Raw genomic sequence first — 57,554 nt, 5'->3', positions numbered from 1 at the left:
AAACTACCCGGCCCTCATTTGAGAGAGTTCACTTTGCCACAATTTAACACAATTGTGTGGGAGTGAAGTTCTCGGCCCCACATATGTTCGGCTAATATTGTCCAGTTTGACCAAAACAAGATGTTTGGCAGGTGGTGAGACAGAAGTAATTCCCTGACTAGATAGAAAAAAGTGATTTTTGTCCTGTGGGGCGGAATGAGAAATGAGCAAAGTGTGATGTGCATGTGCAGGGTTTTAATCCCTCACCTTCCTCTGTGTAAGAAGTTGTATCTGTCTACACCTGCTGTATGGAGCTGCTAACACATTAACTGCCTTAGCCTGGACTTAGATTGAGCACTTGAGTGCAACATTTCAAAAGTGTTTTTCTTACATAATAATACATATGGAATAAATACTGAATCCTTTTCACCGAGAAGAGGTAGACTATAAGGCCATTGAAGTTATCAAATTAAAATGATTGGTTTGCCAAATATCAAGTGGCTGAAAAACTCTTCAGACCATTTAGTATCAAAACAATTCTGAAAAATATCTCGGTTTAACTAAGTATGAATCCAAATGTATTCGATGAATTAAAGAACCCTGACAGCTGGATTAATATGTTATTATTATGATTCTATATTATTGGGTCATTATCCAATAATGTGTTTCAGTGAAAGTTAATTGAAATACAACAATGGGGCGTTTTTAACATTGCAGTGCAATATTATAACTTGTCTAGTTATTTGGTGCTTATGGGTTAAAATCTCAGTTTGAAAAATAATCTGTGGTGCTGGTTTTGCTCAGTCAGTGTAAGAGACACCACATATACAGAGGCAAAGGCCTTCGACACACTGGTCCCTGGTTCGACTCCTGACCTGCGCTCATTTGGTGCACGACATCCCCGCTATCTCTGTCCCACATTTCCTGTCTCTCTTCTGCTGTTCTGTCCAGCAAAGGCAAAAATGTAACATGACATATGTTTGAGTCCTCACAATCAGAATTTGTGTAACCTCCTAAACACAAGACTGCAAGAGTGATCTGACAATAGAGGCCTTACATTGTTAATATATGATAGTGTGTATGTTTATGCATGCATGCACAGTATGTCAGATGGGGTTAATGTTCTGTGAGGTGGTCTGAAGTCTGGCATTTCCTGAAAAAACTGAGAAACTTTGATGCGGTGTCTTAAATAGTTTCACTTTCTTTGTGCTCTAAAAGGATCAGAAATATTGTGGATGTCTTTTGAATGCTTATGAAATTACAGCCAATGATCTCGGTCACTGCACACTTTATGTTTGGATGTCCTGAAACTCTTGTTAAAACATCTGACAACCTGCTCTGATCACCTGAAACATGTCCCTTCATCTAACTGCTCTGCAGACTTATCCGGGAGGTTATAAAAGCATTCAGCTAGAGCAGGGGTTCTCAGACTTTTTTAGACCATGGACCCCTTTCAGGAGAGACATTTTTTCCAAGGACCCCCTCATTATCGTATCGTTGATAAGCTATTAATACTATGTAATAATGTAGTACTTTGCAATGATAGAATTAGGCTACATTTATACTTTCCAAGCAATTCATTTGATAAACTTTGAGAAAATCTTGGCTCCGATGTGTTTTTTTTTTTTTTTTATCGTTGCGCACTATGAAGTGACAGACATGTCACGATCATATCAGAATCAATCTAATGGCACAAAACTAAAGTGGGTGGGAGTATTGGACAAAATAGCTGATTTTATTGGTGCAAGAGGTCCCAGTTTGTAGATAGGCTTTTTCAATGCTATGAATGAACGAATGGTCATTTACAATTGTTTGTAAATTGTTCCGCGGACCCCCAAGCTATGGTTCGCGGACCCCTGGGGGTCCTGGGGCGCCACTTTGAGAATCACTGAGCTAGAGAGTGATGAACGAGCCCTTACAAAGTTCTCTGTCAGTCAGAGGGAAACGGTTATGGTGTTTATATGTGTGTGTGTGTGTGTGTGTGTGTGTAAAGGGGGGGGGGCAAGACAAATAATAATTGATTTCTTTTTGGTACAGTCTTGAGGAGGCTGCAGAACTACAAAAAAGATACTGCTGTATGTTTTCTGTTTTTTGTGGGTGTTGTCATATTTTGGTTCGTAGGATCATGCAGTATAGTGACGGCTAACGACTATCTTAAGTTTACTGCTCAATGTCAAAGAATTACAAATGAAGAAACAACACGACGTAATAATACTGTAAAAGTTAGCTTCAAGCAAACAGTGCATATGAACATGCACATACACTCGTCCTTACCAAATGCACAACCATACTTAATAAACACATAGCTGCTCAAACGATATGTTCTTCGGGTGTCCTTGATCATACGCATTACGGTTTCCCTTCATTCCACAATAAGCCACAAATCCCCAAGATAATATTCTCATGACACTTTCTTACTCTCTGTAACTGTAAACTGGAACATGGTCATTTCGCTTTACAACATGTCAAAGTAAGAGGACAATAATAAGAAAACAAATTAATAAATAAAACGGCATGACGGAGGAAAAAAAATATGTACAACATGAAGCAACATTTCAAATTCAAAAATCAACAAAAGATGCCAGTATATCAATAAAAAACAAATGGGATCTTAGGCCTTCTTTTTCTCAGCGAAAGATCATATAGCAGTAAAATCCCAATAACATCCCTCCCCCACCCATCTCTGCCCCGCCCTTCTGTTTAGATCAGACCTGGAAGCTACGCTACATAATACTGCCTTTCAATGCCAAAGAGAGTGCACCATACATGAAGAAACATGTACTTCATCTTATGATATACATAGACGTACAGTATATACATGATATACATGTGTTGGAGGGCAAACGGAGCAATCCCCACCCTGCAAAGAAAAAAACATTCCCTGGGAATCCAGTGTTCTAGAGGAAGTGAGAGATATTCAGGAACGTAAGTAGACTCCACTATCGACAGATCTTTTGACCTATGCATGTCCCTTCAATCCTTCCCACATATAAAGATAAAAAGTAAAATGATAGTGATGACTAATTCTCAGCCTCCTTATATTTCGTCATTCGTTATTTCATAAAATAACAACAGAACAGTTGATATGAGAGACGAGAAGCAGCATGCATTGATTTGAGTGACCGTTTCAATAGCAACAGAGAGGGTGAGGAGGAAAGGGTTGTCACAGGGTTGGGATGTGGAGGGGCGTTCAGAACTGGGAAGCTGAGCTTGGGTCGCACTGAAGTAGCCGGACGATGGAGGGGTCGCTTTTGGCACCTTTGATGAATTCCTCCAGGGACAGTTTACCTGTATGGAGGACAGAGAAAAAGAATAATAAGGGGGAAAAAAAACATTATTAACATTATTATAGTATGAGCCTAGAAGAGAGATCTATAGCACTTGCTAATTTAATGTTGGATTACATAAATTCAGCAATGCAGATTCATAAATAAATTGGTAATGGTAAATGGATTTAAGCGTTGTCTAGCGCTTTTCTAATCTGACTACTCAAAGCGCTTTAACACCGCATGTGACACCTACACATTCATACCACATTCACACACTGACGGCAGAATTGCTATGTAAAGTGACCTTCAAAAGTAACTAATCCCATTCATACACATACACCGCCGACGAAGCAATTTGGGGTTAAGTGTCCATGCAAGTTTACTGCATAGGGAAGGGAAATGCAACTCCCAGCAACTAGAAATTTCCCATGAGCACTAGCCATGATTTCAACATGACCTAATTTCAACTGGCTGAAATATGTCTATATGACAAAGTGTCTCAAAACAAAGTTCTCTCTTTTCATTTTGACACTTTGTTTATGTTAGAGTTGTAAGGAAGAGGGGAATTCATTTCTCAAACAGCCTTTTAGCATCGGTGGGTTAAATCCAGTCCATACAAAGATGTCATTCCAACCCATTTTATTTTTTATTAAAAAATGATTTGTGCAGTGAGCAAGAAGGTCATGGGACATAATAATCAAAACAGTCTGTCTGAAGAAGATCCCAGTGAGAGCCTTTGGTTATCATTGAAAAAAGCTCAAAACTGGTTGAAAAGTCAACATCTATTTGAAGAAGTAGATTCAACGTCCGTGTTTGGACCAGATTTCTGCTGTAACATCAAGGTGTCAGAAAACACCAAGTGTTTATAAATTAGATTATTTGTTCATGTAAGAGTTGAAAACACTAAAGTTATGATGTAGTGGCATTTAAAAAAAACTCATTTTGTAGCTGTGGGTGAAATCAACACATTTTAAATGATAACCATGGTGCTTTGTGAGCTGTGTGATGTTAATAAGAGGTTTCAAAGACACATGTGCAGGTACTTTGGCTATTTAGCTCCGAGTAGAGCTCACATATTTGATTTATTCCTGACAGGCTCAGGGCCATAACTCAGAGCCATAACTTTCAGAGACATATCGGTGGTTAATGGGTGTCAGTGGTGGCCTTGTGTGAAAGAGGTTGTAGGATCTAATCCATCTCAGAGTATAAAATAGGTTGTTAGTGACTGTGATGCACTGCTCTGTTATGAAATCATTTTAGCTGAAATATACGAGATGTAAATTGCTGTTAACATGTGACAAATCTTTTGATTGAGGAATATTTACCGGAGAAATCGGGTCCAAAAGCTGGGAGTGAAATTAAGTTTTCAAAAAAAAGTTTACAAAACATTCTCTTTTTGGCCAGTTTTAAAAGTTTTCTCAGCGGGAAATTGCTTGCAGGGTTGTTTTTGACAATTTGTGGCATCTTTAACAGCATGCTAAAATAAAGGTTATTTACATGATAATGGTTACATTGTTTACTATCTAAAAATAAATGGGAGTTAAAGTTTCTCTGTTTTTTCTTTCTTTTTTTTTTGGCGGGCCAGCCACAGCTTTATCAAAGCAACATTATAGAGAGTGGTATGAACATTAGACTGCAGGCACTCACAATGACCGAACCATCAAACTTTAGGTACCTCATATATATTTCACTCATTGTCTACGGTCATTGGCAGAATAGTTAGCGCACTAACAACTCCCAGAAATGGATGTAGGTCACTTGGAATTATGAATCTTGTGATAGTTCCTTCAGACCTGAGAGTTATGACAATTTGTTTTATAAAAATAATCTCAGAGGCAGAGATCTTTTTATTATATTACATCTCTGTAAGTTAAGGTATTTCAGTTATCATCTTGTATTTCACCAGTTCTTGTTGAAAAGTGTACTTTTTTGATTGATTTGTTTAGTACGGATTCACACAGACTGAGTTAAAGTGGACTCTTTACATATTGAATGTTTGATTGCTGAGAGATGGACTGACAGACAATTTAAAAAATCTGGTCTTCATGGAAGGTTTAACAATTTAGAAGTGTGCTTGGAGAATGCATTGTAATCCCACAAGGGACAGGCCAAATGTTTGGCACAGCACATCAAAAATGTGTTCCAAAATTCTCTCAACTATCTTTCGTTTCCAGTCAAATGAGAACATTTCAGAGATTCTTCAATAAAATCTCATTATCATCCTCAATTCCTCTCCTCTCCTCTCCCTCTCTACATCTGTACCCTCCTTCATGTTGCCATTTCCTCCTCTCACCATCATTATTGAGGTCCATTTGTCTGAAGATTTTATCTGTCCTCTTCTCCGGCGTGGACTCATCCTCTGGCATCTTCATCACAGATGACACCATCTTGTAGATGGCCTGATAAACAGAGAGGAGAAAGAGAAGAGAGACAGGGAATAGGATGGATGGGGGACGAGGGGAGAAAAGAGTTGAAGTGAATTGAAGCCAGCAGGGACCCATTTTGGAGACTCAGATGAAAGGACTAAAACACAACAGAGTTGAAAATACAGTCACTGTGGCTTTCAAGATGGTGACAAACACACTTTCTAAAGTCCACATGATTCACTTTTGTTAGTCCCGATGCTAAAAGCCTCCCACTGGGCAGCCTTTGCAAAATAATTCTAACAGGACTGTATGACTGAATGGTAGAAAAGCATCATACCACTGTAATACAGACCACATGTTGTCAAGGAGCCTCACAAAGAGACTTTACTGTATAGATTTGATAAGTCTTACTTCTTAAGTGCCTTATTCACCTACAGGAGTGAACATAAAGAAGCTTCAAGTATTGACAGTCAGCTTATTTCTACAAAACATCTTTTACATTGGAAGCAAAAATTCATTTTTTAAATATCCATACACCTGGCACTACCATGTGTGTTGATCTGCTCATGTATGGAGAGCATTAGTGGGAGAGGAGGGGCATCTGTGATTTTTCGAGTAAACTGTGAACTACACTTTTGGAACAATAATGTTGTCTTTATACTTGGCTGAATTTCCATTTACTATAAACCAGTCATGGGTTAAATGGCCTGCACCAGTCCAGGCCCTGGCCCAGTCCAGGCCCAGTCCAGGCCCTGTTTGGCATACTGTATCCTGATGTTGGAACATTTTTAAATAAAAGCTTTTTCCTTGAATAGTATTTTATATCTTATTTAAAAGATTAATTGTACAATGGAGATATTCCTTTTTTCATGTTGCCAGTTAATAATAATAATAATAATACATTTTATTTAGACGCCTTAGGCGCCTTTCAAAGCACTCAAGGTCACCTTACAAAGCAGGGATAAAAACAACAAAGTAAAATTGACATTAAAATGACACATTTTCAAGATGTAGGAAATCATTGTGTAGAGGATTCATGAGACCGGATGGAGAATGATCAGACTGAATATGCCAGTTCAAAAAGATGTTTTAAAAAACAATTATTATTTAAGTCCATAACACATTTTCCTCTTCATATATATCATACCACTGTCTATCATGGCTAGATAAAGTCCTAACATTTTATAAAAATGTACAAGGAGGGATTTGTCGGTATTTCTGTGAATATATCTAATGCATAGAAGTAGTAGGGTGCAGATTGGTTTGTTGCATGATGATGTAAACAAAGCTGACCTTTTGTATCGTGACAGTCTCCCTTTCACTCGCTATTTCTATACAACGATATAATTGGCCCCTCCTCTCTCATGTGTAACCTGAATGAGCTTGAGTATAATCTCAGTATTCTGCACACTCAGGGATATGGTCTGGTTAATCTTAACTCACTAATCCTTGAGAACCCAGTAGCATACACACAAAGAACTTATAGCCACATCCTCATATCTCCACATATGAGCGTCTCTTACTTCTGCTCCTCAGGAGACACAGGATTACTTACAGTCCAAATGTAGTGCTGTCCTTACAGTCTTCATGAAAACTGTACCAATATTACCATCAGCACATTTAGTATGCCTGCTTATCATTGCATTGCAGAGCTTATGCATCCTTGCACATAGAGAGACTTATTAGCATATTCAAAGTGAACCATTAGCTTATAAGCCCTCTCTAAGTATATTCCTGGCAATAAAATACATGACTGTTTAAACCTTTGAACCTGGTGAGTCTACATTAGTTTTTCAGGCATTTCAGTTGATCAACTCTACTTAAAGTTTGTTAAGTAAGGGTTTCTTTTAGGGTCTAGTGTTACCTCAGATATGTTTAATGTTCCATACAATGTGCTTCTCAGATACGGGATCCTGTTGTTTGATATTAATGCTGTAGTGACTATCTAATGTCCAATTTTTTTTTATCTTGCCTTTAGTCACTTGTATAGGTGTATGGAAAGTTCTTGACGCATAAAAAATAAACAAATGTCCAAAATTAAAGTACTTTCTGATGTTCCAGTTTATTGTCACATATGAAGCAGAGACAAACCGTGATGATAATATGATGAGTTGTTATTTCCGAGATTATACTGTTGTCGTTCTTTTGTTATGTTAAACAGCATACTTGCGTTATCCTGTGTTACGTTCTGTTATGGTAAGGACCGTATGTTCCCACCACCTATGCCCCCGTTTCCTGTTCACCAGTGACATATAAACACTCAACCAACCACCTGACCAATTAACCCAAATGATCAATTATCACCACCTAGTGTCCAAATTGAGTACATAAATAAACATATAAACTAAAGCCATAGAAATAAAACACATAAATACACACACACTGAATTGGCTCCTACAAATGCCTTACCCAATAGAAACGGCTGATTCTATCAACTGAGCCTCAGCCGCCTCAAATAAGGTGGAGAATGGAATACAATTAAAATGCAGAAGTTACAAATAACTCCAAATAGTGTAATGCAGTGAGCCTACCTGGGAAGCAATGTGTCTCACATTGTTTATTTATGATATTATTTGAGATTAATTAATCACAAAGTGCAGTGTTCAATTAATTTTATCGCTTACTGCGATAATATGCTGCTGTGGGAGCAGCTAAATGTGTGCAGCACTTAGACTCCAAGACACATTTTCCCAAGGGTGAAAATAAAGTGAAGCTTTTTGTTATTACATTGTATCATGTCGTGCTGTGTCATGTGTTGTGTCCTGTCGTCTGGTATGGTATAGCATGGTATGGTATGACTTAGTACTCTATGGTGTGGTATGGTATGGTATTTCTTTTCATTACATTTGTGTAAAAATATCTTAATTTGGAAATATTCAATTGTGTTAATAATAGTTATGTGACTAAAGGGTGGTCACCAGCATATTTCATATTTTACATTTGGCCACAGTATCCTAAATTTGGGAAATGCTGGCCTTAAATATTAATCTTAATATGTTGTGTTAATGTGTGATAATTATGTTGTGCGCACAAGATATTTATAATGTGCGCACAAGATATTAACTTGTGCGCACAAGATAATTATAATTATCTCAAAAGTTAATTCCAGTTCAGCCTTATGGAGATAACTCAATGTAACTGAAATGTTATAACAACATATACCTTTGAATATGATAAAAAAGAAGTTGCTGCTTTAACACACTGCAGGTTTACAAAACGTAGCGTTTTAACAGTTAGTTTTAAACATTATGTATTATTATTTGTATTATGTATTATTTTATACAGTATGCAGTATTATTTTAACATTAGTATGTGTTCCTGTTAATAAAGTAAGTTACAGTACAATTCTATAACTAGAAAACGGGTTCTTTGAAAAGTATTTGACTGAAGTGCTTAGGCAAACCTTATTGACACTCGTATCAATATGTAGTTTACGTACATATTTATCTTGTGCACACAAGTTATTATCTTGTGCACACAAGATATATATATATTTTTTTACTTTTGGGACTTCAGGGGCTCCGTAGTATACACATGTAATGAGGAGTACAAATCCATGTTAACCCATAAAAGCCTCAGAAATGAGTTATTTAGAACAGTAAGTCTGGACTTGGAGACATAGGCATTTTTAAAGGGTTTATCAAAGATATATATTATTGTTGTATTTATGGGAATTTGATTTATTTGTTTAAAGGCATCACTTTTACCCTTGCACTTAATTCCATTACCCAGCATCCTTTGCCTACCTGTACAATCTCCAGCATCTCGTCACGGCTGATGTACCCATTTCCATCCAGGTCGTACATGCTGAAGGCCCATTTCAGTTTCTGCTCCAGTTTGCCCCGTGATGTCACACTCAAGGCGATGATGAACTCCCGGAAGTCTATTGTCCCGTCGCCATTGGTGTCAAATGTGCGGAAGACGTGCTCAGCAAATTTAGAGGCATCACCGTAAGGGAAGAAATTGGCATAGATTTTCTTGAACTCCTCCACATTTAGGGTTCCACTTGGGCAATCCTTTAAGAATCCCTAAAGAAAACCAGATAGAAAGGGTGACAATGGGGAAAATAGATTCCTCTAAGGGAGCAATATGGAAATCTGACACCTAGTGTTTAAAATGGGTACTGCAGTCCAAATTCAAAACTTTGGAGAGAGCACTTCAACATAGCATGGTTTCCTTAATGTCAGATGATATACAGTATAGGTCATTTTACGATTTAATTCAGTTAATATCTTACATATTAGATCTTTGAAGCTCTTTCTTTCAGTTTCCTGGACATGAACATACACTTTTAGGACTAAGTTTTACACCAGTAGGCCAAAAAACATATATTTTTAAAGTCAGCTTAAATTTTGACCAGTAACTGTTCTTTCAGGCTATGCCTCTCTCAATTGACAAAAGGAGAATTTTTTGATAAGAAGCTTAATCTTGGATAGTTGACCTAGCTTCTTTTCAAGGTGTTCAAATTTGATAAAGCAGTATTGTGCCTGAAAAGAAAAGGGAAGTAAAAATCATGTCAGTCTAGGCTTTTTCTTTTTTTTTAAAGATGCCTGTAGGGCCGGCTAGAGGCAGCAAGTTGACAAAGTCAACATTGAAGGGTGGAGGAGCTTTAAGAGCATCACATCGGTTATTGGCATAAGTGGAGGTAAAATGTCAGCTTGATTCAGTCTCTAATGAAACCTGTTTTTCATTGCAAGTGACTTTCATTTTGAGAGAGAGAGAGAGAGTCACAAATTGAAGTGAGGCTTGAATTTATTGCCAATATATTCTTCAAAAAGAATAAACGGCATAAGTTGTCAAAAACTTCAGGTACCATAATGCCACATGTGATATGTTTTGCAGCGTATATGACTCTAACAGTTCATCCGCAGAGAGGTGGCACCATTATGACCACTGTCAGCTTTTCCCCTCGATATGCTGCTATGTGTCTAGACGAACTTATTCCCCAGAAATAAGGAAACCTTGACCTTGACATTGATAAGAACTGGGGTCAGACGTGGCTTATTGGTCAGGGAAGTCATAGCGTAACTTGTTCAGCTCTTACTTAGGGCGGGTCAAACAGCTGTTCAATAAGACTAACCCCAGCATTAAGCCATATAGCCACTACACAAACACACGCCCATGTGCACAAGATTAGATAAGTGATGCGTTGAGGTCTTAACCTGCTCCCAGACTTAACAGATGGGAGATGCTCTGCTACGTGGACAAACACTGTCACACTGAAGGCTGCTGTCAGTGTCTCTGATACTGTTGTTGAATCATGAGCGTACAAACAGGTATCCTGACCAATTTATGACACCTTTACAGTAATAGATGTGACGGTTCAGGTGAGCCCTGAGCTCGACATGCTGCTATGTGTCTAAATGTCCTTATTTCCCAGGATGCACTGAGTTCTTCTGTGCTCCTATCCCTCTCCTCAGCTACCTACTGCCCCCATATTCCCTCCTGCTGCCATACCTATTATTATTAGCCTGAGCTTGCATTGTGCTGCTACATGTTTGCGTGATTTAATGACTATGACTTCCCTAGCCAATACCGCCAAGTGCTTGCTCATGGTTTAACTGTTGGGTCTCTTTAAATAACACTAAATGGTATATGAGTTGCTTTGTGTGAAAAATAACTTCAAGGGAATTTTTGGTAACGAAATAGACTTAAATATTTTCCAATCAAATTTTTTTTCCATTGTTATTTTCAATTGTTTTAACATTTTCCTTCGCCCATTCCCCAATTCCAAGTCTTCATCAAGCCATGATGTGTTTCATTTTGTAAATCAACGTACTATTAATCTTATTAAAAGTAGTGCAAGATCACCGAGGTCAACTTTGGCTTCAAAATAAATGATTGCGAGGGCTAAAATGCTTAATTCTAAGCTGGAAAACCAAATAAGTCACATCATGGTGGCTATTGTCTGCTCCTCATTTTTGGCATATGGTGGAACATTGGGAATAGTTGTACGTTTATTTTTCCAAAACTTAATTTCAAATCTAAGTCTACTTTGTGATAAATAAATATTTCCTTTTCTTCTTTATAACATGTTCATTTTGCTAAACATCATCTCATCTCAGTTGACTTGTGTAGAACCAAAATTGTATTTATCTTAGTTCCCTGTCTGTGAATGATCCCTGTCAACCAGACGGAAAGTTTAGAAGTATTTTGTTTAACTTTAAGTTGCAAAATTAGAAAAAAGCAAAGCACTTTTAAGTCATTACTCCAAAATGATATCAAATTTTTCGTAAAAAATGAAACAATGACTTTTTAAAAATTAAAAAATGTGTAATGTGAACGTTGCAGTTTCTCTGAGCACTACACACCTTTGTTCTGTTTGATCATTATCCTTTACTGTCATGGGTGTTTATATCTACAGAAGCACTTCTATAATCTTTAAAAATAACTCAAAACACACTTTCCCTTTCTTTCACTTCCTCTAAGTGGAACTTACAGATACTGTTTGTAGCTCTTAGCTCAAATTAGGGCACAAACAACCAGAAGTGAAATGTTATACAATGATCGTCAGACACAAAGTAACAATAACTAGTCAAACCTATGACTGAATGTAGCACTAACATCTGCCACCTTCAACAAACAACAGTGACAGTGTTACAGTAGGATAGACGTTTGCCTGAGAAAGTGGACCAATGGACAAATTGTCACGACATCTTCCATCTTGTTTTTGCTGAATTTGTATGTGGTGTTACTAAAGTCTGTTTATGTTACTTGAGATTGGTGGTTTTAATGCTAATTGTATAAAGTAATTGACGGTATTTATTTTCTATAAATGGTGAGTGGACTGCATTTAAACGGCTTTTCTCATTTTCTGACAACTCAAAGCGCTTTAACACAACATGTCACATTCACACACACTGATGGCAGAGCAGGCTATACTAATATCCTGCTTAGCTACACTGAGACACAGCTGCCCTGAAAAGCTCCCCAGTTGATAGTTAGAGAGTCACCAGCAATGTGGAAAATTCCTTTTTGTGTGTGTGTGTGTGTGTGTGTGTGTGTGTGTGTGTGTGTGTGTGTGTGTGTGTGTGTGTGTGTGTGTGTGTGTGTGTGTGTGTGTGTGTGTGTCTGTGTGTGTGGATCACTTAGTTGCATTAGAGACTCAGGAGTTGCCCAAGAGAGGGCTAGAAAATTCAGTAAATGTACTGTAAGTGTTTCACAGTGTACAATAGTTCTTTATATTTTAAAGGTAGACAGTAGAATGAGATAGAATGCACTATCACTTTATTAAATTAACATCAATGTGTTCAACTTTAGTGATACATATATATTTTGAATGCCTTTTTAAACCAAGGTTACAATTATCTAGAGCACCTTCAAAATGTAAAAAGTAAAAAAAAAATATCCTGTTCTGTAGAGCTTTGGAAGGATAAAGTGCCATTTAATGGATGCTAATTTACAGGTACAGGTATTGGAGGTAAGTCATTCATTAGTCATTTGTTTAGTTTCTTGCCACTCTTAAATTTGTAGCAGCAGTACTACAGCTGCTATGTTGGTACCACCTGAAAGTGTGCAGACTGTGTTGGGTGTGTGTCTGTGTGTACCTTGTACCACTCCTGCAGCTCGTGGTCAGAGAACTCCGTATTTTCTCGGAGGTCCTGCAGCATCTCTGGCCGCAGCTTGCTGTTCTGTTTCCCCATGGCAACAGGACAGGACTCTTGGTTTCCTTGACAACAATAGTGACTATAGCGCTAGCCAGACCCGTTTTTTTCCCCCACACCTGTCAGTCAAAGATAAAGAAACAGGAGGTCAGCAACAATTAAGTAGACAGGAGGATAATCTTCAGTGACAAATGAGAAGTGAAAAGCAATTGGTCAGCAAACATCATCCCGTCACTGCTGTCACTTGGCCACAGATGCATACTTTTTGAATTTCAAAACACAAAAAAAGAGTGTGCGCAAATGAAATCATGAAAACGATGGGAAAATAACACAAGCAAGTTAGCTAGAAAACAGTGAAAATGACAGAACTGTGTCCACTCCCACTATGACATTTGGATTTTTTTCTATGAAACCAGAGCGAGCTGTGTCACCGTGTTATAACCCAATCCCCTTGACACGAATGTTGTGCAACAACACAAGTCTTTAAACTGCTGCATCACATTCGCAAAACATTAAATAATCCCAAACGTACCCCAGTGACGTCAAGCACTGGCCAACTGATCACATTTCTGGGTTTATCTGGCCAGCTGTGTGTTTGTGTGTCAAATCAGCTGTGCGGTGTGTATGTGTGTGTGTGTGTGTGTGTGTGTGTGTGTGTGTGTCCAGATCTCCTAATCTTCATCTCAGCTCAATGTGCCCTACAAAACATGATGTCAGTGGTGCAACTACGTAATGCAGTCTGTCACTATGTAACCAAATCCCTACATTTTTTCCCCCTCAAAATACAATTTATTTACCCATTAATGACATTATCAATATGGTGGTTTAAATTGGAATTACATGGTGTTACTAGGATGTATCTACATATTTTAAGTAATTTGTGGAATAATGAAAGCATAGGCAAAAAGTACATCATTGAAAACCATTCCTTCATTCTTTCAAGATTCTGGAGTAGATCAGCTATTATGATCTTTTGTACATTCTTGAGTTTTAAACCCTTTTGCTCCGATAATTCTAATTTTACAATTAGCACCATAATGTTCAGCAGTAACATGGCTAGAGGTACTGTAAAAAAATACTTGATAAATAGCTGGAACACTTCAAGAAGTCAGCAAAGTGTTAAGGAAATATTGATTACGCAGATCGCCATCGACAGGCTTCTAAAGTCGTAAGTAACCGATGGGTGATGTCACGCAAGCTTCGTCCATTATATAACTACAATTAAAAATGGTTTTGGCCCTAAAAGCTCCTTCATCTATGTGTTCACAATGCACATGGGCTGATGTTTTTTTTTTTTAATCTCATATTGTTATCATATTAAGGCCAAGAGTTTAGCAAGAACTTGCAAAAAACTCTTTGCCTGTTACTTGAATGATTCTAAGTTGGGTGGAGATAGCCTTTCCAACATGTCGACCACCAACGTCTCCTTCAAAACAACTCTTCAGAAACCAATGGGTGACATCCCTGAGACAACATACAAGTTTTGTATAGTCTATGGTCGTAACTGACCAACTGCAAAAGCTCTATTTGTAAATATCTGTATTTGTATTTGTACCCACATATCTCTAACTGAGTTAATATAATACTAGAAAAATATATATTAAATCAAAACGATTCACTGCCCCACTTTTGAGATTTTCCAAAATTTTTGTGGGGTAATTGTATTTCCCAAAAATATCAATAACTTTACATGAAAATCTTCAACATCTGTAATCAGGTAATACGGTTTTGGTTTCTTTTTTAGGCTTGAATTAAGGACTTACCTTTACCCCCGCAATACAATATAAGATAAGGGATTCACATGTCCTAACGCATAATGCAAAATATTTAGCTTCAAAATTTCAATCCATTTAATAAATACTTATGATGTAAATCAATGAAACTGTTATAGAATGTAAAAGTGTTCAATACAAAAGGCAACTTACTGGTGCATGTTAACTTTGCTACCTTTTAAGTGGACAGCTAATGAGCTTGCTTTGACTCATCAGAGTACTTTTCTCTCTTAGTGTATATGTTTGTGTGCATGGTGATTTAAATAACGGTCTGTGGCTTAAACATCTCCGATGAGACTTGGCTCACCTCACTGACCCCAAATCTTTCCTTAGTCATGCTGGGTGATCACACTAACAACTTTGTGGCGAGAGTGTGTGTGTGTATGTAAGAGAAAGTAAACAAGAGCACAGGCCTGTTTGAACTGTTTGTATGAACGTCAGAAAGTCAAAGAGTATGTTTGATGAGGTGGACGGTGTGGGTGTGAAGATCTTTATAGCTGCCTGACGAGAGCTTCAAATACACAGAAACAAAACCCTATATAACCCCCATATAATTAGACTCAAATTAAGTCCCTTATCCTGAAGGTGTTAGACTTAATACTTGTACACTAACAGTAATGCTTGAGATTTATACCCAGGCTACTGAAGAGAGAACTGCAACCATCAAGTATGGCCTCCTCCTTTCTGTCTGGTAACTTCTGTTAGTGCAAAATGAGGAAACAATCATTTATCTTGTCATATGGCACAAAAATGCAGTTTGTGTCCAGACCGTGTCTTGGTATGATTTGCTGGAAAGGTATTTCCAAAAAATCGTTGTGAGCTCTGGGGCGGCCGTAGCTCTGTTGGTAGAGGCGGTCCTCTTTCAACCTGATTGTAAAGGGTTCAAACCCCAGTTCACTGCAGCACACTTGTCTGATGTGTCCTTGGGCAAGACACTTAACCCCAAGTTGCTCCTGCTGCTTCATCGGCTGTGTATGAATGCGTATGAATGGGATGAGTTACTTCTGATGGTCACTTTACAGAGCAGCCTCTGCCATCAGTGTGTGAATGTGTGTATATGTGTAGGTAAGACCTGCGGTGTAAAATCACTTAGAAGACCAGAAAAGTGCTATACAAGCTCAAGTCCATTTACCATAATATATAAGATTTCAAAAAAATCTGAAAATGCCACATATCAATGCAAATAGATTTCTTATAACAAAACGACTTCCCTTCTAGAGTCTATATATCAATTTGAACATGCACCTCAAGTTTCACCATTAATGTAGAAGGCATGTCAACTTTGTCTGGATATTATTCTTTTTCAAAAATAGCACAAAGCAAACTTGCGCATAGCTCTGCACACAACCTGAGTACAAATACAAGTGAAATGAGGAGTTATTGAGTGGCATGTGCAGTGCTGAAAGCTATTTGAAACCAGCTGGTCTCGCTATAAACCAGTAATTTATGTGTTAGTTGAGAAGGTGAAGATAGGACTGAGTGCACCATTGTACCTCAGATAAGTGTTTAGAAAACAAACGCCTGTCACACGTGGAGTGACGCAGACGCTTTTTAGTGCAAGTGAAATTATTAAGGCGCCCACGCAGGCAAATTGTCTGCTGGAACACTTACAAACAAAACACAGAGTCTGCACCTCTTTGTGTGTGTGTGTGTGTGTGTGAGGACATGTGAGTGGGTGTGTTTGAATAAAAGCTTAGAAGAAAGAATGGGATTTAATTGGAGAGACAAAGATTCTCTAATTAAAGGAACTAATGCTTCTCGATAACAAACAGAGCAAAGCGTCACCTTAATTGGCTTGCAGAAAAAGTAAACAAAGAACAGCAAGAATCCTCAAACAAACACAATGTTGGACTAATGACATATTCTGCATAATTGTAACCACAGGAGCATATTTTGAACAAACTGCCTGTGCTAAATGCTGGAGAGTTGGGATTGTTTCCACTCAGAGAATGGGGCACACCAGTTCATTAAAATTGTAGGTGAAAAACGCAGCTATATAAAAAAAAAAAAAGACATTCATGCAAATAAACAATGAAGCAGATAATTGGTGGTGACAGCGAAAATGTATTAATTCTACGATAAGAACAAATTAAGCTGAACGCACACATTTGATAATCTGCAAAAATGTGTAAGATTGGGATGAAATAAATTGTGCGCTGCAGTCCAAACTGAAAGTGTTTTGAGCCGGTCTTTAATTTGAACACAATGTAAATAAAAATCATGCATACCGGTTTATCAAGAATAGACTGAAAAGACGTAAAGCTAGCTGTCCTCTAACTCGATCTTGAAGGAGACATTCTTTTTTTGGGATTTTGTTATTTTGGGGCTTTTTATGCCTTCATTTTAATGATATGGATAGACTCTGGGGAACTGGGGAGAGAGATAGAGAGAGAGAGAGAGCGAGAGAGAGATAGAGAGACAGAGAGTGGGGAACAACATTCGAGAAAGGGGCCACAGGTCGGATTCAAACCAGGGTTGCCCACTCTTGAGGACTGTAGCCCACGTACATGGCACACCACTAATCACACAATCAGCCCCCCCCGGGATCCTCTAAGTTATTTCACGAGAGTTATATAAAAACTCACTCCTGCATAGCTGTCATGAAATGAGAAAGAAAATAGAAATGTATTTTTTACCAGTCTTTAACAGTGTTTTTTTTTCTGCTGTAACTTGGGGAATTTAAGGAACTTATATGAATTAACTTGCTTCTTCAGGCAGCTTCAAGTGAATTTAACTTTACTAGATCCAAAATATAGAAAAAAAGATGGCTATAAGGCCCTCCAACATGGCTGTCAGAGGAGGTGTTGAGATCATCAGACAGCTCCCTACAGGTTCGACAAAGCCCTGGGAGACCAAATCACAGGACGCAAGTGTTAAGTGTCAGGCATGCTGCCATTATTCCATTCTCAATAAAAACAAGAAATACTATTCTAAGACCCTGACCTTTTCACTGCACATGCCACTTTCCCTTCACTCCCTCATGTTTGTTTTTTTCTTAACCCAGATGTGACCAGGATGTGAAAGATCACTGCAGGCCTTACTGCTGGTCTGAGAAGCACAGAATAGAAAAAGAAAAATCTTTCTGTCCTCCCGGGCCAAAGTTGTTCTAAATCTGAAGACACCCAGACCCTACTTTAAATCTCTTCATTCATCCCTGCATCCTCAAGCATGGACCACTAATCCGTCCATCCAGTCCAAGTGCCCTAGCTTGTTATTTGTTGTTGTTGAGCCCATCATACTTTGCTCCACATACAGAGACACAGACCCGTGAACATCTGTTCCAGTGTCACTAAGCAGGTCACTAACCTCTGGGTTGATAATTCTTGCATAAAGCAGAAGGAGGGAAAGACAGATGAGGCAGAGAGACAAAGACATGCAGGCAAGTGATGTCACCACAAAGATAGAATCAGGGGAGGGAAAGGAGCTGAGATGGGAGAAGATCACATCGATGGATGAGAATTACTTCCAGAGACAAAGCATGTTGTCAGGTAAGAGAGGGAGACACTTACATGAATCAGTGTTTTACAGCAGAGTCTGTAACACAATTAACCAACACTTAAAAACACAGCTCATTTAACAACGCTCGCCACATGTAAATGAAGATTAAAAAACATTTTCCGATGCTGTGACTGTTCCCCTGATTAAAAAAAATAATATCAAAGCCCCCTCTCACACAAGTGTCCCTACATCATCCAGCTGAAGTGCACCCTGGCTTTAAGCAGACTTTCTCCTTCCAGTCTTCCAGTTAAAGCTCGCATGAAGTTAACATTTAAGCCCATGTGTAAACACTGTCGGAAACGGTCAGAAATGTTCACTATACAACTAGTGTGCAGGGTGATGATGTTCCTCTGCTTGGACGTCCTGATACATGTTGCAGTGATTAACCCAGAAGCAATAACAATCACAGAAGACTCCTCCTAATCCCCCTACACCCCCTTTAAATTAATCATGTGAAATATTTGGATAAGATCACATCAGACATAGACAATCTCCTGTTGTGAGATACAGCAAACAACATACAACAACTATTACTGAAAAATGTTGGGACCTGAAGAGAGGTGGCAAAAAAAAATGTTTTATGTAAAAATTGAGATTCTTATCTTCTGAGATTTTAAATAGTTTCATAACTTCCAAAAATTGCAGAATGCAGAATGGAGCAGCAAGAAATTCAGCCAGTCTCACAGATGACTGGAGTAGATAGCTAGGTAGCTGAAGTATTACTAATTCAAAAATATACTTTGAATCCATGAATCGTTTTGAATCGAAAATAGATTCTGAATCGAATTGTGAGACACCCAAAGATTCCCAGCCCTAGACCTGAATGTCCTGAATTTTATGGACATAATATGTCAGTATTTTATGATTAGACCATGTATGCCCAATGTACTAAATAGTGGCAACAATGTTACAAGGACGGTCCATCATAGTGGCTAAAATGTTAATTGTGTAGTTTTGTTCTCAATTTGTTTGTGTCGTGGTTCCAGCAGTGTTGGGAGTAACACAACTGATCAGTCTGTTGACTTTAGAGAACTCATTTCCAAAATACCAACACGTTGATAATAGCTGTAAGAAGTTATTGATTTTCAATGTTGCCAAACACTATTTTGGCCAAGTGTTATTTTTATTACACTGTTGGAGTATACAACAACAATGCTCTAAATGCAGTTGCAAGGATTTTACTAACCTAAAGGTATCATCGTTTTTACGTAAAGTGGCAATCAGTATGAACTTATCCCATTCATAAACATTCATGCACTGATGGCAAAGTGTGGACCAAATCTGGAAATTGGTCTGGTATAGAGATGCAAGATCACTTCCTGAGCACTGCCGAGGTGCCCTTGAGCCAGGCACCGAGCTCCCCACCACCTCGGGAGCGCTCGCTGTGGGCGGCTCCCTCACTCTGACATCTCTCCATTAACGCATGTCCATAGGATCCTGTTTGTGCATGTGTGTATTTCAGCCTATGTGTGTGTAAGCATGTCTCAATAATAAAAGTGTAAAGCTGAATTTCCCCTGCCGGATCAATAAAGTATATCTAAAAAATATATTTACACACCCCAATCATTTTGTCAAGATTATCAAGATTGGTATGTTATATATTGATGGTTCTCTAACTCTGTGTTGTTCCTCATGCCTTTTTGTGCATTACACTGGACTGTTACATTCCCATACCATTAAATTACTCACAATCACTCAAGTAGGTTTTTTTTTTATCTCTGTTGTCTCTGTGCAGTGTACATATGTAAGGTGCTCTGATTCCAAATACATGTTCATCATGTAGCAGAGGATGGCGCTCGTTTTACCCAAAGATAGTAATTCATTTATATATACAGTATTAAAGAACCACTACTTCTGTAATTCCTCCTGTTAAAGTTTTCAAAAGATCACAAATGTTTATCAATAAAAAAAGTCTGTTTTTTGTGACTAAATTGCAAGAAAGTATCATTATATTTCTTCACATATTATCTTGAAAGGCTAAAACAGGGCCTAAGAATGTTCTTGGTGAAAACTTTTAAATTAAACTTCTGAAGGCTGATTCATAATTTTTTTTTTTTTTATTTTTTTTTTTATTTAAGGTAGCAAGATTATAACAGGGTTGTCTTACAAGGCCATTTTATTGTCCAGAAACCTTTCAGAAGCTCCTTATTGGACATCAGTGGACACTAAAACAAATTTCATTCTTTGCGTGAGCTGCTCCTTGAGGAGGATTGAAGCGGCATTCGCTCAAGGTTTTACTGACTGTGACGTAAAATCCTCCCACACCAGGCTGGAATGATTTCCCTGGGCATTAAATAACAGCATATTGACTCGCTGTGGTCGGAGAGGTACCATCATCATCACAGAGGTAGATGACACCAGTGAAACTAGCTGGCTGATATCAGGTTTTTTAATAAAAGGCCTGTTATCCAATACCTCAGTCCAGCTCGAGTTGGAATAAATAGAAGGAGAAAGAAAGTGGTGGAGAACAGATTGAGATGAAGACTTTATAAAGAGAATGTCAAAGAGATTGAAAGAAGCCATATTTAACATTTCAGATAGCCAGTCTTTTTCTCAACTCTTTGATGGGCTTAAAAGACAAAAAAAAAAAAAAAGTGCCATCATATCGCCTGCCAACAGCCCAGTCATTAGGGAGGAAGAGAGATGTAAAGATGGAGCGAGAAAAAGAAAGCCTTTGAGATTTGAGAGGGAAGGTTAGAAAATGAGGGGCAGGGGTTATTGAAGTGGTATGCAGCACTAGAATAAAATAGAAAGAGCTGGGGCCGTGTGAAAAAAGCGACAGATCAAAAAATCCAGCAAGCACTATTGATTGTTCTTTGTTCACTCGAGTGTTTTCAGGCCCCCGTTGCCTCGTCTCAAAGCACAGCAATCTGAGTGGCCACCTGCGTCGCCGGGCAGCTGATAACTTCATCTACATTTCTTTTCTTTTGTTTCTTCCCCTACTGCTCTTCATGTTTTTACCTCCCTGCAAATTGCCAATAAATCTGCTTCTCTCTTCCTGGAACTCGCAATTGAGTGTCACGACTCTTTTTTTTTTTTTTTTTTTGACTGTAGAAATAGCTTTATATTCTTTGCCTCAGATTGTTCTCACTGCAGATTTGTAGTTCATTTCCTCTTTTAGGTCATTTGTGACAATAACTGTGTGCATGCTGGTGATAAAGATCAAATATTTGGTTGATCACAGTAAGTTTGTGACAGCTTTTTTTTTTTTCGTAAATTCTAAAAACAACGCTGATTAAAACACAACCTTGACCTGCAAAATGCTAGAATGCTGAGACAGACACAGACAATACTCTTTTGGTTTGTAACAATGAGCTGCCTCTTTCTATTCAAATGTAGCCTTAGTACCTCTTGTCAATGGAAACACAGTCTGTTGTCTTGTAAAATATTCATTATGGTTACTTTATGAAATTGCCAAAAAAAACTCAAGTAAATGTGATGATCTCACAGAGATTCAGCTTGTTGTCAGTGAAGTCTCTGTGTATTATCAAATGAGGTAACCCAGAGGTGACTGAGACAATGGCCCAGTGATATGAAATCTTGCATTCGCTGCATCACAAAACTTGTGTTAGTAGAATAGATAGACTACGCGGATGTATTGTCAGCAGCATCGCTGAACCTGTAGAAGCGTTCTGAAACCCAACCTCGGAAATGCTGTCTCAACCCACCATACCGCCAATCTAGAAACCGGCTAAGAGCTGGAGTGGAGGCAGCCTCGCGCCTCCTGGCAAAAAGCTACAGCCCCTCCTCCATTAGTCAAATCAGTGACTAATGAGGGGGGGGCGGAGTCTCCTGAAGCATGCTATGACATATAAAGAACGAGGCGGACGCAATAGAGTCCACTATGTGACACTATAATGAGAATATTTTCCTTCATATGCTACATGTAGTTCGACAGAGTCACCGTTTCAACAAAAGAGCGGAGAAGAACATACTGGCGAACACAGAAAACATAACCTCACCACCCCCTCCCACTCGTTTGAGGTGCAATCTCCTGACTATAACCTGATATATTCTCACATCAGCTCACTTGAACTTTCTGCAGAAAAAATACTAGCAGCATAAAGCCAGAGTGAAAAAAAGTGGCTGTTTGCATTCACACATGCAGCTCCTCCTGCAAACATCAACAGTTTGTCAGTCACTGCTAACTTCATGTACCATCCTCAATTTTGAAGATTGTATTGGTCCCAGCCTGCAGTTTTTGTTTATTTTAATCTTGTTTCTCTGTTGTCATCTTCCCCATTCTCCTTTATGTTTACCCCGTCTCTGCTAACCACACAGTAAACACACCAACATCAAATTAACGGAATGTCTTTCCACGGATTGTTTGGATTACACTTAGTCCTCCAGAGTCCACGATTAGAGCCGCGTCCTTAGAAACAGCTCTTCATAGTAACGGTGTGATCTTTTAACAACGGTCAGCTATTCAGAGATATCAGACCATTGCTATGGGTTCTAGCCAATCAGAATCAAGTATTGAACACAGCTGTGTATTAGTAGCTTTAAGAGCGGCGAGTTTTCAGAACTAGCGAAGAAAAGATTGACGATCGAAAACATGAATGTATGATGGTGCTTTGCAAGAACCATTAAATGGGAAAACATTTGATCAAAAACAGGTAAACGTCAAAAAGCAATCAGCAAGGGAAAAAAGACAAAAACTGAAATGGTGCCATCAAAAAGAATGACACAGGGGAGGTCAAAGACTTGTGAAGAGTTCCTCTAAGTTTAAGTAACCAAATGAAAATTTTATACATATCAAATCCCTTCCCAAAAACCTGCTCTCATTCCCTGCTGGCTCCATTTGTTGTGCTTTTACATTCACTGATAGTCCGTTATAGGCTGTTGATCGTGTTTCCTTTCTAAGGGAAGTAAAAAAAAAAAAAAAAAAAAAAGGACAAGCAGAGAGGAAGAAGAAGAAGAAAGGAAGGACTGATGAAGACAAGAGAGTTATAGAAGGAAAAGACATTAGTGGACTGGTTAAAAATAAGAATGAGGACTGGTCCTCAGTGTGGAGCTCCCTCTCCTGCTGCACTCAGAGTTTTCAGAGCATGCCCAAATCCTGATTATATCCCTTTCAAAGAGGGAATGTACACGTACACAAGTATTTAAAGCGTCTCACATTTTATAGTGTTCTTTGAGCCTTCTCATTTCACTTAAAATAACTCATGTATTAAAACAAAGGGCAGAGGCTTTAAAGGCTTACAGAGAGTGGCATTTGCTCCAGATGAGAGACAAAAAAAAAACAGGTAGAAAGATGAGTTGTGTTTACTTGATGGCAACACTGATGAAAATATACTAGAGGAAAAAGGAGCGCAGGGTTGACATAAAGGAAAGGAAGCCTGCATTTTTTTTTTTTCCACCCGGTATGTTAACATGCAATGCTGAGCGTCAAACTCCACACAGACGGGAGGAAGAGACGTTCCTCAAACAGTTCCTAATGGACGACTTGCAGCGTCGCGGCTGTTTGTTTACGTCTCACTGAAGCCAAACTGTCACCGCTACGTCATCGATTAAGTGACACGTTTACATTTCATTCCTGAACAACAAGATGTTTCATTGAGTAACTTTCCACTCACACATTATCACTCAGTCAGTATGTATGTACATGGCTCGGGTGGTGATCTCACAGTTACTGCATAACGTCTGGCGTGTTTGTTTGACACTTGAGCCGAAACCTTTTTTTTTTCCAGCAGGTTTTACAGACTGGGCTCCATCATCTTCAACGCTCTCCTGGTCATTCTTGGTGTACCTGAAGCGTTCCCACACTGCTAAAATTCACTCGTTTCTTCGGTTGACACAAAGCGTCGCTGCAGTGTCTCTTTGCCATGGTGAAGCTGATTCAGCGTAGCTTGACATGGGAGGGCACTGGTGCACGACAGCTGGTGTCACTCTGTTTTCGTTCCGTGCAGGTTACACCGAAACTAATGTTCCGGCCCCCTTTTTGTGAATGAGAACAGAAACACACGGTGTACCGTCTTTAGGATTAATCAACCGGTTCATCCCTATAGTTGGGTGATGCACTAGCCAGACAGTACGCTCACAAAATGACTCTTAAACCAAGTGCCATTTAAATGGGAGTGAAATGTGGATTATCAACATTATAAATGACATGTAACGCAACATTCTGAAACACTGTGTGTGTGCCACTGTGATGTGTTCCTCACACACAACATTTTCAAGTTGAGCTTTTATACACTTCCTCTTTCCTTTCCTGAGGCTTCTTTTCAGGAACTCAGACCTCCATCTGGGATGAGGCTGACCTCGTTTATAACACGTCCATTGGAGGGCAAAGCTATTTCCATCTGGGTCACACAAAGACGAGAAATAATGTCCTCCATCTACAACCAACAATCACTTTTACGCGGCTGAAAACTTCAAGCCAAACCGAGCGCCAAACATTATACGGATCAAATGGCTCTGAAATCTGGGACTATTTGAATACTTCCTCACAGGTTACATATTTTCAAACTCCATGGAGAAATAAAGAAACGTGTGATATAAAAAAAAGCCCTATTTGGCTATTTCACCAGTTTCATTTTGCAGAAACATTGACTCCCTCATTGCTTTTCCTGTTCAATAAGCCATGTTTTAGTATTGCCCGACCTGTTTCTTGTGAACATGGAGATAACTCATTTACTATCATCAAAAGTGTACAACTTTGTTCTGAATGTCATCCTTTAATGATGTCCTCAACAACAGAATCCTCTCACGCTGTTTCATTTTTAATCAGAAGGAAAAGAGAATCAAACATGGCAGTATACAGGAATGCATGCATATGTATAGGGGACAAATCTAAACCAGTCTATGTATATGAGAGAGAAGATATTCATTGATTTAATATTTATTAATTATATTCACAGGACTGGAGGAAAGCCTGCTTGCTGCTATTGAGCATGAAATATTTACAGTTGGAGGCTCACACTAAGTAACACCAGCATGTTTTTATTCATCACTTCTGTTTGCGCTGGTGATTCCTCTCTCTACATCTAATGTACATTATTGCGTATTACTAATTATAGCAATCTCAAAGGTATATTTCATTCTCTTTATATTTATATTTATCATTTTGAAACAACAATAACCAACTCTCCAGCTGTAAGTCAATAAATCAGTGGTGATGAGCCAAAAGGATGACACACACTAAGTGCATCATTTAATGCGCTTTCCTCTGTTTAAATCAACGATTACAAGCACGCATATGATTGAAGTGCACAGTTGTAGAGTGAGGTGAGCGCTCACATGGAGAAAAGCGTGGGAAGCTATTTCAGTCTTCTCCCTGATTGTTTTTTTTTTTTTTTTTTTTTCCCATTAATGGCTAAGACACAGCGGCTTCACAACTCCAAACACATTTAATGCAGCCAGAAAATCGAGCATTTGGTCTAGTGTTGTTAACACTCAAAGCTGTTGCTTTCAGAGTGAGCTGTGTGCATCGGCATATGGCTCAGGTCAGTAATGCATCTGTCTGTAAAATCACAGCAGGGAAGGGGGCTATCAATGGCTCCCAACTGTAGCACACCATGTGTTTGTGTGGGAAGGGCCAGGTTTGAGGAGCCAACGAGTCGAATGCTGCTAAGTTTGTCCACCAAATGCCGTCAAGCTATAACGTTTGTGTTATAACATTATGCAAAATGTGACTCTAAGAGATAGTATTGGTGGGAAATGTTTAATAATTTGAACTGCTCTTTGGTTGAGTACTGAGAAAAAGGAAAGGAAGAGAGGGGGGGAAAGAGAGCAGACAAAAAAAGCTTTCACAAAAACAAGAGGAACATTAATGGATAATTAATGCCACTTTCACTTTCCGTCCTCCCTCTGTCTGTTTTCATTTCAGTATCTGCTCTGTGCAGAGCTATGACCTTTACTGAGTGTGTATTTCTAGCAATGTTCCAGGCAATAACAATATATAAAAATCCATAGCGTCTGCTGCACATTGAGCAAACCGAAGACAGGAGGCTCGACTGCTGACAGGTCGAATCGTGTCCCTCCTCCACCCTGACAGCTTATTATATCAGCAGCATCCTCTGCCCCAGTGTGCGTGCGTGTGTGTGTCATGATCTTCGAGACAACCAGACCTCAGCAGCTGAGCTGGTCACAGTTCAAAAGTCAGGTTGCGATTCCCCAGGCATATATTTTTAGATACAAAGGTAAGATATCTGAATAGTTTTCTGCCCAAACAATATACTGAACCTAAGGTGAGGCAGCTACTGTATGAAAGCACTCATGCTTTAACAAAATTGTGCAAATGACTTGTGAAATGAGACACACAGGTATATATTTCTGCTGTAAAAGCACTTCACTATCAAACCCTCGATAAGTCAGATTCCACACACTGCTAAACCTACATCCTTGACAAAAACAAACAAAAATACACATGCCTATTTACACGTTAACATACAGATTAAACGTCAAAAACATGAACCGGAACACACCCATGTGGCAAGTCTAAATAACCATCATATTCATTAAAATCAAAAGTCAGCACTCAGCAGATAAATATTTCATGAACATAAAGACAGAGTGTGCAGAGGTGTAGATGTACTCACACGGCAGCAAAGCTTTCCCTCTTGTATAAAAAAAGTCAGCTGCTCACACATTCACCACTGATACTGCACTGTACTGGTCTGGCTTGTTGTGAAGACCCAGTACCCTGTACCTTCTTGTTTTATTTAGCACAGCAGGGTCATTTTAGTTGATCAGGCTTCGTAAGATCCCTGTTGCTCTCACTTGTTTAGTGGGTCCTCACGGGGGAAAAGTCCAAACACTATTCTCCAGTGATTTGAGCCGCATGAAAGCAAAGATCCTCAGCTAAATATTAGCATCAAAGGCAGAATTTCACCCCGACTATATGGTTAATGCAAACAAGTCAAGAGGACGAGAGACGAGACGGAGCAGTGATGAATGTAAAGTAAGCGAGCTGGAAATAGATTGCAAACACTACTGTTCAAGTTGGTCATCATTTTTCAACTATAGATCTACCATGATCTGCATCGGTTACTGATATTGCTCAACTGTTAACGTGATTTCAGCTACTGGTTTATAAATTATATTCCATTGAACCAATTTTACCTAAAAGCTGCTTGTGGCTATGGCATTTGGTACTGTGGCCTGTTTGGGAGACGCAGGTATTGTTGCCACAGTTTAGCCAACAACAGAACCTGGACTAGCATCATCTTTTGTTAGTGGTGGCTGGTGCATTAGTAGATGGACGTACATCTTACTTTGTAATCTTGATGCTAACACGTAATACATATTGCTGTTAAAGAGGCTAAAAGAATCAGCATCACGACAGGCTTAATGAATGTCGATGAAATGTATTTCACAATGCAGTTTGTCTTCGATGATTTAATGCAACTGTTAATTGATTAAGCTAACTAGCTTGTCTCATAAAGTTATATTACACATCACTTCATCACAAATATGTGGAGGATAGTTGAGTGTTCTTCTCTATTTCTTCATTATGTAATCAGGTTTTCTGTGTGTACAGGGTTACAATGACAGGAGTTAAGTCAGCCGGCTGGACTGAAACGTGCTGTGTAAATGAAAACTCCCCATCTTGTAGACGTACCTGGCTCTTAAAGGGAATGAGAGCTGACAATTAGATTGGTTTGATTTCTGATAATCCCAAAACACACCTATATAATCAAGCAACTTCTCATCCTCTTTGCTCTCTGTACCTCGCTTAGCGGCCAGATTGTGCACCGCTTAACGAGCAAAATGTAGTTGGACGCGTCCAACATTATTTTGCCCTGTGTGCTTTTTGCCGTCCAAAAAAGGGCCCCAAATCTTTTTAAAGCGATATTGAAGGGGTTGAAGGAAGATGCATCGGGTTGAAGATGCTTTACCAAATGACTTTCTGCTGCATCATGACCCGGGAACATGTTGACTTGTGTTTTGTATTGTTACAGTGTGTTGTATGTCTGTACCTTCTGTTGCTGCCTTTCTTGGCCAGGACACTCTATAAAAAGAGATTATTAATCTCTATGACGTTTTTCTTGGTTAAATAAACTTTTAATAAATTAAACAACAATATCCTGACATCATTGTTGAAGCTAACAAATCATTCATTGAGGTCAAAATATATTTCTATTCATAAAAATACAAGATTTAACTCAAAATTTTGCCCACGCTTCCAACGTCAATGATTAAACTGAGGAAACAATCACATCAAGGGTTTTTTGAAACAGGAACATGTACAATTAGGCTATTGGATTTCAATGATAAGCAAAGTAAAAAAAAAAAATCCAGTAAATACCAAACACACAGGATCACCCAGCAGCTGTCTTATTCCATTCAAAACAAAGATCTGAAGACTTGAGTTTCATGCTAACATGCTAAAGTGATGCGCAGTCAGGCAGCTAAAAGTGTAATCCTGTGGATGAACTAAGGATTATAGACAGATTATTGGAGCAGTTCTCACCAACGATATGGCACACACCAGAACATGATGTACACATAGTTAAGATGGAAACTCTTGAATTCTCTCATCCAAATAGGTTTTAGATACATCCTCAATAACTCACCTTTACTGTTTTCATTAACAGTCTTCTGTGTTTACCACTGATGATAAATTCTGTTTTAGATGTGTGTAAATAGTATTATGTATTGTAAGATAGTTCAGTATAGTGGTATTTAATATAAAACTAGTCCCATATGAGAATTTCTTGGTAAGACTTGTAACATAGCAACCACATAAATGCACAGAGTTAGCCTTTAGCATCATGACAGTTTATTGGTAATTTACCTTTTTTAGTATTTAGCCACAAAGTAGCGTGCTGCATATCAAAGCTTTACACTTTTAATTCTATTTTAAGTCGCCAGCAGGAGAGCAGCAATAGGCTACAATTTCAGACACGTAGAAAGCCAAATCATGTTTCATCCCTTAACACCTTTTCTTTTCTATTAGGAGCATTGGAATCTTACTTAAACAAACAGAAACAAATATTCAAGATCCCACATGAGAAAAAAAACTTGTTTTGTGCATATGTTCTGCAGATGAATATTTCAAGGTATAGATAAATATATTTGAATTATAAAAACGGGTATGCAGCTCCTTTGATAAGACAACTAAAATACTTTTTCTGTCTCAATGTGGATATTTAGTGCTATGAAATATAACATATTCACATCTAAGGTATAATTGATAATGTGTCAATCAAAGTGACCCCTAAACACCTGAATGTCATCCACTATTTCCCTCAGGGGTCACACATGTAGCTATTCTTAAGGTGAAGGAAAGTCCCGATCTAATTCTATCTTTAGCTGCAATCGATCTGCTGACAAACAACACCAGTCTCCCTTTCCTCTTATTTAGCCTCTCCTTTTATTTTCGCCCCAACTCCATCCTTCTCCTTTCCCCTCCAATCTGTCTCCAATGTCAGTTTGTCGTTTTTTTAACAGCCGTTGATCTTTGCTAAATGCCTTGGGCCGAGCTTGCTGCTGTCTGAGCTCCCCTGGTATCGCTGCTCTAGATCTCCCGGTTCTGCTCCTGCCAACACAAACTGGCAACAGGACTGCTACAACCTGGCCTAGGGGTCTCTTTGCCTTGTTATTAAAATACTCAAAAGTGGGTTCACATGCCTGATGTTGTGTTGGGTGCTGATGATTTGTCATGAACAAAGTATTAGTTGCCTGAACAAAGCTCAGTGGAGTAACAGAAGCAGAGTGACATGTACACACTAATGTTTAATGAGGTTCTAGTGCGCATACAGCTAACTACAACACAATCATTCAAATAAGGGACACAAGTACAAACTTACATGAGTTATAGGAGAGAAGTGTGTCTTCTAATATCCACTCAGCGGCTTTGAAAAGCTTGTGGTTAGGGTTTAGTGAGGCTCCAGTGTAAATTATATTGTAATTAAATAGGACACTGAATCAAACCTCTCTCCTTTCAACCTGCCAACAGTGTCATGTTGCCTGCTAGGTGAATTGTTCCGTGTGCACCAAGTGCTTAAAGGGTTACTGCGTTGTTTTTCAAGCTCTCCAAGGAGCTCGAAAAAAAGGAGGGACATCCTTTACTGAACAAGGCCTCCAGTTTGAAGGGCTTTTGATGCAGCAAAGTGCAACGCTGCACATGTCCTCGAGCAGCACACAAACACCAGCACAGCACCAAGAACACCAGAGGCATACTTAGAGCCATGTGCACCAATGGCACGCATATAGTCACAAAAACAGACAGTACAAGGGATAAACATTTAAGGAGGAAAATGTAATCATTCACTCAGCATCAATGTCTGCTCTATGATGCTGGCAGCAATTATTGTCTAAATCAGGTCAAGTATTGTAGAGATGTACCACTTACATGATTTGGCTAATTTGCACATTTAAAGTTGAACCTAGTTTGCTTGTAGGTTTGTACATCACCACACAGACTAGCCCTTCTAAAGTGACCAGTTGTCGCAATGGGGACCTTTGGGGGTTTGTTTCTAAGTGGAGGCATCAACATGCAAAGATATAAAGCTGACAGGAAACACGTTTTAAAATTGCACTGCCCTCCTCCCCTCCTCACGATCAGTGCAGCGACAGGCTGTGCTGTAACATCTGATGATTTCTAATTGTGAACACAACCTAGGTGTGAAGGTGGGTAGCACAAATAGCTATGTGTAGATAAACCCGCTGACAATGCAAAGTTGTTATTTACAGCAAATCCTGCTTCAGTGTTGCCCTTCACTTTATGGAAAGTGTCCAGAGATAACCTTTGTGATACAGCACGGTATAAACAAGACGGACTTGTGTGACCTAACCCTGAACCTATATAGGATATTTCATTTAACCGACATAGCTTATTCAGCACATAGCACCTTTACAAGGAAATAAAGAGGATTTGTTCAGTGTATCAGCTATTGTTGTTAAATGCAGATACACTGCCACTAGTTAAGGTGTACTAGCACAACTACAAGAGCCCGTGAGGAAGCAAGGAAGATGCACGCAAAAGATCAAGGATGAAAATCAAACAAAGGGGATGATGGTAATGATAGTTAGAAAAACAAAAGACAAAGCTTGGATCATGTGGCGCTTACTAGGGTGAGCGGTGTGAAAGGCAGATGGGAGAGGCAGAAGCAGCAGTCTTTTCCAGCTGCTCACTGGCACACACATACTGGCGACAAGGTTATGACCCATCTAGCTTGCAGTTTTTTTTTTTTTTTTTTACCTTTACCTTCTCCATCTTTCCACTTCATTATCTCAACCTCACTCTCTATGTCATTCTGAGAAAATGGCCACGCCGAGTACCCTTTTCTTCTTATTCTTTTTAGATTTCTCCTGAGTATCATGAGGCAGGAAAAAGTCCAATGTCAGTCCTATCCCCTCTGTTAACCCTGACATTCTACTCTCCATCTCACATCTTACAAAAGAGTCCAATCTGTGATAATACATTTTACATGTATATGTGAACTGTTCTATAACTATATTTCTTAATGGTCACACTGCAGAATTTTAAATGTTCGAAACTTTGGTAAATGGTTAATGGACCTGAGCTTATAGTGCTTTTCTAGTCTTCTTAAAGCGCTTTCACACCACAGGTCACACCTACCCATTCACAACCATTCACACTCTGATGGCAGCGGCTGCTCTGTAAAGTCACCATCAGAAGTAACTAATCCCATTCATACACATTCATACCCCGCTGACAAAGCAGTGGGAGCAACTTGGTTTAATGTCTTGCCCAAGGACCCACGGAGATGTAGCGACAGGAGCTGGGGATCGAACGCCGACCTTCCGGTTGAGGGAAGACCGACTCTACCAACTGAGCCACAGATACCTAAATATTGCTGATGCGGCTTGTGTTGCTCTGTCTATATCCTGTTATATTTACATAATGCAAATTAGTTTTAAGGAAAACTAGAAATCGCTTTATTGTCGTTTGTTTGGCTATTAAGTTTACTAGGGCTCTGATGCGTATCACTGTGGCAGCACTAGAGAGTTAGGTATATTTTGGCTAAAAAGGTATCACAGTAATACAAGGGAAATGGACTTTGCTCTTTAATATACTTATATAAAGAGGATTTAGGCTCCACTATGCTTTCTCACGACAAAAGTCCAACTGTCACAGCTTCTCTTATATTGTGCAACTTCTCCCTACGTCAAAGATTTCAACCAAAGAAAGATAAGAGAAAGGGAAAAAACAGATCCTTTGATGGTGTTTCAATACTCGAAGTCAAGAGAAAGATAACGACTGGAACATGTGAATGAGACCCAAAATGCCCTCAGTTGCCATATAAGGCAGAGACCTGCAGAACACAATATGAAGTAAGGTTTAGAAGAAAAAAAAAATTCTTTAGTCAAGCTCCAGCAGCCTACAGTGGTTTAAAAATAAAGCCATTGCAGAAGTACAAAAACCTGCAGTTCCTCCAGTGTCCACTTGAGGCTGGCTGCAAAAGCCACGAAAGTCCCATTCACACCCATGTTAAAATGCCCATTTTGACATGTTTACAGCTGTTTGCTAGTTCTAGCTAAAGGCCTGTCTTAGCTGTACTTCTTTGCATGTTGCTAGGTTGACTGAAAGTAAGTTTGAGTCGTTATTTCCAATATGGCGACTGCCCTTGGTTGGGCTTCAAATCTCTGCTTCAGAAACCATTTGGTGACGTCACTGAGACTACATCTATGTTTTATACAGTCTATGCTTCAGTAAGGGGGGGGGATACTCACTTTCATATTTCCTGCCTTGTTCATAAAAAAAGAAAAAAAAAACATCTAAAAATACCCGCCCATCTCGACAAACAGCGCACTCAGCATGAATTCTGCCTTCACAGGCTATCTTGTTGCTCTGACAGAGACCTGTCTGACGGATATATCCCACAATGCAGTGCAGTGATTTTTGGTTTACCAGCATGCATGTTTACAGTTCTCCTCCTTCTGTGCTCCTCCTCTTCATCCTGCCCACTTGTCTCCTGCAGCAGGGGTTGTGAATTCCACACATCAACCAGCTACAGGAATCACTATCTCTCCATTTCTAATTTGTACCACACAGCTGCCTCCTACAACTGCCGGAGGTGTGAAGCTTTACTACATTGGTAATGAGATTTATTTTGGCAGTAGAGGAAAAACACTGCTCCTGTTACTGTGTACACTGATCCTCACTGAAGTTCTCAGGGAAGAATTAAGAGTATATAATAATGCACAGCAGACCAATCAAAGGTTGACATGATGCTGAATATATAAAAAGGTATGATGTGTCTGCAGCAATTTGAATGTAAAACAAAGAAATAATTTTGACTTAAATCAATCTTATCAAGCAAAGTGTTTCAATTCAACATACACATTTTTGTTTCTTTTTGCTCATGTCTTACGTCTGTTCTCAAAGGTAAAGCTCAAGGGTGAAGTAGCAGGGTGTAGTGCAGACTGCAAGTGTCAGAGTAATGAAACAGTCGCCGACAGTAGTTATTGATGGGTAATTATAATTATCTTTAGGAGTCTGGGAGTCTGTCAGCTGAAGAGAGTGGAGCAGGTTTTACTTTACAGTCGAGAATGAGAGATGGTCATGTAACCTGGTGCATTTTTAAACAGCATAATTAAAAGTAAGTCATTTACTATGATCGCAACGTTGAATTGCAATTAAAGTAAAGAACAAAAACAAAAAGAAGAAAATCTGGATCGGAAGGTCAGACTTTGAAAGAATCGGAAATTGGAATGGGCCAAAGAAATTGCAAACATTGCGTCTCTAAAACTATCGATGCACTTTGGTAACACAATAAAAAATGTTGTGATACTTTAACCACTTTAAAGAAATATTGGAATGATTTCTAAACCAAAGTTTACATGCAAAGATCTGTGTCGGTGTGTTTTGGGATTCTGAAAAGCTAGATAGCATTGTTGTAATCTATCTATTTTATTCTGCATTCTTCGGAAAAAGGAAGTACGCACATATCGTAATGATAAATGGTGTGATCGATTTACCATGGAACTCAGAGTTGAGAATAACGTCACATCCGAATTGACCGCGTTTGAGTTGCAAGTGGGCAACAAGTCAGACAAGCAACATGAAAACATCTTAAGAGTAACTGTGTTTTGTTAGCTAATATCAGGAGATAACAACACACAAAAATAACATGAAAGCATGTCCAAAGATTGAATTACACAAAATAGGACTACCTCGTTAATAAACCCTTTAGTTACAGCTTAAATGTTAATGTTGATGCACATAGCAGCCAAGTGTTAGATTTTAACTTGTGTGACATGCAGAGTCATCAAAGACATAAATCCATAGCCTTCCTTCCAAAAAGGCTAAATCATAGTACCAGTAGATTCTTGGTGATACACTGTCCTACTTTTCCATTAGGGTAGCTGGCCATACTAAAAGAAATATAGAAATGTAGAAGCAATCTTAAAGAAGAAAAGAGCCTGGAAATGGAGGTAGATTAGATATAGAATACTGTTTTTAAACCACAAACTCCAGAGATGTTTGTTCACCGTACACTGGGGATTATTTATGATTCGTTTTTTCCGCAACTAATAAGAAGCAAACCTGACACTAATCTCCAAACACAAGAAAGGCTTATTTGGAGAGTGAGTGCAAGTCAATCCCTGATCAGATAAGGTAAAAGGTTGCTCCACAAACAACCTCCTGTCTGTGTCAAATAAAAAAAGCATTCGCCGGAACACACACAAGAGTATCATGCTGTGCCCTGAGAGGCCGACGGCACATTTAATTGAACAGACTAACACTGCTCTTTTGCTCACAGCACCACAGAAAAAAAAAGGTTGCTATATGATTGCACCAGCAGCTAGAGAAATGAGTCTGCAGTCATTACGGCTGCTTGTAAATGCATCCAAGCCAGCCGGCGCCAGATCGATTTTTCTATTTCTGATTGGCCCTCTGTTATTGCCCAGAGAGCGCTGCGAGACTGTTGGAGTGGGGGGTTGGAGGGTGCTGATCTTAATTGATGCTGTCAGGGTATGAAACAGGTTATAATTTCTCACCCAGAACATTTCATCTGCTCCTCTCCCTTTCAGAAAAATACTCTGAAAACTATTAAAAAAAAAAAAAAAAGACAGGGACAATATACAGTACTCTGTCAAGAGACAGCCGCTGGTTATTCTCCTGAAAAACTACTCACAATCTACTCAAGCATCAAGTAGAGTAAATCTTCAATGTCCCTGTGGTACAATTTGGCTTAGAGACTGCACTCAATAAAAGTAAATATAAATAAATCCAACAATGACTAAGTTCAAAGAGGTGCACATAATCAATAAATATGCATATTAATACACTTACACAGGTAAATGATGTGTAGTTATTATCACTTGACGCCAAATCAGTTCGACTTTGTCATGTATAATTATTGCTGGAATGCAGCTTTAGGGTGTATTCACACCTACCTTGTTTAGTTCGCTTGAACCGAACTAAAACCCTGGTGCGGATCTTTTGGGCAGGTGTGAATGCAAACCATCGAGCTAGGGTGCCCACCAAACAGCCGAACCAAGACCCAGCCAGAGAGGTGGTCTCGGTTAGATTCCAAACGAACCCTGGTATGGTTCCTTTGAAATGAGAAAGCGATCGGACCTCAGTCCGACCCAGTTCTACAAATCATACGCCTTTTTGGACGGAACAGGCTCCCGTTGCCACGCGCATTATGGGGATAATTGTTTGGTTAGCAGCACAGTGTTGTTGTTTGCTAAAAATGAGTCGTGGGTTCAACATGGGGGGCAGAGGAGACACGTCTCCATGACTGTTTACCGCTTTACCCCGCCCCAGACCTTTCTGTCCAATGACTGAACGATCTTTGCACACGTGGTTTTGTTTACGAATTCTGTGCCTCTTGCGAAAAGTGCAATGTGAAAACGAACCGCAACAAACCAAAAAAGAAACATTGCATTTGGTCCGGAGCAAAGAAAGCAAACCAAAGGACTTTCCTGGTGCGAATACACCGTTAATGTTCAACAGGAGAGACTTTTATTTGCTCACAAACTAACAGATTCACAAACTGCTCAGCAATGATCTGCGTGTGGTGCAGAGGGAGAAGTCTTGTAAATGACAATTAAAAGAGCTGAAGTGTGTCAGGCCTGAGGAGGCCAGAAGGAATAATTTCACTGTCTCAAACAAGGAAGCATGGAGTTGTAAAATCTGTTCAAAAATATAGTTAAACAAGATAACTCTACATGTGCACGGTTGTGGTGTTGAAAACAGTTCATCTGCTAAAGCCTGGCCCACACTAAAATCTTAAAACTTGTTGAAAACGGAGAGACCCCTCACATGAAGGCACATAATGATAGATTTAACTATCTTGTTCCTAAAGTGTGTAGAGCATCGATATGACCAAAACATAACACCACACATTAACAGATTCCATTCACTGACAGCCACAGTCCAGAATTTCAAAACTGGAAATCTCCATAAATCTCTCAGTCTTTGAAGGAAACAATCATGGTGGACAAATTCAGAAGGAATTGGTGATCAAAAAACTATGGATGAAGTCCAGGAGATCACATGAACAGGGGCTGTTACATGTAGCGCTAGCAGAAGGTGGTTAAAAAATGATTTGTTGTACATTTGTATTTCCCACTTCTGTCAGCTGGTTTTCAAATTGGCTATTACTTTTCCCACTTGAAAATCCACAAAGTGTGCTCTTGGCTGTCTTCTGAGTTCCCCTCACACAAGATATCAGATCATAAACTTTTTTTTTTAGTTCTGGATTTGAAATCGGTGCAGCCAAGATGTTCTTCCAGCAGTCTTAAAAATACCTCCCACTTCCCACCACAGGACTTTGCTCCCTTAGCCCGAAAGGGGGAATCAGGTACCAAATCGGCTTCATTTTCTTGATTTTCTTATAGTGTTTGCTGAGCTGTTATCTTCCATTGGCATCACAGCAGGATTGAACAGGGTCGTTTTGGCATTTTCGTCTCCAGATTTCAAAGGTGAAGGCCACTGAAACCAGAAGGGATTCCCTTCAAAGTCTATACCTCAATACTGGTGCCATAGGGACTAGAACCTCTTCTTTCAGTTCTTCTTCAGAAATGGACTCCTTGGATCATACCTTGACATCTTAGATTTTTTTCTTTTCCAGAGACAATTTGTGGGCAGAACTACGTGAACAGAAGTGTGATCAGAGGTGGCTAAAGATGTTTGCTAGAGTAAAGCTTGGCTAAGTCTACATGATGATCGGGCCCATTTGAGGTCCGATTGCCCCCTTCCCAACAATCGTTGGGTTGCTCCCGACTCAAGGCTGCTTGGAACCGATTATCTTCCCAGATTATCTTGTAGTGTGAGTCGCATAAAGATCCAATCTTGACGACCCTGATCTGCTCGGAGACCGCTGGGGATGCCCCAATTCATGAATTGAAGCATGTTTTATATTAAGGATTAAAAATCTTGAGGGTTATGTAATGTAAGGGTCTGGCGGAAGTCGTTTGTGACTTCAATAACCACAAGAGACAAGCAAGACACAACGGGCACAGGTGAGCTGGACAACTGGAATGCATATGCAATCCCTGTTGTTTGTGTCTCCACGCCCATTTCTTCACCCAAGCTTTTCTAAAAATGTTTTTTCCTCTCTTCAAAAAGCATTATAATCGCAAATTTAACTGCCAGCTCGATTGTTTCGTGAGGTCACATGAGGTGGTTGCGCATCCTCTGACGGTGAACGATATTCTTAATGAAAGTCTTCAGTAGGCTATGTGATGTGCCATTATATTCATATCATGTATGTGTGTGCATGTTTGTGATTATGGAGAAGACTATCTATTTAGATCTACAGTGATTTTTAAACTGATGTAGTCTAAGCTATAGGCACCCATAGACGGAGCCATAACAAAGGTCCAGCACCTCAACATGAATGGACAGGCAGGCAAAGGACTGAAGTAAAGAAAAAGGTGTACTACTTTTACCAGTAATTTAATTCTGAAGATAGCCCCATATCTGTGTTTAGTGTAATGTTGAGGCTAAGGATAAACTGTGTTTCCCTCAAATGTAACAGTATCATCCCCTGGATGTGAGGTCAAGAGTCTGCATAACATGTGTCGCTTAACATCACTGTTAATACACAACCACAACATAACTGATCTGTTCTATATATTGAGTCATATAAAAGAGAAAAACAGCTTTTTCTATCATATGCTGCCATTATCCATCCCATCATCTTTCGAGATGCCCTCTTCCGGTGTTTTGAGCTTGCTCTTGCTGCTTTTCAATCTCTGGGCTGGGTAGCAAGATGAGCCTTCTAAAATGCTCTCAAACCTTTCATTTATAAATGCCAATGCAGCCTCCATTATTTCTCAACCGCAAAAGAGGCAGAAAAAAAAAGTTCTGAAAGATTGAGCAAGAAATCACACAGACTCCACATGACAGGGCTTACATCATCAACTAAGCTGACACGACATGTGTTTGGATAGAATAGGGAAGTATTTGGTGAAATTTTAATTTAGCAACTTATGAATTATGGCAAATTGGCATGGAGTTGGGTTCACAGAAAGGCCCCTCTAATTATTACACATTGCTAGAGGTCCCAAGGTATTACTGGACCCAAGTTATTACTGGTCCTATGTGGACAGGGCTTATGTGACTTATTCATAGATAAGCGATTACAATCCTTCAAATAAGGTTGGGTTCATCAGAGGACATGTTCTGCATCACGAAAGAATACAAACAACTGTGACAAATATCTGCAGAAAAGAAAGAGCTGATAATTCCACATCAGGGCTGCACTGTCTTTCTACTACCAGACATCAATTAATTCAATGAACAAATTAGATAAATCATAAGAAATGCAAGCTACTTCACCAATAGTGAAAAGTACAGACCACTGCCTAAAAAACACAAGCCACTCAAACCATTATACTCTAGACCACATATCAGAAATACTCACAAAGACAAAGCTTGCTTTTTGTAACATATAACATCAAAATTGATATTCTGATTGGAAACAAATTCTAGTCCCTTCAATAGTCAGAAGAAACACAGAGGTCCTCCTGTTTATAACTATGGCTAGCGCACTACATTGGAACTAATTACACCATGTTTTGTGTTTTGTGTTTTGGGATTTCTGCACAGTTGGCTAGCTTTTCGAGGTAGCGGAAACTGATATTACATCTGTCATTTGTGAAAAGCAAATTGCAATCAGTTCTCTTGCTCCTTTTGTCCATGGAGCATGGATTTCAAAGACTTAGTTGAGGAGTTTGCAGCGAAGATGACAGGAGAAGCACATGTAATTCTGAAGATAAGAGCTGTTTTAATAAAGATTCTTTGCTCAGTGATGTCAGTTTTCAATTGAAAAGGCCGATCTTTCCTGTTGGAGCTGTACACATTGGCTTATAACTTTCCTACATCTTTACTTTCATCCTGGCTTATGGTTTACGACAGCTAGTTTCAACTGAATAGGAGGGCACTGCATTTACTATTTTTTACTGCCCAATGACGGGGTTCAGAATGAATGTCTTAGCATGTTGTGCAAAGAGTGCAAGAGTGTGCTTCGAGGTAGTTGGTAGTAGGTAGTAGTCAGTCAAATACACCTGATAGCCTATTTTTAAATGAAAAAGATTTTTGTGATTATTCAAAGATAATGAATAGGGGGCGCTGGTGGCGCAGCGGTAGGTGCCATGTATGGAGGCTATAGTCTTCCAGGCGGGCGGCCCAGGTTCAAATCCTGCCTGTGGCTCCTTTCCCACATGTCATTCCCGACTCTCTCTCCCTGATTTCCACCTCTATCCACTATCCTATCTCTCCATTAAAAACCCCAATTATAAATCTTTTTAAAAAAAATAAATAATAATGAATAGGAGAAGCCTTCATCTCTGTTTTGGAGAAATTAATGGTTTTTCATCTAAACTGTCATTCATCAGTTATCCAGTCCAAGTTTTTTTTCTTGGAGGGGGGAATCTGATTTAGATTTTCCAAAATCAAGAGTTTTATAACAATGTCTTGTTCCAAATCTGCAAAGTTAATGTTGAGGAACAAAATGGGATATTTGCTGATTCTCTTAAGTCCTAAAGGCTGAACAAATGCAAGCCAAACATGGCTGTAAAAAGATCTATATCCCCAGAAAAAAACCCCAGACCTCCATCACTGAAGGATATAGCTCAGACAACAGAGGGATGAACTAGGTTCCCCTTCTCCAGACAAGGAGTATTGAACCAATGGACTTAGAAAAGCAAAGTAGAGATCAAACAAAGGGAGCCGCGGCAGGTTGCATCTAAATCAAGGAAGAACCCCCTGAGGCTTCAAGATTCAGGGTAGAGCTATAAAAGCAGGCATAATCCTTGTTATGGCTTCTGCAAAGCTTTTCAGTCTAAAGGATTAATTCAACTTTTAGTCCCAAATGAAACTGAAGCGTCTTAAAGGGACGTTTGAAAGGGCCGGTGAGAGAGAGAGACAGGACAAACTCAAAACTATCCTCCATAAATACTACATTTTCTTTCATTCTTGATAACCTTTTTTTTTTTGTAAACTGATTTTTTTAAACCACCTTCAAACCTTGACGCTTCAACATGTAGAGTGAAAATTAAAGAAAATGAAAAGCTAATTGACCAATAAACACGAAGAGTGTTAAAGATCGAGTGGCAGGGTTGCAAGGAAAAAGTATGTCAAGAAGCGCAAGGATGAGAGAGATGTTCTTGCGGTCGGAGAGAGAAGTGATAAGAGACAGAAGCAGCGAGGAACAGTCCACTGTGAGATATGTTCTCTGAAGAGGTTAGCGTGAGCAGCGAGCGTGGTGTCTCTATCTCACAGTATCAGCGGAGAGCTGTTTTCTCTTTCATGCTAAAGAACACACACATGGACACCCCTTTACACACTTTTCTCCCCTGTGACTTCATTAGCCAAACCACATGCTGAGCTCGAGGAGTAATTGGCTGCCCTTTCAGCCTACTAATGGCAAGAGTGGAGGAGAGGATAGGACAGGAGTGGAAGAAGCAGAATTACTGTTGCTTACTAAAAAAAATCTCCCCTTAAAAGTTTTTATGTCTAACTTGTACTTTTTTGCTGTTCCCTCCTGCCCCTACTTCACAAGTTTCCTCTATTAGAAGACAAAGAGGAGAATTCCATATGAGTGTGTTTTGCTTAGAGATATACCTCCTAACAAGGAATGTAAAAAAATCATGTTTTTGAGCTCAATATCAGATGTTTTAAGTGTTTAAAGCGTCTAAGAACCAATTTTTGTAAAAGCTAATTAGTTGCATTTCAAATTAAGTAAATCATAAGAAAAATGTATCATGTGGTTATATAAATACTATTTGAGATTATTTAGTGTGGTCTGTTGTGGTCACCATCAGAAATCAAAAATTGTTCACCAGTAGGTTAATCTCTATTTAAAAATTCTACATAACAAAGTAGAATCTGTACTCAGGGGTCTGGATTATCAGTATTGGAAGCGCTGTTGATTTGTTGTGCGTTAGTAGCCCAAGCTGCATTGAACAGTTACATATTAACAGGCTTTTGTGTGTGCAGGATAAACAGTCTGTAGGGAAACCAAAAGCTAGCAGAACGCCATCGACTCTAAATACATATCGGCTGTCATCGTCGGTAATCCGACGTTGATTCATTTGTCTCCATAAACAGATATCTGCATAAAAGTGCAGCTAACAATCAAATATAGATCAAACATCAGAGTACTGGAAAGCCTAGTGGTAACATATGTTGTGCGCCCCATGTACAGAGGTTTTCGTTCTCGTAACAGTAGCAATGGGTTCAAATCCGACCTTTGCCATTTGCCACATGTCGTCCCTAGATCTGTCCCCTAAAGAGTTCCTGTCTCTCGTCAGCTGTCTTATCCAATAAAAATGGTCCCAAAGAAAAAAAACGCATATATGTAGAGCAAACATTTTAACTTGAGCGACAAGTCTTCTTGACGTTATTTCGAAAGCTGATCAATTATTTCGGCGAAATCAAGACCTGTTAATTGTCAGTGAATCACGAGAAATCGGTTTCTTTTTCAGGCTCAAATGGTTGGAATAAGCCAGAGTGAAGCCCATGTGTGACTATCATCTACTGTTGACTCATGAAAAACAGATGAATGGGTGCTACTCCAGGGGGTTTTAATGGACTAAGAAATCACAGGGTGTATGCTGATGTTCTGCGGATGTAAACGCTGCATGGAACAGAAAGTCCCGGCTAGAAGTTGTTTAAAACTAACGATTGGTATCATAGGAATCACTGAAGAATTGGGATCAGTTTCCAGAGTCATATCCGGTCTCTCAGATGATGAGAGACAATGAGTTCCGAGATTGCTCTTTGGTGAAATCATACATTCCATAAAAAGGGCCAAAATGATCCCTGGCTGTGCTCTCTGCTACATCTAGCATCACATATGGAATGATAGTTACATCAGCCCTGGTATTTTGCTCCAAATGGTTGACGGACCCTTCGCTAGGCAGCTACTCTTCTAGCCTTCTTGCAGTTCGTATCAGACTGGATGTCTGTGATGGAAGGGCTATGACCCCTCCCTGATTATAGGGCCGACAGCATGCATGGAAAACACAGACCTCTTGTCAACCCACGCAGGCCACGTCAACCTCCCCTACAATTGAAAATACTGACAAATATGGAAACGGCTGATACAGAATGAAAACATGATTTCCGTTATCAGAGAAGCTCCTTTAAGACTCCTCTGATTCTCAAAAGTTTCAGGTCAAAGGAAGGATCCTGTGTGATGCTACTCAGCCAGGCAAATGTTTGCAGTCCTGTAAGCATTGCAGCTGGAGTCTAGAGGTTCTAACAAAGTGGAGAGATGAGGGACAGCAAGTCAGAAAGATGTGTGAGTCCTTTTAAACAGGCAACAATCCAAAACAGAAACAGAGCTTTTAATCAAGCTTTGCACAGTCGACAGACAGCTCAAAACAGCTATGTAAAGAATCTTTTTAAAGGTGTTTTTGTTAAGCGATATGAGACAAGCTCTACCTTGAGGTGCATGTGAAGACTGATTATAGAAATTGCAACCTTTATGCTACTTCAACATAAATGGCCGTAACACAACAAAACATAGTGTGGTAACTCTTAAAACAGAACCCTTTTCTTCCTACTCCTGTCATATACAACCGGTCCACAGAGCCTTATTACACTGATCTATCTCCTTGTTGTTCTTGTTGTTATTTTTCACAAAAATCTTGGAGTTGTCCTCCAAGACATTTTCACTTGCCGTCCACATACATCATGCTGCCTTAAGATGTACAAACACCGGTCCTGTGGGGGAGAAGCTAACCCGAGGCGAGTGCCGAAACACTCTCCAGGTCCACCAAGGTCTCCTCACATCAGGAGAAATTAAATGCTTCCCTTGTGTCCCTTAAACAAAGACAGAGCTTCAAGAGGCTGAGCCTGTCTATCCCATGATCCAGTGCTGACCCGAGCTCATGTGGTGGAACAGAAACCTCGATTCAAAGTGACTCTCAGACCACATGCTTACGTATTCCATGCACACATGAAGCCAGGGGCATCTTGTTGGGAATTTCTAGTGTCACATAAGAGCAAGGTCGACTATATGAAGCAACACTTGACTGTCCCATGTGAGAGGCTGCAGTATAGGCTACAGGAAGAAGTACACTGAACACAGCAGAGACGTGCATGAAAGAGGCTTTACACAAAGTGAGTGGTGATAATGAAACCACTTCCTTCTCTCTCTGCACTGCAAATCACCTGCCTCTTCAAACACACCTTAACTACCACATCGATCATTTTTACGTGCTTTACGCCTCAGGGTTACAACCTTTATACATCTTGTGAGTGTGTGTGCCGGGGAGTGCGCTTATGAGCCTGAGAGACTGAGCTAGTACTGCTCCGGCACACATTTATCTTCTTATGTAACAACTAGACTAGCGTTAGCACATGCGGGCTAAATGCTGCCTCTACTCAGCTAAACATCAGCTGCAGAGTTCTGCCCATTTCTCAGCCCAAGCAAATTGAGTTGAGCAGGTTTCTTCAGGACGCGATCCCCAAATACAAACGTATTAATCAGGGCCGTGTCCTCATCCTGCCTCACGCTCCCATTAACCCCGGGTTCAGACTCAATGGCAGCCACATAATCAAACCTGTCATTATTCCTTTCACTATTAGCTGCCGTAAATGAAAACTGCTCAATAACACGGTGGCTTTTAACCCTATAACTGTTGTGCGACTGCAGGGTGGATCTTCATATTTCCCTAATCCAATGCCATGTCTGACAGAAACCAGTTAAATCTGAAAGAATTAGACACTGATGGCATGCAACAGCTGAGGTATTAAGGTAAGAAAAGTAATGTATCATACCAATGTAGCATAGCGCGGCCTGAGCCTGAATAAGGCACAAAACAGGCTATTTCAAGGAGAAGAGCCAGAGGTCTTTACACCTTTAAGTGGCAGGTGATAATCGGTGGCATGTTATACCACCCTCTGAGCGGAAATCAAAGTCAAAGTCAACTTCATTGTCAATTCCAAAATATGCCAGACATACAGTGGAATCGAAACTGCGTTTGTCTCCGTCCCACGGTGCAATACAACCAAAATAAGGTAAAATAAGGTAAAATAGATAAAATAAAATTAAAAATAGATTAAAAAAATACAGAGTACGCAGCACTTTTGTCAATTTGCAGATAAAATAATGAATCAAATGTTTCGTGAAACACATGACGCCCATGCAGCTTCAAGATGCCAGTGGATAATTGAGCACAACAAAAAACACGCAAGCTGTTTCAAGAGAGGCTGCTTTCAACCTTCCCGCAAATAATTTAGACATCCTCTACCTGAGACTCCTTCGTCACTTTGAGGAAGAATGTCACGCCTCAGATCAGTTGATGTTGTGGTATGCTAATTTTCTGTCATTTAAAAGACATGCAAATGCAAAGACATCATAAGAAGGTCATATCCCATTAAAATATAACTACTAGAGAGATGAAATAGGCTACACAGCTCAACAGCTAGTGAAGAGGATGAAAGTAGCCTAATTGTTAATTAGTGTCATTTTTTTTTGTACAGAGACTGTCTGTGTGTAAAGTCTTGGCAGTATGGGCTATTACAGCCAAAACAAGTTTCAAGAGGGCTGCAGTCAAGAGGATAAAATGTGTCTCTTATTTTACTCATCATTCTCAGCGTCATACAGTAAGGACGAGAGTAACACCTCATGGCTGTCAGACAGGAGGAGGAGAGGCTGAAGGATCCAGAGCACCCACCATGAAGCATCCCCTCTCTCTCTCTCTCTCTCTCTCTCTCTTTCTGCCTTGTCCCGCGTTAAGATCATTCATAAAAAAAAAAAAAATGGCAGGATGACACCGCCATCAACATATGAGTTGTAGCCCACCAAAAGCTCTTCCCTTCCCTTACTTGGAAGAGTAGACTCCAACCATAGTGAAATGTGGGCTACAAAACGAAGAAACATTTGTCTTGAGTCAATTACACAAACTGCAGACGGCAGCAGGGGAATGTTTCAGGTCACACAATGTTGTTTTATTGCCACCACACAGCCGAGATATATATCCCCCGTTCTTGCGGGTAAACAAAAGCGTCTGCGTCGCCTTTCCAGAAGCCGATTTCTTTTCTCCCCCCCCCCACAACAGCGATTAATGTAGAATAATGAAAATTTGAAGCAGCTTTAACATCTGCTCAACAAACGAATTTCGACCCCACTTCCTTACCCTATTAATCCGCGACTGTGTCCGTGGAGTGGATGAGTATCTCAGTTCCAGTTCAGCGGGGGGCTGTTGTTCAGGACAGCCGGGGTAGAGATGCGGGATGCTCGCTTTGCTCCGGACTCCTTCCTCCCCGTGCTCGTGATGAACAGCGGTGTAGGACCGATCTCCGTCCGCTTACTGGCCTGCTGCTGCTGCTGCTGCTGCTGCTGCGTCTGCCTCTTACTGCACACACATCCAAACACAAACACCGGACTAGCTGAGTGACTGATTAAGTGGCCCTTGGCTACAACAGCCGAGCCCTGTATACCATGTTACCGTGCAGGCGAGAAGCAGCAGTGATGGTGCTGCGGTGCGGTGCGGGGCTGCTGCTGCTGCTGCTGCTGATGCTGACGTTTCTTCTTCTTCTTCTTCTTCTTCTCCTTCTTCTTCTTCTTCTTCTTCTGAGGCCAGGCCGGGACGGGATAGTGGAGGAGGACGGTGTGTTTAAGTGTAGAGCGCCGCTGGAGTGGATTTAAACGGGGGGGGATGGTTTCGTTGGGATTACGTGGTGGGGGTTTAATTAGACAGCGCAGCGCCTATTGGCACCGACCTTGCGCACAGCCCTCCTCTCCAACTTTCCTCCCACCCCCTTCCCCTTTCTCGCTCTCTCTCGCTCTCTCTCTCTCTCTCTCTCTCTCTCCCAGTCAAAGAGATAGATAGGCTATGTGTGTCACAACACCGAGTGATGGCGCACCGTGCAGTGTTTTTAATTTTATAATTGACTAAACCGCGTTTTAGTTCTATGTGATGAAATAATTGCACAGCCAGGAGTCACAAAGTAGGCTACCACAAACATTTGAATAGGTCAATAAAATAACAATATGATGTTTTAAGGATCATGTTAACATAGACTTTTTTTTTATTTTAAATGTAGCCTATGTACTTTGCTCGATAGAATATGCCTTATCTTTTTGGCTTCCGAAATATTTTGTTCGAGCTTGCACACAAACGTGGTCTATGTATGCGTTTATAAAATAAACAAATAGGCAAAATAAAACAGAACCGTGACAGATTGATTAAGATACCAGTCTCTTACGGTTTTATTGATGCCAAAATATTTAATTATTTACCATAGAACTTCAATTAATAATAGCCCAAACTTTTAAATTACCCTGTCTTTATTTGGAACAGGCATCAATACTAGACAGTCATGTAATGATTCAAAAGGAAGAAAGAAAAAAAACTGCACAGCCAATATGGAAAAGACTTGAAAACCGTAAAGTTTCACCAGCAAAAACATTTAACTGTGTACAAAATCCTGACACAATCAGGATATGTATGAGCAAAACAAAGTACAAATCACTTATCTGATCTTAGTTTAAAACAGGAAATCTAGCCAACCTGCTGCACTGTGGTGGAGAGAGATGCTGTGCTAGCCTGTAAAGCCGTGTACAACAACATCATTATGTATGTATGCATATAACGTAGTGTTAAATATTTGGTATGAGAGATGGATATATATCTCTAAAGCTGACCGAAGCACCTGAGTTAATGTTCATCTTTATTTTTTGGGGGCCTTGCTGCATTTTCTTTGTATTTTTTGGGTTAGTAAAAGAGACATTATTTGTTTGTTTATTTATTCATTTATGTATTCATTGTTCTCCAAAGTATCTCATAGCATCCATTCATTACCTTTGTTACAGTTATCCTACATGTCCACTGTCTCACTGTTTTTCTTTTTGTGTGTATGTGTGTGTGTCTCTTATACTGTTGTTCTTCTTAATGTCACACATGATGTCACTAGTTCACTATTTTGTCATGCTCCCCCCTCAACTAGGAGTCTATTATTGTCTATAATTCTACCTAATGGAAATTGTTAGTCTAAAGCATGCACTTAAGCAGCTGTGAAGGGCCCACTGCTGAGAAGAACAATGTTACTCCACAAAACAGGTGGGTGAAAATATACACCTGGATTGTTACTATTAAAAGGCAACCTGTCTGTGTGTTATAAGTAGAGGCACACACAAATACACACAGTGCCACATCAGAGAGAGAGAGCAGCTCCAGTTATTAGTCAGACATTGGACAGTCTGTCTATGTTAGCGTTGATGGGACATACTGAGTACCAGCAGGACCATACACAAACAGACATATGCACACACACACTCACACACACATGCACACATCTACAAACTCCCACTTTAAGGTTGGCTATCTCAGCCAGACATCAGCCAAACTTTCTCACACCTCACAGAACATTAGATAGCTGTGGGAAGGTTTTTTTTATTTATTTATTTGCTCTTAAGTTTGAAGATGACTCACAGTTGGTGGTCTCTCTGGACAAAATGTGGTTGCTCATTGAACGGACAGCTGGCCTGCGTAACTGGTGCTACCCCAACCGGAAAATCAAAAACGATAAATTCCAAAGGGGACTTTATAAGCACTCGTATAGCTGCAACAATTTCCTGAGACAGTCCTTGCCATGGTGGATTTTTGTCAGCCACCGTAGCTTGTGATAATCAAGTCTCATTAGGTTTTCATCAATTAGGTATTGTGTAGACGTAGCCATGTGTGCTCTGACTGTTTTGCTTTGATTAAGATGAATCGTTCTTACAGTAAAGCTCCAGATTCATTCCAGTAAAGGATACTCTTTCAGATCAAAACATCAGAGTCAATTTTCCAGCTTTTCAGAGGGAAAAGACCATACAGAGAAACAGTCAGACTTTAAACACAAGGTTAAGGCTCCTGCAAATACCAAAGTTGAAAGTCTGATTGAAAGGAATTATTTATAGATGAATGTTACTGCCAAGATATCATACACTGCAATACAAATGAAGGAGAGGATCAGGATTCCCAGCAGGGTGGGACAGATCAAATGCAGAGTGAGATGCATCTGGAGGATGGCAAGAGAAGAATTAGAATTTCCACGCACAGCTTGAGTTTAATTGAATGCACAGAGGGGAGGCGTAGTGACTGCATTCAAAGTCGCACACCAGATGTTTGAATGCTGATGTGTTGGTTTCAGTCGTGTCCAGTGAAAGTATATCGTCAGGAAGAGGATGTCTCAAGTTAAGTGTGAGCCACACTGAAAACACAACTACAATCTACAGGCCTACATTTCGGTTTTCCTTTTTGATAACCTTTTTATGTGAACAGCTTTTTTGAATCCATCAATAATCCTTGAAGCTTTAACATGGAGAGTGAAATTAATTTTCAAGAACTTTTAGATCACATGGTTTAAATTGTTACAGCAACAGATGGCCAACTGGAGGTGCACTCTTTAGTGAAGGATTACGTTGAGCTCTCTCAATTTTTCTTACTTTACAAACATTGGGGTTTAAGGATGCAAACCTTTATGTTTATAAATGTTCAACATAAATTTAAAATGATAATTGTTTGCCCAAAATGCTGCATGAACCTTTAAAGGAAGAATATTTGATTTTTCACACTTAAATATAATAGAAATCAAGTATATTCTCTGAAAATCACTCTGTGAGTCATGACTGTCTACAATGAGTGTAACACCCGAGTCGCACTGTCTGTGATGCTTTCCCAGCTTTCCGAGCCCTAGCTACACTTTGTTTACATCGCCCGGACAGCCGGCCGACTCATCCCCTTGTGTATGAAAGTTGTTTAATTGAGGGACTAGAGAAAAGAAGAATAACATACTGTACTCGCTGCTTAACTGTGTTTCTAGGTCATTTCGTGTAAATTTACATGCAGTGTGAAGATACGAGCATAATAAAGATGGCTAGCATTAGCATGCTAACACAACAATGCAGCGTGAGTTGTTTTGGTTTCATGCTGGTGCTCAAGGGCGACATCTGCTAGATCAAAAAGTCTTCCTTTAAACCACATCACAGGATGATCAATTGAAACCCTCAGTAAACAAATCTTCAGACTTTCTTATCATATAGGAGGATTTCCAAAGAAAAGAGGGGGATGAAATATTAAAAAGTAATAATTTGAAATAAAGAATTACCAATGTGAATATAATTGATATTTGATATTTAATCACTATTTAATATTTGATGTTTAATATTTGTTTCTTACTTCTATGGAAAAAATGAATTTCTGAAACTCTGATTATTGATTTTTTTAATTTCACCTGCAAGGCAGACACACTTAGACTTAAAGCTCCTGTGAGGAACTTTTGACTGTCGTGATTTTGGTGACCCCTGCAGACAAAACGGGACAGTTTATCCCTTTGCTGATGTTTGTTGTGCTTTCTTACAAAATGATTCATCCTTCTTTGATTAAAATGTCTGTCTAACGTGCAACTAACATTGAATCTTTAGTGTGGAACCCTTTTTCTAAATGCTGTTTTGAACAAATACATGTAATGGTGAGAGTGGAATTGGAAAAGGGTCAAAGCAGCAGCAGGACGATGCAGAGAGGGCAGATCTGCTCTGCATGCATAGCCCTGACCCCCATGGAACTCAAAACCAGCATTAAACAATCACCCTGTGTACGCATACTTTGCCTTCTTTTTATTACAGTTTCACACCTTGACATTTTGTTCATCATGTATAGTTAATCTCAGGGCTCGGCGATACGACCTCAAATCAATATCACGATTAATTGAACATTTTACCTTGATTAAATTAATGAACGATTATTGGATTTTTGTTTTTTTGCCCTCATAGTTCACTGACATGGTCTATTTTGTAAATATGCACAACTATTAAAGCTGGGATATTTTTTCTAATGACAGAGTTCATATCTGATTAATTATTTTGTGGTTATTTATTGAATATATAGAACTGAAATCAAACCATCGCTTGAAATGAAAATGACACATTTTAGTTTTAAAGTAGAAATTAACTTATCTAAAACAGTAGAAAATAATTAACTTGCATTCCTTGCAATCAGTTTTTCCTCAGTGTTTACATTTGACTTATTTTTGTTTTGTGTCGTCTTCCCTAAAGACAAAATGTGTCCAAACGACTGACATTGCTTCCATGTCACGGATTGGACTCTGCCCTGAAAATAATCATAAGAATCGACATGGGCAAGATTACGTCGGTTAGAGGTTCTGAATGTCGGTTTTGATTCATTTTCTATTAATTTCCCAGCCCTAGTTAATCTGATTGCTTTAAGATTAGCATTTTTTGTTGTTTTAAATCATCAGTGCGGTTGATTTATTGCTTTATTTTGCACTTAACATGCTAAAGAAGAGATAAGTAGCCAACTTGTGTAAAATAACATGAAGCTGTGGGTTGAATTTCCATCTGTACTCTGTCATTTTATGGGTCACCAGCTGTTACTGATTTCCACATTAATAAAGCAACCAAGAAACACTGGGAGTGACATTTATATTTGCAATTATAAATACAATTTACATCCATTTCCAAAGTCCCTTGTTGATGTGGGAAGTAGTGTGCTCCTGCTCCATCAGGGCAAAATTGAGATTTGTCCAATACTGTGGTTGATAATAAAATTCCAGCAAAACTAATAAAAATCCTAACAGCCTCATTTGTACTGAGTGTTAACTACTTATTCCATTGATTAAAAAAAAAACAACAACCTGCAAAACATCATCATGCTAGCACTGTAAGTATACCCATGATAGCATGCAGATGTAATTGTGTTGTGTACTTACAAAACACGGTATTGAAATGTAATCAGTATGTTGTGGAGGAAAACATGTTGATGTGAGGTAAGAAAGAGACATGGTCTACAGGTATTCAGATCTGTCTGACCACAGCTTCACACAGGCTCACATTGTGTTTGGATCTTGTGTTGGTGTGAAAGAAATCTGTACCATAAGCCAGCATTCATACCTCGTCATATTGGATCGATTGTTACTGCAAGTGTTGAAGTTTGAAAGTACTGTTTAAACCTAAACAACAAACTTTCCCCAAATGCACCCTTTTGTGGTCTAGCTGCATCACATTAAGCATACCCTACTCGCTAAAGACATTTTATTGAAGTTGAGGGTTAACAATCTTTAATAAAGGGCTCATCTGGAGTGTCATGGTCTGTTCCTGTCAATCTGTGTAGCTGTATCAACAGCCTCACTCTGGAGATCTTATTGAAACCTTGAAGGAATAATCATGGAAGTGTGGTTGATAGGCAGCACAGCCTCGAGGTTGACGCTCTTTGAGTTGTGTGTTTAAGGCCTGACAGTGTGTTTCATCATGCATGATCTACTCAGCTTGCGGGGAATGGGGATGATGGGAAGTTGCATGGCCGAGTTCTTCTCTAGTTTCCACACCCAACACTTTAAACTGAAGAAATTGAGGATTTTCTTCAGCAAAAAAAAAAAAAACCTAACTCTGTTTGTCTGTCCAGCTTTGCTGCTGTTATTATCTTTTCCTGCATCATCTTCACTCTCCTTGTTTCATCTCCCCTGTCTGTTGTTTCACTAAGGGTGAGACGGGCAAAAATATCTGACTCAGCTTTTGCTTATTTCATTAGTTGTTCATAACTCTGGCTCCCTGTCCTGTGAATGAGGACGCTGATGTGATTGAATTACCCCCTCCTCCTCTACTTTCCTCTCTTTCCCCTCCCTCTATCCTTTGTGTTTTGTGTACTGTTGGCACTTTCCCTCATCTGAGCCAGGGTTCAATGCTGTTGTTGCACTTTCTCTGGTCTTGTGTAACAGTGCTGTGGTCGTGTTGCGTTGCATCCTTCATCTCCTTTTCCCCAGGCGGGATGGCCACTGTGGGAAACAGCGGCCAAGAAAACTGATCTTCATTTCAGGATTCTAGAAAGACTTCCCTCGCCGTGTGTGGAGCTCGGCTCCCCTGAGGAGAGCTTCATCAGACCTGTCCAACCTCTGTTGAGAAAGGAATGAGCAGTCAAACAAAAGCTCACACTTTTAAAACTTCAATAAGTCTATTTCATGATTAAGTGATGGGATTCTGTTTCCTGATTCTGGATTCTGACTGTGGCAGCCCCAAGCTTCTGGAACTCTCTCCCGGCAGTGATCTGCAAAGCTTTTGAAAAGTATCATTGGGTCCATTGGAAGAAGCTTTATACATTCAAGATATTATTATTATGATTACAGCTCATTTCATGCCACTTGAGTCAGTGTCTATTGGGGCTCAAGACTACAAATTTACTTTGAAAATGAAAGAAGTCTTGGGGCACAGAGTAAGAAGGAAGTTTTCCAGACCTCTGCTGGGAAGTCTGAAGTCACTCTGAAGTCACTCTGAAGTCACTCTGAAGTCACTCTGAAGTCATCCTCAGTCATCTACTTCCTTTAAAAACACACATAGTCTTCAATATAATCCAGAATACCAAAATTACAAAGTAGTGTCATGAAGACAGCTGGACAATGGAACAACCTATGTATGAGTGTTTCAACAAAGTCATAGTGAGAGGTGTCCCTCTTTACTTGACTTTAAAAGTTAACCACTAAACCATAACTCACCCGGTGAAGTCACGTACTCAGAATCAACTGATGTCAATCAGTGCAACTTCATTCCTTTGTCCCAATTTAAACTAAGGAAGCTGACAATGGCTTTCTATTTTTTTCATAACCTGGGGGGAATTAAATAATCAGCCTATTGTAAACCACCAGGAAATCATGGTGTTGCTTTGTTAGATTACAGATGTATTTTTCTGATTTTTTAAAATAACACTGAGTTTAAAAAGAAAATGAACACTTTGTCTTGCAGTTTCCCATTGAAACATGCCCATAGTTCAAGAGAACCATTACTGCCAGCTGCAGTGGAGGAACATTTTGAGACCTTCCCCTTTCAGATGCTACATCACCACCAAAAACAGAAACACAAGCAAAAAAGTGAGATAGAAAAACATCCTGCACCTTTAAACACAAATAGTTGTTTTACTGTCGCTTGCAATTCCGCTCTCTGAAACTCCCCATACTATTTCCACATATGCAATCACCAGCATAGTTTGTGTTTGTGTGGAGGATGTCTGCATAGCACCCAAACAAAATACAGTGCGTCTCCTGTGGATCCCTGTCTGGTTCTTCAGTTTCAATATGCATCCCTTTCAGAGAAAACTTTCATTTCAGAGTCAGAGTGCCCAAGGTCTTTTTTCAACTTCTGCTGTCAAGCCAAAATTGATCCAGTTGGCTTTGCTGTAATTGTGTTGTTTGGAAACAGCTTGGGGTTTTCAAGCTCACTCCTTCTAGCTTTTGATACTGAGAAAAGGAAAATAAATGAAGATCAATTTGTGATATTTATGGCAGGAATTATTTAACTAAATGACCTAGCTCTCAAAAAAAAAACTATGTATGGTACCTGTCACAGCATTTTCCATAGCTTTATTTTCCCCAAGCTCAATGACAAGTGGAAAATCCATGAATAGAGCTAGACATGTAACTCGATATTTGTCTTTTCAAGCAATACAATGGCATTAGAGATGCTCTGAACTTCACCTACATCTCCAGCACAACTATCAGCTCTGCTAGTCATCTACAACATAAAGGGATTAATATTGTGCAGGTGAAATAATTTTCAGATGGGGTGCCGGACAGTCTAGTGGTTATGTCCCGCACCCCATATACGTAGGCTAAAGTCCTATCCAATAAAGGCAAATTAGCACATAAATATTGTAAACAAAGTCACCTTCCATTTCTAGAAGTTGAGATAAAACCCTCTGCTCTTCCTCATTCCTCAAAGTGAACCTAATTTTCAAAACGATACTCCATGACAACCATATTTTATGAAGGACTTTATACTAGAGAAAGGCGTAAGATTTAAGATGTAACCTTTGCTTGTGTTGGAACCATCTCAGCTGGTGCAACAGCATAAATGTTGGTACTGAGTCAAAAATATACTGTGCTTTCTCATCTTGGAACCGCCATCTTGATGAAGTGGTTCCCCCCCACCCCCAAATTGAAAGCTATGGTGATGGGGACTATGTGGAAAAAGTTTGGTGCTTTTGTCAGGTGTGTCCCCATAATTTTGCTAAGCCGCCTGACTATCAGGTTTGTCTAAGGATGGTATCAAGGCGGGAACATATCAAATGTATTTTTAAAAAGTTTATTTTACACGTGTACAAATGAAATATTTTACAATATTATTATTTCAACTGTTTGCTGACATGGTAATATTTTTTAATGGGTATTGGTTTCCCTTAACAACTCACAGTTAATCCAGCCGCTGTTATCACCTGTGCTCAGATAGAGGGATTACAGCAGAGCTTAATATGAGAGAGTACGAGGAACTTTCAAGAGAAAATCCTTCATATAGAAGGTTTTTTTTTTTGTGTCCAAATCTTGTATAAAATATGCAATCATGTAAGGCCTGTGTCCACTAATGTCATTTTTTAAATGTCCCTGGCAGCTCTGATGACCCGAGTACTTTTCACTGGCGCTTATTGGTGCTTGTTAACAAAAATGAACCTCTACTTACCTCTGTAGTGACCGTTAGGTGTGTTTTGGATAGCTCTGTGTGCTTAATATTTGAGAAATATTACCAAGAAAACGTGAAAACAGTGTAAAGGAATAATGTCCTGGCATTAGCAGCAGATCAAAGACAAGTCAGATTATTTTCCCCTTCGCCATAGTTGTTGATGAAGTTAGACTTCAAAGATATCAGCAGTCCCGCCCCTTCTTTATTCTGATAGGGTCTGTGGGGGAGGAGAAGCTCCATGATGAGCAAGGCAATGTTCCAAAATGTTAACTGTTATCAACTGAGAACGCTGTGACCATCTTAAAGTAATGACTTGACTGTGTGGAAAACACACACAAGAGAACCTGGTTAAAATTGTATAACCAGTTAAAATGTGTCAGACCAGTTGAATGAGTCAACATCTAAAATGGACACAGCATCGCTTGCTTCAGTGCAGCGTAATCCTACGTCCAACCAAACATGGCTAGTTTTAACACACTTCTCAGAGCATCTCTCACTAATGCTTTACCTGCACACTGTAATGCATCCATTTGATCTACTTTGGCTGTGTGGAGAGGATGTTCTCACCTGTGAGATCAACACAGGCGGACTAAATGACTATGTGAGAGAGGGCAGGGAGCTGTTACTGAACTGATGATGATAAATGACCGTCCCTAATAAGCTCCCTGGCAACAAGGATATCAAATTTGTAGTCATAAACAGAATGGTTAAGAGAGTTGCACGTCTGATAACCTTTTTGAGAATCTTGAATTGAATAAAATAAAATTCTCTCAGTCGGAAAAAAATATTAAATAGCTTTGTCACATTTAATAGGTAAATATACAGTTTCATTTTTCTTCCCTAAGGAGTTACATTCCCATACAATGAAGCCACAAAGGTCAATCCCCACAACAGTCTGTTCTCCAAAACCTAATCATGAAATTGGCAGATGATCCAAGGTCCTTTAGACCAAGGTGAAGTACTTAGGAGTTTTCCTCTCAGCTAATGAAGCAGAAAAGCAGTGTCTTTGGTGCACAGATGAAGAGTGCCATCTTTCAAATAATGGCAAATAGCTGTGCATAAAGCTGAAAATAAGACTTCACAAGGGTTTATTTGCACACTGATTCATCACAACAAGGGCTGTCAGCATTAGCTAGTTAATCGCCTAACTAAGGTCTGAAATTATGCATTGTCTTTTTTTATTGCATTAATTGCAATTTTTAATTCTCCATCTACTAATGCATGGCAGTTAAGAGCTGAAGATATTAAAGACATGGAAAGAATTACCTTTTAGCTGAGAAACAGAGAGAAGGAATTCATGAGAAACTGGAATAAATGGATAAAGTAAACAATGCTATCTTGTCAGGTGCACTGTGGATAAACCTCCCCAGTGTCTGCCTGTAGTCACAGTGATGAAAAAGAAGAATAATGTTGCTTTTTTGAATGCCTCATTTCACTTCTGAAAAACATCCTGGACTGCTCAGTTGATGAGTTAAATGTCATAGCCTCCTCTTGATATCGTTGTGACCTCATATGTGGTTAGCCTAGCTTCCACTCCTGCCGTTCTCTCAGTAGAGGGACTAAGCTGACCAACATCTCTGGGATGGGAAGAGTACCTTATACAACCCCACTTCAAATATACAGAATATCCCTTTAAGTTTTCTAAGGTGTATGGAGTAAATTGAATCTCAAAAATGCTTCCCTGGAACATGATCAAACTGACCAGAATAACATTTTTATTGGGGAAGTTTCAGGTTTATGCAATTTGCACACGTTTCTGAAAAGTAGTAACTAGTTAAAGCAACTTACTGTCCACATACCCGTCTATCAGTCTGTAGTCGGCTTACAAAAGGTGCAGCAGGCAGTGTTTTAAGTCAAGCTGGCTTTGTATGAAGTGTCTCCTCCTTGGTCTGTCGAGCTAATGTGAGCTGCACCTGCGTCTCTGGTGTCTGCAGCAACTAACAGCTAACAGCTCTCTAACAGCTAGTTTAGTTAGGCGTGTGGTTTTCCTTCCTGCACATAGACAACAGCTCACTGCTATATTCTTGTTGTTTAACTCAAGCGGGGAAAAAATTGTGTTGGTATTTCCAAGACAGAAAGCTCACGGCTGAATGATCGCCTGCCTGTGTTTGTTTACAGCGAGCAACGTTCGTTCTCTCAGGATGCTACGGTGCTGATGTATTAGTGTAACCTCGCCCACGATTTGTGGGCTGTTATGGGCTTATTACTCTTTAAAAAAGCAGCAGCATGTGCTATC

At 39.6% G+C, this 57,554-nt stretch overlaps 1 protein-coding gene across 2 annotated transcripts; it reads right to left on the bottom strand.

Moving 5' to 3' along the window:
- Positions 1-1,639: 1,639 nt before the first annotated feature.
- LOC132991611 (hippocalcin-like protein 1) lies at positions 1,640-46,378 on the bottom strand. Of its 2 annotated transcripts, XM_061060421.1 has the most exons (6): positions 46,323-46,360; positions 46,011-46,229; positions 13,162-13,337; positions 9,361-9,642; positions 5,542-5,647; positions 1,640-3,267 (listed from the first exon to the last, which is right to left on the bottom strand). In XM_061060421.1, the coding sequence occupies exons 3-6, from the start codon at positions 13,255-13,257 to the stop codon at positions 3,170-3,172; spliced, it is 582 nt and encodes a 193-aa protein (XP_060916404.1). In that variant the 5' UTR covers positions 13,258-13,337; positions 46,011-46,229; positions 46,323-46,360; the 3' UTR covers positions 1,640-3,169. The 2 variants fall into 2 exon arrangements, with proteins under 2 accessions (XP_060916404.1, XP_060916403.1); XM_061060420.1 differs by having other exon boundaries at positions 46,011-46,378.
- Positions 46,379-57,554: the final 11,176 nt, after the last annotated feature.

Source organism: Labrus mixtus, chromosome 16 (assembly GCF_963584025.1).
Source record: "Labrus mixtus chromosome 16, fLabMix1.1, whole genome shotgun sequence".
In the NCBI taxonomy this organism is placed as follows: domain Eukaryota; kingdom Metazoa; phylum Chordata; class Actinopteri; order Labriformes; family Labridae; genus Labrus; species Labrus mixtus.
Note: the sequence above shows the minus strand (reverse complement) of the source record. Positions and strands in the feature narration are given on the sequence as shown.

Coding starts and splice junctions, on each gene's coding strand:
- LOC132991611 (XM_061060420.1), bottom strand. CDS start 13,257: ATGGGGAAACAGAACAGCAAGCTGCGGCCAGAGATGCTGCAGGACCTC. Junction 5,648..9,360: donor AGATGCTGGAGATTGTACAG/GTAGGCAAAGGA, acceptor TCTGTTTATCAG/GCCATCTACAAGATGGTGTC. Junction 3,268..5,541: donor AATGGACCTCAATAATGATG/GTGAGAGGAGGA, acceptor TCCTCCATACAG/GTAAACTGTCCCTGGAGGAA.